The sequence below is a fragment of the Solanum dulcamara genome, chromosome 3, assembly GCF_947179165.1.
Source record: "Solanum dulcamara chromosome 3, daSolDulc1.2, whole genome shotgun sequence".
NCBI classification, from domain to species: domain Eukaryota; kingdom Viridiplantae; phylum Streptophyta; class Magnoliopsida; order Solanales; family Solanaceae; genus Solanum; species Solanum dulcamara.
The window spans coordinates 44,107,903-44,179,991 of NC_077239.1; the positions used below are offsets into that span (position 1 = coordinate 44,107,903).

Genomic DNA, 72,089 nt, shown 5'->3' on the forward strand with positions numbered 1-72,089 from the left:
TGATCTAGTTTACAAAGTTTACAAAGATTTTTCAATCTAAGCATAGGACCTATTAACACACAAGTAAAAGAACTGAAACAGTGAATGAAGGGAATGCAATAAGAAACAGACGAAAGGGGCAAATGGCATGAGGGGAAATACACCTTATAATAAAAACTTAAGGGAGATGTTAACTGTTTATGGTAAGGCGTGTGGGTGGCCATGCCTTTTAAGAAGAGCTAACACTTACGCCTTGTAAGGTAACTTGCTACTCTCAAGCCTTTTTCATAAAGAAAAAACATCTAAACCTCCATAAAAATTTATCAGACCCGACCCTAGGCCATGATGACGCCTGCTATAACCCGTGAATAGGCAAGCCAAATCACAACCCCAAAATGTGCCGAAGTCAAACATTTTATTAATAAATAGGTAATACTATGAATAAATGGAAGCAAGAATAATATAACAATGAAAATCGAGCCGTGATATAAGTATGTAAATACGATACAAAATATACAAACGGCCAGAGAGTGACCAAAATGACAAACTGACGCTACACCAATCCCCAGACCTAGTGTCATTTATACAGGAGCTACTAAGTACAATAGTTTGAAATAAATATATACAATACAGAACTGACAATCCAAAATACAAAATACAAGCCAATACAAAAGAAGGAAAATAATAAGTCTCTGAACGCAGGGAGTCACTACTATCTGGATCTGTCGCAGCTACGGATGATCAGGTGCGCGCTAGGGGTGGCTCGAACTAGGAACATTATTAAAACGATGCAGAAGTGCAGTATGAGTACCAAATACGGGGTACCCAGTATGCATCATAGGCCGACCAAGCCCAAAAAGAATAAATATACAATAAGCAGCACAGTGATACTAATAACACTAGAAAAGAAATCAAAGGCTACAACTACTGGTGAATCGGGATACGGGAAAAACATACATAGGCCATAGCAACTCAACAACAACAGGTAACCATAATAATTGCCACAATCACAATGTATGGAAAAGAGTAAATATATATGATCTAGTAATGATATAATCAATAATCTCGAAAATGTCACGGCCCAACATTTCTTTAAAGTAAAGAAGGGAACAATGATATGAATCTAAAAAGCACACCAAGAGAAAAAACATAACCAACTAAGACAAACACGCGATACCCTAAGTTTCATATCACCTAAGAGCCAATTCTAAGGATAAGTGTTACAAACAAATAAGAAATCACCTAAACTAAGGCTTCAATGGGTAATAGCTATACTAGCTAACAAATGTTGGCCATCAAACTCCTAATATGATAAAAAGGGACTAGAAACACTTAAATTCCAACCTAAGCATTTGATACTACTCATGATACATTCATTCTAATCGAGCCAAGTCTAAAAGAGAGAAACCGTAACCTACCTCAAGGCTAAAACCGCACTCAAACTGCTATATCAGAGCCTTTCCTTTATGGGCAGCCTCCGAATGGTGCCACTCTACCAAATATCGAAGAGCACATCAAAACAAAGCTAAGGATACCCATATTATAATTACAAATTCGTATTAGAAACTAGCTATAATTGGACCTTGGGACCTGTGCACTAAATCACGAAAATGAATCTCTCACAAGGTCCCAATGAGCTCTAGGAATTCATGCTCCAAAATGGGCACAATCCGAGCAAGAATAAACCCAAAACATCCCACCACCAAAAAACCCAAAGAGTGATCAAAAACTGAATTTACGGAGAAATTAATGGAAATTACCAAGAGAAACAAAAGATTTAATGACCCTGGAATGTACCCACGAGAATTTTCAACATCTTTCAATAAGAATCAACAAATTTGGTCAAGAATTGCTCTCTAAATCAATAATTTTCTAAGTTGGAAGTGATAAAATGCATGCTGAAATCGGGTCTTTGAAAGACTGAAGTGCCAGGCCATTTGGCTTTCGCAAACACAGAGACTAGCTCCACGAACACAGAGGTCAGTCAATTGACCCTTCGCGAACACAAAGGCTAGTCCCCGAATGCAGAGCACTAGACCAATGGCTTCCGCGAATGCGGAGATCCTTTCGAGATCGCAGAGAAGGATCAGCCAACCTTCTGCAAATGCGGAGAACAAACTGCCAAACATCCGTGAATGCGGGCAAGGGCCCATAAACGTAGAGAAGAAATGTCAGCTGAACCAGCAGTTGAACATCAACAACTTCTCAAGGATGAAAAATATTCCCGTTGGGAGCTCGGAATTCATTAAGAATTTTGTTGACACAAACAAATTTGGATTAGAAATGAGAAGACCTGTACATGAAATCGCGAAAATGACTCTGTCACAAGGTCCCAATAAGATCAAGGAATTCATGCTTCAAAAATGGGCACAATTCGAGCTAGAATAAACCCAAAATAGTCCCACCACCAAAAGAACCAAAGAGTAATCAAAAACTGAATTTATGGAGGAATTAATGGAAATTACCAAGAGAAATGGATGATTCAACGACCCTAGAACGTACCCATGTGAATTTCCAATACCCTCCAACAAGAATCAGCAAATTTGGTCAAGAATTGCTCTCAAAATCAATAATTTTCTAAGTTCGAAGTGATAAAATGCATGCTGAAATTGGATCTTAAGACTGAAGTGCCAGACCATTTGGCCTTCGCGAATGCAGAGTACTGGACCAGTAGCCTCCGTGAATGTGAAGATCTTACTGCGAATGCGGAGAAGGAAAAAAAACCCTCTGCGAATGTGGCCAAGGGCCCGCAAACTCGGAGAACAAACAACCAAACCTCCGCGAACGCGGAGAAGAAATGTTAGCTACACTAGCAGCTGAACATCAACAATTTTTCAAGGATAAAAAATATTATCATCAGGGTCTCGGAACTCATTCATAACCTCATCGACACAAATAAACCATGCTACCCATTTGGAAATGACATTTCAAACTCAAGAATTGATGAAATGACCAATGGAGGTCATCTTGCCAAAATGTTGACCAAAGTCAACATTTTTCAAAGAAAACACATAAAATGCCTAAAAGGCCAAAAGCTCATTTCGAGCACCCCGAGAACTAAACCAAATATCGTTCTAGACCAAATACGATGTTCTAAAGCTAACCACCCTGACAGAATTTTTATTTGAGCGTCTTTACCCAAAATGTTGACCAAGGTCAAACTTGGCCAACACTTTAAAACTAAAATGACAAATCACTCAAAATCAAAATGAAAACTCCAAAGCCCAAACCAATATTCCTTTTAGATGAAAATGGACCCTCCAAATCTGATGGAACCGTTAGAATTTCCATACGATGAACGAATCTCTAGATGTTGACCAAAGTCAACGGTTTTTGCTTTAAGCCTCTAAAAAGAGAAAAACCTGTGCCACTCACCCAACCACCTAGGGAAGAGTCCCCCTATATCGATAACATATAAGGGCTATAATGAAGTTATGGGGAGGGGAAAAATGGTAAATTTATGCAAAAGCACAAAAATAAGATTGGTGGCCGAGTATCACCAATGGTGTTTTCTTCTTCAATAAGGAAACTAAGTAGTACTTTTTCTCTACTACAATGATCTCTAATATCTAATACCCTAGTTGGGAACGAAGAATACTGCATATAATTGCAAACATCCCTAAATTGACCTTGGAAGATTCCTAAGGACATCATTTTTCCATTTATAAATTTTCCTTTTAAATTCCCATCATCTTCTCATATGCTTGCACTTGCATTTCACAGTTCTAAATCTTCTACATGCAGGTGCTTAACTTTGTTAGTCCAGACTTGATCAGGTCATTCTGTGTCACGACCTGACTTAGGGCCAAGTCGTAACACGAAGATTGAAACTCCGAAGGGCTCCAACCAAGCCTCTTGTACATATCACAAGCATTCATAAGGTAAAGCAAAATTGGAAACATCATAAGATAGTCTAAATAATGAATAGAAATTTAAGAATGACACATGACAGCATAAGCTCGAAACATTTCTCCAACTAGATGCCTCTACTCATGAATCTGGGCGGGGGCTAAGATATGTCCCTAGCTCACCCTCAATATGAAACATAGAAAAAGTCTTTAAAAATAATAACTAACTCGAAAACTAGTCCCCGATAAATGAGGACTCACCACAACCGCTGGATAGGAAAGCTTAACTAGCCACGTAGATGAGTGTGATCTTCAACCTCTACCCCTACATTATGAGACAATGTAGGAAAAAAGTATGCATTAGTACGTTGGAAGGTACTAAGTATGTGGGCGTGACATGCAATGTAAATCATGGAATACAATTGGTCAAGAAAATCACATGGTAAGATGAGGTAAGTAAAGACATGAGAAAATTATATTGACCAAAGCATTTAAAAAGCATAATTTAAAATCATAGCATACCTAAAAGATCATACATATGTGGGATGGGAACCATAACCGATAATAACACCATGCAAGCTATGGAATCCATTGTCTCTCCATACAACGAAGAAAAAAGGGAATCTACTTGCCAAGGTAGAATCTACCCCGCTAAGTGGATCCACTAGCTAGGCCATGAAGGCAATCCTATGGTGACAAGTAGTTATGAAATAAGAGACTTTATATAAGGACCCCGTATTTCGAGTCCCACCTCAAGTCCATATTCGATTCTAAGTCAAATCCCACGGAATACATACATAGCATAGAAATCATAATTTCATATATCATAGTCATTATCATAGGTTTGAAATCATGGAGTAGCTCATTTTCATAACATATTTGTAATGAGAGAATTGTCCTTTCATCATTACAATCATATTTGCATAATTCATATCGTTTGGCCTTTGGTCACCACATAGGGCCCTAAGTCACCTTACTTCATAACTTGCATGAAAATCATTCTTCAAAATATACTTATAGTCCATGATCATAATTAAAATACATAATCATAATTTATACTTGGAAATTCATGATCATAACTTATACTTGAAATTTAGGTCGAACATGAATGCATGATCAATTGATTTGAAAATTATGTAATTGACTTGAAAACATACATGATCACAAGCTTTATATCACCCCATATATAACTCATATAGATAGTATCATTAGGAAGTATAATTAAAAATACTCATAATTTTTATCATGAACCCTAAATATCAAAATAGGAGAATTCATAAAAAAAAATCTTCAATTTAATGCAATAACCATCAATTTATATCAAAATAGACTCATGATCATACTTTGAATCATAAATCATAAAATAGGAGTAGAGATCATAAGACCCATAAAATACCATACTTTAATTTGATAGAAAACCTTGAGAAATTTATTGGGCTTCATGGATGAAAGAATCCATGAATCAATACCCACATACCTTAAGTGAGAACACCAAATAATTTGGAAGAACTTGAGAGTTTTGATGGAGAGCTTGAGTGAATTTACTTGAAGTCTTCAATGGATTCCTTGAGAGTCTTTTGTAGAGAGAAAAATATTTGAGTAGGTGAATTATTGAAAAATGAATAGAATTAGAGGTTTAGGTTACTTTATAGAGTTAAATTAGGTCCTAAAATCGTCTAGGTTCATTAGCTAACAATTTAGGGAAAAGTCTAAAGTGCCTTTATTAAAAACTAAATTCGGCCAAAAACACACAGCCTGATCCACGACGCGGAGGCAAGCAAGTCCGCGATGCGGACCTTACTGGTTTGCGCAGTTCCTTTAGACTTAAAAAATCTATATTTTGATATACGGGTTCTAAAAATCCACGGAGACTATCTTACTATAGATTTTGACCCCTTATCGATATTCCAAACTCAGATTTTCCAAAAAAATTAAGGATAATGCATTATTTGAGCGGCCTATTCCCAAGACATTTTTAAGGCACTTTTGAGCATTTGAGGGATGTTACAATATCTTTTCCTTGGGAACATTCGTCCTTGAATGAGATTCAACTAATATGGGAAGGACATGGAAAAAGGACTAAAAACCCAACATGATTATGAGGACACTTCAAAAAATACATAGAACATGTAAACTTTATACTTAATATAAAACATAGTATTTGAGAAAATCATTTTCATTAATCATACATGCATATGAATGACATATAAAACTGAAACGTGTGAGTTTAATCGATTTGATCATGAACAACTTAGTACCTTGAGGCTCGAGTGAAAGGAAAGAGATACAGATAACGCTTCATCATGTCTGATTCTACTTCCCACGTAGCACTCTCTACTTGTTGATTCCTCTATAACACTTTGATGGATGCAACGTCTTTATTTCTTAACCTCTTCACTTGCCGGTCTAAAATCTCAATCGGGACATCCTCATAAGTCAAATTCTCTTCAATACTTACGTTCTCCATTAGCACAATAGAATTTGGATCGCCACAAACTTTCTCAATATTGACACGTGAAATATCGGATGAACCAAAGCCAACTCAAGTGGCAAGTCTAACTCATATGCTACTTTGCCAATGCGCTTCAATATCCTATAGGGTCCTATATATCTAGGGCTCAACTTCCCTTTCATACCAAACCGCATTACCCTTTTCATAGGTGAAATCTTCAAATACACCATATCATCCACATCAAATTCAAGCTCTCTCTTCCTAGTGTCTGAATAACACTTTTGACGACTTTGAGCCATTTTCAATCCTTTTCTTATGAGCCTTACTTTCTCCATTGCATCAATTATCAAATTTGGACCAATCAATGCCATCTCACCTACTTCAAATCACCCCACTGGAGACCTACATCTTCTCCCATACAAGGCTTCAAAAGGAGCCATTTGGATGATAAAGTGATAACTATAATTGTAGAAAAACTCAATCAATGGAAAATGGTCATCTCAACTTCCTCTAAGATCAATCACACATTCTCTTAACATATCCTCCAAGGTTTGAATTGTTCTTTCAGCTTGTCCATCAGTTTGAGAATTGAAAACGGTACTTAGCCTGACTTTAGTACCAAGACCTTTTTGAAATGACTTCCTAAAATGTGAACTAAATTGAGTACCTCTATCCGATATAATTGACAAAGGAACACAGGTAGAAAATATGCCAATTTGGTCATTCGGTCCACAATGACCCAAATAAAATCATGTTGTCTTCTAGTACAAGGCAAACCCATAACAAAGTCCATATTCACATCTTCCCACTTCCATGTAGGAATTTCGATTTTTTGAGCTAAACCTCCTGGCCTTTGATGTTCAACTTTCACTTATTGGAAATTTGGACACTTAGCCACAAACTCCTCTATGTATTTCTTTATGCCATTCCACCAATACACTTCCCTCAAGTCACGATACATCTTGGTGGATCCCGGATGAATTGAATACCGAGAACTATGAGCCTTATTTAATATCAACTCTGTTAATCCATCAACATTTAGAACACACAAATGATCTTGGTAACATAGTACCCCATCTTATCCTAGGGAGAAAGACTCAATGGAATTTTCGGCAACTTACTTGTAACACCCCAGAATTATTTTCGCAAAGACTCAAATATTTTTTCATGTGTGTGTAGACTCGAACCAAAGGAATTGTAACTTATATATAAGTTAGGATCAATTACTAAGTATTTGAAGTGTGTTATATGTTTTTAGGAGTTATAAGAGATCTCTAACACCAAGTCGAGTCCAAAGAATTCCAATCGATTATGTTTTCGGATGAGTTAGTATAAGGGTCAACTTCAAATGATCATATCTCCTAGAATATAATGAACTGGGTATCCCATCACCTATAAAATTAAAGGTCTTTGAGTCTTCTTTCCAACTCCACTAAGATTGCATTTTTAGGAGTTCAGGGTCAAAAGTGATGACTATCCTACGACGGACTAGTAATGCAGGAATTTCAGGCCTGGACTATAACTACGGAAAACCTGGGCTTGGTGCCGCAGTGGCTCGTCGTGCCATTATAAAACAGGAACAAGCCTCAGTAGTTTGGTCCTTGGTGCGATGCACCACTATTAGTCCTGTAGGATTTTTAAGCCCATTTTCCAAATTTCAGAAAAAATTAGGCTTGGCGCTGCAAGGGCGCGATGCGCCACTATAGCGCTAGAAAACAACCTTAGTAGTTTGGTCCTTCACACGATGCGCCACTATTAGGTGTGCAGGGTTTTAAGCCCATTTTGGCTTGGCGCTACAGTGGTGCGATGCGCCACTATAGAGCCAGCAGGATTTTTGCCCAGTTTTCTAGATTTTGAAGAGGGGCAATTGAATATTTTCCCTAAACATATATACCTTACCTTGGAACATTTTGGGATCATTTTTCAGTCTCCTTACCTCCCAAAAACCCTAATCTTCATCCCCTCTTCTCTCCCAAATATCTCCAACAAGATTTTCCCTCAAATGCTCAAGGATTTAAGCTTCCCATTGAAGACCCAACAACAAGGTTTCTTCAAAATCTACTCTAAGGTATGTAAGACTAACCTAAAATATGGATTGAGTTCTTCCATATGCCCCATAGATATGTTGGATGAAAATTATGAAGGGATTGAACCTTCTATTAAGGTTGTCTTGAAATTTGCCTAAACTCTAGAATATTTTTATGTACTAGTAATTGATTGGTGATTTTCATGACTTAAATTCTTGAATAATTATCTTTCATATTATTGACTACAAATTAATCTTTGTATATAAATTTATATGTGTTTATGGTGTTCTTGGGTTGAGTTTTGTTGAGAGTATGGATTCATGTATTCATTCACACAAATCCAAGATGAGATTTCTTTTGTCATAATTGTCTTGAGGTTGAGATTGATGGTTTTGTGTGTATACATTGGTTGGGATGAAAAGAATGAATTGGGGTAGTTATGAATGTGAAAGGCACAAAAAGGAATGAAACCTTGGTAGAGTTAGAATGTCCTTTTGTCTCTATAAATTAAACATAGAATTAAATAAAGATTTTGGAGTAGATATTTGATGATGATGTGATGATGATGTTTGATGATGATGTGAATGATGATATTTGATGATGGTGTGAATGAAGAGGTTATGTTGATGAGGATGTTGTGTGATGAAGTAGATTGGAGTCTTATGAACATTTTGAAAATAAATGATCTTTTGAGAAGGAGTTTTAAATAAATGATTTTTGAATATTTTTGTATAAACTATTTATACATTATTTTGAGTTTAAAGAGTGATTATTTTTATATTTGATTTAGAAAGAGTTTAAGCATAAATTGAGTTTGAAAAAGTCTCTTAAATTCTCATTTTGAACTTGAGTATTTTGAGTATAAATGAGTTGGGCATTTTTACTTTAAAATGTCAATTTTTGAGATTGAGTTGAGATTGTATCAATTTTAAAGAGAAGAGTTTGATGATTTGAGATGAGTCGATTTGAAAGAAGGTCCAATGAGGCCAGATTTGATTGAGTTTTGAAAAGAGTCCAATGAGACTAAATGAGTTGATTTGAAAGAGTCCAATGAGACTAAATGAGTATTTTGAGTATTTTACTCACTTGATATATATGAGCATATTGAGTCTTGGAAGGAGTATCAAGCGTCAAATTGGGTAAGAGTATAGTCCATCCTTGAACCAATAAACTACATCGCCAAACGTAGGAGAGGATTGGACCGTTAAAGTCGGATGTTTTCTAAATTACTGTCCTGAAATGATAGGACTTGATTAATTGATGGATTCATGATTGGATGATTCATTCATACCCTAGAAAGGTATGAACGGATATGGCAACAACATCGGCTTGTTGTACTATTACTCGCTCATATGGTGATAGTTGTCGGTTAGAGAAACTCCTAATTGAATGGATTGTGCTTGATATGATTGGTTTTATTATGATTATAGATAATTGAGTTGAATTGTAAAACATTGCATAACTTAATTTACATATCTATTGAATTGAGTCCTTTGAATTTATGGTGGAGTTAATTGTATATGATTGGATGATATGTGATTGGATTATGTATGATTGGATTGGATTAGGTAATATGTGATGAATTGGATTAAATGATATATGATCGGATAGTGTACGATTGAATTGGATTGGATCGGATTGTATATGATTGGATTGAGCCAATTGTATATGATTGGATTGGATCGGATGATACATGATTGGATGGGATCAAATTGTAAATGATTTGATTAAACTATATTGTACATGATTGGATTGGATTGTATGGTATATGATTGGTCTTTGTCTAAAAATTGTATTCTTACTTTAGACTTATGACACTTTGATTGAGTCTCTCTTATCTTTCTGATTTAAGATGTTTGAACTAACGTTATTCTTTCTTGAGGTATGTTTTATTCTGCCATATTACATACTCGTACATTCCACGTACTGACGCCCATATGGGCCTGCATCATTTCATAATGCAGAAATAGGTTTAAGAGATCGTCAATAGGAGCACCATTGAGGATCTATTCACTCTCAGCTTATTGGTGAGTCCTCCCGTACATTCGGAGGACATCGCTTATGTTATTCTTACGTTAAGTTTAGTCTTTTTCATTCTGATTTGAGGTAGCCATGAACATGTCATTGGCACCAATTAGATAGTAGTGATAGAGACTTCATAGACTAGATAGTGATGGTTCAATTGAGTATTTTATTTCTCGGATTATTCTTGTCAAACTATTTAATGACATAGATTGGAGTTCGATTTGTTAGCCCATAACCTTTATTATTTGAGTTAGGGTGTTGATTTGAGCTGCCCACTAAATTATTTCTTTATTTTAAACTTTCCGCTGATTGATTGATATGAATGGATATGTGATTGGATCAAGTGGTTTGCTTAGGGACCAGAAATGGTCTTCGAGTGCCGGCCACATCTAGGGTACCCTTCTAGGGCATGGCAAATACGGTATCAGAGCACATAGTTCAAGAGTCCTAGGGAGTCTATGAAGCTATGTCTAGTAGAGTCTTGCTTATGGGTATGTTGTGCACCACACTTATAATCAGGAGGCTATAGGACATTAAGAATTGTTTCCCTTCTTTCATATTCTGAGTTCGTGTGATAGAGTTTAACTCTATGAATGTTCCCTTCTAATTCGTGCGTTGCTCAAATCCATTTGACTACCCCTCATACTCAAGGTGGTTGGAATAGTAAATCTGAGATTCTTGTTGATGAGTTAAGATAAAGTCTTGAGGAAGTGAAGAGACTGTACAAGGCTTGAGAGGAGCCGATTAATGTGTTTAACTCTATTGATTTGGAAGAATGTACTCTCATTCATATGGATCATGCGTTGAGCCAGAGCGAGATGTATCCTAGAATCTCATCTCTAAATCTTGATTCGAATATTATCTTTGAGTGGGAAATTTGGTCTCTAAATGATTAGTGTCGCCATCCGATGGAATGTGATTTGAGGAAAAGGTGAGTTATGATTCGTAGAATGATCCTAGAGTTAGAAAGAGGGAGTTAGAGGAGTAGGACTGAAGTAGTGAGAATTGTGGTTGATTGAGGCCTACAACTAGAGTGAAATACCTATAGGGTGAGTAATGAGGTGTAATGAATGATTGTGATAGCGCTAGTTTTAAGATTTGATTTAGTAGGCTTGACATGACGTATGTGAGAGATTAAGATATTAACTTGCAAGGAGTGGGGGGGGGATAATGAATGGAGGGGTATGCGACCCTCAGATGTAAATAGTGAATTAAGGCTAAGTCATTTGGTAAGAAGCGGCTTAAGAGGTGTGTATCAGATAGTATAGAGTTGTATGGGCTCTAGATTTATGAGTTGCTTTGGGTGACTAGTTAGTATCATTTAGTTGATGCCTTTGAGCTAACTATAAGTAAACCTATCCCCAGTTTGAGTTATAATGTATCAACAAGAACGATAACATATAAGCCGATGAGGCTATTGTAACATATGAGGATAACTGTACACGTACACATATACAACCCACATACATGTCCACAAATCTCTAAGAGTAAAAATTGTAACATAAGGTGGGACAGGGCCCTTGCCGTACTCGTGAACAAATAAATATATACATCGAGGGTTAGTACCAAAACTAGGCTCCGCCAAAATGGAGTGCTTCTGAACTGCTGAGTGGAACTCCTACGCTGGTGGATCCCCAAAGTGTGTATCTGTACCTGTGGGCATGAACGCAACCCCTCGAGAAAGGGGGATGAGTACGACATATGTACTGAGTATATAAGCATAGACATCATAAGGAAATTACAGTTGGCATAGAGATGCAGGGGCAAGTATGACATCTAATCATTTACTGTACCTATAGCTTATAACATAAAGTCGTACATACTATCATCACGTACTGTACCCGGCCTATTTGGGGACTTGGTGTAACAACTACATCACTTTGTTATCATAAGCATCTATATACTATTAGTTTTATCTCATATAATAATGCCGAGGAACGTACGGCCCGATCCATATACCATATAATAATGTCGAGGAACGTTCGGCCCGATCTAGATATCATATAATAATGCTGAGGAACGTTTGGCCCGATTCATATATTGTATAGTAATGCCGAGGAATGTTTGACCTGATCCATATATTATATGGTAATACCGAGGAACATTCGGCCCAATCTATATATTATATAGTAATGTTGAGAAACATTAGGCCCGATCCATATATTATATAGTAATGCTGAGGAACGTTCGGCCCGATCCATATATTATATAGTAATACCGAAGAATGTTTGGCCCAATCCATATATTATATAGTAATGCCGAGGAATATTCGGCCCGATCCATATATTATATATACATACGTACTGGCCCTCTAGTGAGGGACTCAGTGAGCTATTCATGTCATTGCATTATCATATTCTCATATAGCGTACCCGACCCTCTAGTGAGGGACTTGGTGGATAATGCAATGAACTACGCACGATAACATACTCAGCCCGAGACTCGGTGATAGAAGGGTTACCGTATACACGAGTAGAGTAGTGAGTAACCATATGCATTTTAGATCATATTTGAGACTCGATGGAATACTCAAAATGCGCTATCATTCAAAAACCAAGACAAGAGTCATATCAAGTACCTTTTGATTGCCACTATGGATTAGGTCAAAATGGAACTTTTGGAATCATATTCCCGTATCAATTCATCATCAAATATCTCTTGGGAATCAAGAAGTTGGCTATTTTAGTGGCTTTAAAAAGAGGAACTTCCTTGGAATCGTATACACTTCATCTATTTATTTTATAAAGATCATGCCAAAAAAGAAAGGGAGATTAGCTTTACATACTTACTACTTTCCAATGTATAGAAAAACTTGAGAAGCAATAGCTCAATTATTGTAAGAGTTCCAACATTAGAGGATGAGTAAGAAACACTTAGGAATGAAGTCACCTCTGAGATTGTATCATCTTTTACGTACATCTAGGACATGCCAAAAGAAAAGAAAGGATAGGCTTTATATACTATCTACTTTCCCTCATGGAGTCATCATATACATATATCATCATATACTTATGTCGAGACATGTCAAAAGGAAAGAAGGGTATCTTTACATACTTATGCCAAAAATATGCCAAAAGAAAGGAGGTAGCTTCACATACCTCTTACGGATTACTCTTAACCATGTTCGCCCTGTCATCTCTTGTACCTACTTAACATGAAAGTAATACTAAAGTTAATAACCTTTCTCTTTCCATTTTCCAACTCCACAACCAAGTATCCATAGGAATCATTTCCTTATCCACTTCCCTCGACTAGTTTATTACTAGTTCCGAAGTTACCGAAAATTGAGCAGCATCTCCCCTATAACTTTCCCTATCTAACTGCTAATCTTAGCATCCATATCACAAACAACAACCAGCAGCTATATATACAATCAAATTGCTTTAACATTTCTCAATACAACCCCAAACAACTAGCTCAAAACTATGATACCAAAATAGAGTTTTTAACCTTTATTTCGTAAAACCTTTAACAATATGAAACGAAGGGTCATATGGCTGAAACCAGAAGCACCCACAACCTTTTTAGAACACTTTACAGACCTGCAACACACAACTAAACCAGCTGCAACCACAGCACCACAATCACAATACACTACTCGACTTCGATTTAACTATAATGACTTTAATTTAGTTTATTTCTAACGTCAAGCATCCTTATGCAATTTTTCCACTTACACCCTTATTTAAGACATGTAATATACCTCATAACCACATCATAAACTCCAGTTTGAAAAAAACAACCTTACCTTGCCTGAAACTCGCCAAGACTCGCCAAGACTCACCTCAGAAGTTCTTTTAGCACGGCTAAAACTTTGTGGCTGTTTGTTAACCTTTTGGTTCTGGTCCAAACCATGAATTTACATTAATAACACCTTCATAACATCATGGTATAACCTAGATAATTAATTCATAGAACGAAATCAGAAAACTTACCTCTTTTCCCCTCTTGGCCGCCACTATTTTCTCTAGAGCTCTAGGATTTCTTCTCTTTTTTTTTCTCTAGAATTTTCTTGAATTTTGGAGATAAGAATGAATTTTTGATAAGAATGAGTTATAAAACATATATAAATAGGCCACCTTAGGAGGTGACATGTGTCAACCCCTAAGAGGTGACACGTGTCAACCCCTAAGTGGTGACACATGTCAAGCCCTCATTGGGCCAACACACCACCTCCTCCAACCATGAGATGCCATGTGGCATGTGGTATCCACCCCCTTTCTCCATCTGCTTCCACGTGGCACTTCCACCTGCTACCACGTGGCACACTCTCATGCTTCCACGTGTCACCTTCTTTCCCCCTCATGGTTTCGTAATCTTGTCTTACTTTACGAACCTATGTAATCCTTGCTACATAAGCTTGGTATGTAATCAAGTAGATTAAGTATGTAAGGTTTCTAATTTGGTATCTTACCTAAGTAAGTCGAGTCCTACGACTCATTATTTGGTCTCCAACTTCTTCCAAATTCTTACAACCCTATTTCCAATCTTCTCTATTATAGGGTATCTTATTCTCCCTTCCTTAGAGTTATTTGATGGCATTATAGATTATCCGGCTCACATTGTGACTTCTAAGAAGCTTAAGAATCTTTAAGAGGCTTAAGAACCTTCCAAGGTATAAAAGTACGGGGTATAATATGACCCATCATTCCACATCCATAGAAAGCATACATTCCCATCAAGCACTTTCCTCGATAATGCTTTCCACACTTTATACACTTAGGAAAAGAAGGGTTACTAGTATTTACATATCATTCTTCTTGAGCTTTAGGGTATGGTAGCCTATCCTTAGCAAAATTCTTCTCTGAGCTTTGGCCTTAATGAGAGCGTCCACTACTACCAACAGTCCTAGCATTGGAGAACCCACCTTCATACCGGGCCCTCTTAGAATCCCTCATCCTCATTTCCTTGAGATTTTCTCCTTCAATTTGTTCAACAAAAGTCATAAGCTGAGATATGTCCATCTTCTTAACAAGCATAGCAGTGCAACATTCCTTAGAAACCAAGTCGAACACCTCCGATATGAATTTACTCATTCGGGCGAGTGGATCGACAACCATTGAAGGAGCATACTTGGATAGCTTAGTAAACTTGAGGTCATAGTCCCTCATCCCAATATTGCCTTGTTGAAGATTTATGAACTCCAACACTTTAGCCTTACTTAACTCAAGAGGGAAAAAGTGATCAAGGAAAGCAAGTTTGAAAGCTTCCCATTCAATAGGACTTTCATCCACCCTCTCCAACTTTCATTGAGTGTACCATATTTGAGCAACACCTTTAAGTTGGTAAGTCGACAACTCTACTTTTTCTTCCGAAGTCACCTCTATAATACTCACTATTTTGTAGACCTCATCAATGAAATCTTGAGGATCCTCATCAACTTTTGAGCCATGAAACTCTGCAGGATTCAGTCGTGCAAAGTCCCTTACTCTTGAGGCTGGAGTAGGAATATTAGGAGGAGTTACAACACCTTGGTTGGTTACTACTCGGGCTAGCATAGTAATGGCGGTTCGGAACTCTGTATTAGTCACTTGGTCCAGTAGAGGACTATTGTCTTGAGGAACCAAGGGAGCTCAGGCTTCATTAACATTATCTCCCCTTAGAAATGGTGGTCTTCTTAGAGCCATCTTTCTAAAAATCGCAAAGAAAGACCGTTAGGGAAAATATGTCTTAGGGTAAACTCTATAGTAAGACATAGATCATGAAAGAAGTGAGAATTCCTAAAACGCCTCATAGCCTCCTACTCATAAGTGTGGCGCACTTCAACCCCATGAATAAGACTCTACTTGACGCAACATGTTGGACACCCTAGTATACTTGAAAAAGAACCTTGTGCTCTGATACCAAGTTTATCATAACCCAACCTAGGGCATAGTCGTAATACGATGATTGAAACCTTGAAAGGCTCCAACCAAGCCTATTGTACATAGCATAGGCATTCATAAGGTAAAGAAAAAGAGAAAACATCATAAGAGAGTCTAAATAATGAATAGAAATTTAAGAACGACACATGACAACATAAGCTTGAAACATTTGTCCAACTAAATGCCTCTACTCATGAATCTGGGCGGGGGAAAAGACATGTCCCTAGCTCACCCTGAATATGAAACATAACAAAAGTCTTTGAAAACAATAACTAACTCGATAACTAGTCCCCGATAAATGAGGACTCACCACAACTACTGGATAAGAAAGCTTAACTAGCCATGTAGATGAGCATAATTTAAAATCATAGCATACCTAAAAGATCATACATATGTGGGATAGGAACTATAACCGACAATAAAACCATGCAATCTATAACATAGAATCCCGTTGTCTCCCCATACAATGAAGAAAAAGGGGAATCTACTTGCCAAGGTAGACTCTACCCCGCTAAGTGGGTCATGCATATGCTATATGCGGATCCACTAGCTAGGCCATGAAAGCAATCCTATGGTGGCACGTAGTTATGAGACAAGAGACTTTATATAAGGACCCCGTATTTCGAGCCCCCACCTCAAGTCCACATTCGGTGCTAAGTCAAATCCCACGAAATACATACATAGCATAGAAATCATAATTTCATATATCATAGTCATTATCATAGGTTTAAAATCATGGAGTAGCTCATTTTCATAACATACTTGTAATATGAGAATTTTCCTTTCATCATTACAATCATATTTGCATAATTCATATCGTTTGACCTTAGGTCACCACATAGGGCCCTAAGTCACCTTACTTCATAACTTGCATGAAAATCATCCTTCCAAACATACTTATAGTCCATGATCATAATTGAATTACATAAACATAATTTATACATGAAAATTCATGATCATAGCTTATACTTGAAATTTAGCTAAGGCATGAATGCATGATCAATTGATTTGAAAATCATGTAATTGACTTAAAAACATACGTGATCATAAACTTTATATCAGCCTATACATAACTCATATAGATAGTATCATTAAGAAGTATAATTGAAAATACTCATAATTTTTATCATGAACCCTACATATCAAAATAGGAGAATTCATAGAAAAACTCTTCAATTTAAAGCAATAACCATCAATTTATATCAAAATAGACTCCTGATTATACTTTGAATCATAATTCATGTAATGGGAGTAGAAATCATAAGACCCATAAAATACCATACTTTAATTTGATAGAAAACCTTGAAAAATTTATTGGGCTTCATGGATGAAAGAATTCATGAATCAATATCCACATATCTTAAGTGAGAACACCAAATAATTTGGAGGAACTTGAGTGTTTTGGTGGAGAGCTTGAGTGAATTTACTTGAAGTCTTCAATGGATTCCTTGAAAGTCTTTTGTAGAGAGAGAAATATTTGAGTAGGTGAATTATTAAAGAATGAATAGAATTAGAGGTTTAGGTTAATTTATAGAGTTAAATTAGGTCCTAAAAACGTCTAGGTTCATTAGCTAATAATTTAGGAAAAAGTCTAAAGTTCCCTTAATAAAAACTAAATTTGAGTAAAAACACACAGTCAGGTCCACGATGCGGAGGCAAGCAAGTCCGCGATGTGGACCTTATTGGTTTGCGCAGTTCCTTGAGACTTGAGAACTCTATTTTTCAATCTACGGGTCCTAAAAATCCACCGAGACTATTTACCACAAGTTTTGACCCCCTGATCGATATTCTGAACTCAAATTTTCCAAAAAGATTAAGGATAATGTATTATTTGAGCGGCTTATTCCTAAGGCATTTTAGTTATACCCCGTACTTTTGTGTCTTGAAAGACATGTACCTTGAGAGTTTTTGAGTTTTTTAAATGGTTCTTAAGCTTCTTAGAAGGTACCATGTGATCTCGGTAATCTATAATGCTATCAGACAACTCTAAGGAAAGAAGAATGTGATACCTCATAGTAGAGAAGATTGGAAATAGAGTTATAAGAATCCGGAAGAAGTTGGAGATCGAATAATGAGTCATAAGACTTGTCTTATTTACGTAAGCTACCAAATTAGAAATCTTACATACTTAAGCTACTTGAGTACATACCAAGCTTACGTATCAAGGATTACATAGGTTCATAAAGTAAGACGAGATTACGAACCCACAAGGGGGAAAAGAGAGTGCCATATGGCAGCATGAGAGAGTGCCATGTAGCAACATCTAGAGCAAGAATGGTGGACCCCACATGCCATGTGGCATCCCATGATTGGAGGAAGGATGTGTTGGACCAATGAGAGCTTTACACGTGTCACCTCTTAGGGCTTGACATGTGTCACCACTTAGGGGATGACATGTATCCCCTCCTAAAGTGGCCTATATATATATATATATATATATATATATATATATATATATATATAATTTATGACTTTAAGTTCATCCTTATCCTATAAGTCATATTATCTCCAAGAAAGTTCTAGACAAAAAGAAGAGAAGATAAACTTAAGCTAGAGAGAAGAAAGAGCTATGGTTTTGGGAGGAGAAAAAGATAAGTTTTCTGATTCTGTTCCATGAATTAATTATATGGGATATACTAAAAAGGTATGAAGGTGTTATTAATATAAATTTATGGTTTGGATCAGCCCCAAATGGATAACATACAGCCATGAAGTTTCAGTCGCGCTAGAAGAATTTCCAAGGCGAGTTTTTGTGAGTTTCGGGCAAGGTAAGGATTTTCCTTTCAAATCGAAGTTTATGATGTTGTTATGGGGTATAGTACATGTATTAATTGAGTGTGTAAGTGTAAAAAGTGTATAAGAATGCTTGACGTTAGAAACAAACTAAATTAAAGTCGTAGTTGGTAAATCGAAGTTGAATAGTGTGTTGTTGTTGTGGTGCTGCAGGTTGGGGGTGGTTTAATTGAGTGTTTCAGGGCTATAAATTACTCGAAAATGGGTGTGGGTGCTTTTGGTTGCAGCCACACGACCCTTCATTTCATATGGTAAAAGATTTTATGAAATAAAGGCTAAGAACTCTATTTTGGTATCGTAGTTCGAAGCTAGTTGTTTTGAGTTGTATTGTGTAATATTGAAGTGATTTATTTATATATATGCTGCTGGTTGTTTTTGTTGGTATGGTTGTTGATATTTTTGCCGAATTGAAATCTCGGGGATGTTGAAGTTATAGGGGAGATGCTGCCCAATTTTCGGTAACTTAGGAACTAGTAATGAACTAGTCAAGGGAAATGGATAAGAAAATGACCTCTATGAAGACTTGGTTGTAGGGTTGGAATTGTAAAGTGAAAGGTCATTAACCATAGTATCACTTTCATGTTAAATAGGTTCAAGAGGCGATGGGGCTAATGTATTTGGAGTAATACGTAAGAGGTATGTAAAGCTAACCGTTCCTCCTTTTGGCATGTCTTTGGCATAAGTATGTTAAGCTAGCCGTTCTTTCTCTTGGCATGTTTTGACATAAGTATATAAAGCTAAGCTTCCTTTTTGGCATGGTTTTTATGAAACAAGTATATGAATTTTATATGATTCCAAGGAAGTTCCTATTCGTAGAGCCGCTAGGATGACCAACTTTTTGATTTTCCAAATGATATTTTATCATGCCTAGATGCGTGTATATGATTCCAAAAGTTCTATTTGGATATAAATCATAGTGATATTCAAAAGGTACTTGATATGACTCTTGTCTTGATTTTGAATAATAGCTCATTTTGTTAACTCCATCGAGTCTCAAAAATGATTTAAAGTGCATTTAGTATCTCACTACTCCACTCATGGATGCCTCAATGCTTCCTTCACCGAGCCCGAGTTAGGTTTTGTTATCGTGCGTACTTCTCTGCATCGTTTGCCATTCCTCAACGTGAAGGGTAAGGTACGCCCTATACATGGGTTTGATTTGTGGAGTTATGATGTGCCATGTACACATATGATCTGATATGATCTGATATGACGATCTGATATGATATGATTTATTATGGAGATATTCCTTACTCTGGAGTTATGATGTGTTGTGGCACCAGTGACAGGGTGGTGACCACGATTTGTTTACCGAGTCCCATAATGGGGTCAGATATGGCATATATTTTTCTGCATATATTATCTGTGGTTATGAAAAGCATTTTGATATTCTGGATATTTTGCTCATTTTTGCACCTTCAGTTCTGGTAATGGTTTTACCTATTACAGTCCATGCTTTACATACTCGATACATTATCCATACTGACCCCCTTTCTTCGGGGGCTACGTTACATGCCTGCTGATCCACTTGCTTAGGACATCCACCTTATTGGTTGGCAGTGCTCCTTTGTTCGGAGCCCTATTTTGGTACTAACTTTTCTGTTGTACATTTGTTACATGTTGGTTAAGGGTACGATGGGGCCCTGTCCGATCATATGACTAGGCTATCATTCTATAGAGGTATGTAGACTTGTGATGTGGGTTATGTATATATATTTTGGGCTTTGTGTTCCATGATGGCCTTAACAGCCCTCTTGTGCTATATCTCTTCTCATGCGCTCTCTAGCGACCCCTTTTTGATTTATACTTTTGTTTATTCTGCTAACACGCTAAGTGGGGCTAAGGGTACGTATAGGTGCCCAACTCGAGCACTAGTCACGACTTACGGAGTTAGGTCATAACAAAAGTGGTATTAGAGCGGTCCTTCCTCAGAATATCTACAGACCGTGTCTGGTAGAGTCTTGTTTGTCAATGTGTTGCACGCCATATCTATAAATAGGAGGCTACAAGATATTTAGGATATTACCTTTCTTTCATATCTAAGATCGTATGATAGATCCGAGTCATAGGAAAACTCCTTATATTAACATTGGATGTTAACAAAAGGATGACAGCAATGGAAGGAAGTGACTGACGATATTGGAAGTCACAAGGCACACAAGTAAGAAAAGGCACGAAAGATATCTGTTGGGTAAGGTATTGAAGTAGAACTGAAATGTAAAGTTGTAAATTAAAAGGAAGAGTAGACAAGAAAGGGTAACAAGGGAAGTTTCAGTGGACGTACGAGGTAAGTCCATTTTCATACTGTTGATTGTGGGCGCCCTGTGTGGAAGCGATATGATGTGATATGATACATATATATGTACCTTTATACATATTGGCCCTATGAGGCACTATTGGTATTTTCTATGTGCAGGTTTGAGATAGTAATAAATACATAGGAAACTCTGCCCAAATTTTCCTAGAAATAAAAAAAAAAATGAGATACAGGACTATAGTATGTCTTGAAAGGTCGTGCCCATAATAATGATGAGATTCGTCTAAACCACGAGTATGGATGACCTTGAGAAATAAGTTAATTGCTGAATTGATGGCAATAGAAACAAGGAGGTCGATATTGATATGGTAAACCGAAGTTGGAAAAGACTTGTGACCCTAGGGAGGTGATTTAGAGAAACTTGGTAGTTCTGGATAGAACGATATATCAAGGCACCAATGAAATTGATACACATGGATAAAATATGATGAGCTATAATTAAAAGGGAGTAATAGTATGATTAAGACAAGAGTGCAAGGGAAATAAAATTATGATGGATATGAAGTATTAATAGGACAGCTTGGGAGGTATTAAGGATAAGACTAACTAAGAAGGGTAAGTAACCTATAGTAAGAATCGTGAAAAAAGTTAAGAAGTGTTATACTATGGGGTGGAATACGAACAGGATATGATGTGAATATAACGAGGATCATTATGAAAATAAGTAAAGCCTAGTGAGAAAGTGGCTAGTGATAGGATATGGTCCGTGTAATAAGAATATAAGGGTAAGTGTGAACTAGAAAAGCGGGCTAGGGAATAAATAAGAAAGACTTAAAAAGTTCTGTAGGGAAAGTTGTGAATAAAGACTATGCGATAACGGAAATGATAGCGAGCACAAGGAAAGAAAGAGTAACTGAAAGGAGTAAGCAAGAAGAAAGTGAGATGACAGTGTAACAATAGGTCATGACATGTGTAGCCAAAGATACGAATGCTAAAAGTGACAAAACTATGAAAGACCAAGCTGTAGAAGGATGAGCAACAAGATAAAAGTGGTGTTAGGTAATGATTGGTATGACACGAATAAAGATGGATGGATAGAATACATTTTGGAAATGAGAAAAAGGATTATGTGGAAGTAATGCATTCCGAATAATATAGAGGTAGTATAAGATCCCTCTTATGCGGAATAAAAGATAGACATAGACGAGATACATGATAAGAGAAATCTACGGAAGCACCTAAGATAAATATGATTAAATAAATACATATACGGAACGAAGGGGAAACGTACAGTATGAACTTAAAAGTGCAATACGACTACATGGTTATAAGGTAAGGCCCTGATTGAGGTGAACTTGGTATGTTGTTGAGAAAATTAAAATCCAGTGTTGGGTACACGGTAAGGGCAAGGGGTATAAGGTATAAAGGGGTGATGCGTGCACATAACATCGCCCCGATAATAGTGGAATCCTTAAGAGACAAATATGGTAAACTTAAGGAATAAATGGGGCAATATACATTCATCCCAAGAAACAAAGGATATAGGTTGGGATAAAGCTACTCCTACAAAGAGAACCTTGGACAATTATCGTCGGAATACAAGTATTGCCTAATTAAAATTGGAACAACTAAAAGTGCTAATTAACTTTTGATAAAGATAAGTGAAGTGTGGCCTTGGATGAGTTGTTCCATGGGTCACATTACACAAGTACAGATTAATAGATGAAATGTCACACTATGTATGGAAAGGTTCTCATCGCTTCATGACTTAGTCAAGGTTTCGTATATAGAAAATCAAGTTATAAAGGATAAAGAAAGAGATGGACATGATATGGTACCAAGTGGATTGGGAAAAGAGATTGGATGAGTTTTGAGATTGGACAAAGGTATAAGTACCCCCCCCCCCCCTTAAGGGGGGAAACGAGTGAGAAGAATGTAAGGGCAAGATAGAAATAATGGATAATACAATATAGCGGACATGGATGTTCAAACTTCAAGAAGATCCCATGTTGAAGCAAGTTAGAAGGGCTAAAAGCCAACAATAATGAGATAGAAGTTAGAATGGTATTTAAGGCGGTGTCAAGAAGTTTTCGGCAAAACCCTGCATGAAATAATGTTAGAAGATGGGTGTGTATAAAAAAAGAAAGGGTACGACCAGGTAAGGGTATCGAATAACTCAAGAGATCGTGTGAAGTTTAACGATACCATGCAGGGTCAAAATCCAAGATGTTGTCTATAGAATTGGTCGCAAATGATGCTGTGATAGATGAATAACCAAGGAAAAGGGACATCAAGCCTCCTATGATTGGAAGTGAGAAGAGCAAAGAGTGAATAAAAGAAAAGAAAGAAGTATGGTAAGATGGGATAAGCGAGTTTCAATGTGAATAAGATAGGTGAAGCAAAATGAACCCGAAGACGAAAAAACTATGTCTACCTCATAAAAGTTGTACCAACAGAGTTATGCAACCTATAAATATGTATGTATTACATATAGGAACAAGTGAGTAAGTACGTGGTAAAAGGAATAAGGGTTCAATAAGGACAATACAGTTATAATATTTTGGATACGTTATAGGGAGGTAGAGAAGAGATATCCATACTTGTTCCTTATATCTAAAGGTAGCCTAAACTCCTAAAAGGATTGGAAGATAATGGTTAGACAGAAATCCCAAAAATCCTCGTAAAACCCTATAAGACGAGTTAACATTCGAGGACGAATGTTCTAAAGGGGGGAAGAATGTTATACCCCATACTTTTGTGTCTTGAAAGACTTTTGTACCTTGAGAGGTTTTGAGTTTCTTGAAAGGTTCTTAAGCTTCTTAGAAGTTACCATGTGAGCTGGGTAATCTATAACGCTATCAAACAACTCTAAAGAAAGGAGAATGCGATACCTCATAGTAGAGAAGATTGGAAATAGAGTTATAAGAATCCGAAAGAAGTTGGAGACCGAATAATGAGTCGTAGGACTCGACTTATTTACGTAAGCTACCAATTTGGAAATCTTACATACTTAAGCTACTTTAGTACATACCAAGATTACGTATCAAGGATTACATAGGTTCATAAAGTAAGACGAGATTACAAACCCACGAGGGGAAAAGAGAGTTCCACGTGGCAGCATGAGAGAGTGCCACGTATCAGCATGAGAGAGTGCTACATGGCAGAAGCTGGAGCAAGGGTGGTGGACCCCATATGCTATGTGGTGTCCCATGATTTGAGGAAGGATGTGTTGGCCCAATGAGGGCTTGACATATATCACCGCTTAGGGCTTGACATGTATCACCACTTAGGGGATGCTATGTGTCCCCTCCTAAAGTGGATTATATATATATATATATAATATTTATGACTTTAAGTTCATCCTTATCTTATAAGTCATATTATCTCCAAGAAAGTTCTAGACAAAAAGATAAGAAGAGAAACTTAAGCTAGAGAGAAGAAAGAGCTACAGTTTTGGGAGGAGAAAAAGGTAAGTTCTCCAATTCCGTTCTGTGAATTAATTATATGGAGTATAGTATGAAGGTATAAAGGTGTTAATAATATAAATTTATAGTTTGGATCATCCCCAAATGGACAACAAACAGCTACGAAGTTTCAGTAGCGCTAGAAGAGCTTCCGAGGTGAGTTTTGGCGAGTTTCGGGCAAGGTAAGGATTTTCCTTTCAAATTGAAGTTTATGATGTTTTTATGGGGTATATTACATGTATTAAGTGAGTCTTGAAGTGAAAATAGTGTATAAGGATGCTTGATGGTAGAAACAAACTAAATTGAAGTCGTAGTAGGTAAATCGAAGTCGAGTAGTATGTTGTTGTTGTGGTGATGCAGGTTGGGGGTGGTTTAATTGCATGTTGAAGGGATGGAAAGTTCTCAAAAATGGGTATGGGTTCTTCTGTTCCAGCCACACGACCCTCCGTTTTGTATGGTAAAAGATTTTACAAAATAAAGGCTAAGAACTCCATTTTGGTATCGTAGTTCAGAGCTAGTTGTTTTGAGTTGTATTGAGTAATGTTGAAGTGATTTATTTATATATATGCTTCTGGTTGTTGTTGTTGGTATGGTTATTGATATTTTGGTCAAGTTGAAATCTCGGATATGTTGAAGTTATAGGGGAGATGCTGCCCAATTTTCAGTAACTTAGGAACTAGTAATGAACTAGTCGAAAGAAATGGATAAGGAAATGACCTCTATGGAGACTTGGTTGTAGATGTTACACCCCATACTTTGGTACCTTGGGACACTTCTTAAGGTTCTTAAGTTTCTGGGAAGGCTCTTAAGTTTCTTAGAAGTCATCATGTGAGTTGGATAATCTATAACGCTATCAAACAACTCTAAGGAGGGGAGAATGAGATACCCCAATAATAGGAAAGATTGAAAATAGGGTTATAAGAATTCGAAAGGAGTTGGAGGCCAAGTAATGGGTCATAGGACTTGACTTACTTGCGTAAGCTACCAACTTGGATGTCTTACATACTTGAGCTACTTGAGTACGCATCGAGCTTAAGTAGTAAGGAATACATAGGCTCTTAAAATGAGACGAGATTGCAAACCCACGGAAGAGAAGGAAGGAGGTGTAGCACCTACTCGGAAGCAAGCAGGTGATGCACCTACTTGGACCAAGTAGGTGACACACCTACTTAAGATGGGACCCACGCTGCCATGTGGCAGCTTTGGATTGGATACATGATTGAGGTGGTTCCCTTGGGGGCTTCCATATGTCACCCCTTAGGGATGCCACGTGTCACATCTTAAGGAGGTGTATATATGTACTACATGCTATACATATCTTATTTCAGCACTTAGAACAAAAGAAACAAAAAGAGAAACCCTAAGAGGTGAAGAGAGAGGGGCGACGAATTTGGCCAAAGTGAAAGGTAAGCCCCAATTTTGTTTCATCAATTAAATATCTAAGGTATTCCTCTACTAATTGGAGGTTTTAATGATGTAAATTAACTATTTGTGGAAGAAAGATAGGTCTGCAAACAGCCACCAAAGCTCAGCCGCGTAAAGGAGTTTCCGAACTTAATTTTCAGCAAGTTTGGGAAGCCGTTTGTTAAGGTATGTCTTGGTTCTATTCTACAACGTTTTGGTAAGGGTTTTTAAATGTTATGAGGGTTTTAATAATTTAAATTTAAGTTTTGGAGCAGCACCAAGCGGACAACAAACAGCCACGACATTTCAGTCGCGCTAGAAGAACTTCCGAGGCAAGTTTTGGCAAGCTTTGGCCAATTTCGGGTAAGGTAAGGGTTTTCCTTTCAATTTGAAGTTTATGGTGTGGTTATGGAGTGTATTAAACGTCTTATATGTGTCTGGAAGTATAAGAATTGCACAAGGATGCTTGACATTGGAAATAAACTAAACGAAGGTCGTTATAATTAAACCGAAGTCGAGTAGTGTGTTGTGGTTGTTGTGCTTCGCTTGAAGGGGGTTTGATTGTGTGTTGAAGGGATGAAAATTATTTTAAAAGATGTGTTGGTTCTTCTGGTTCCATCCATATAAACTTCCGTTACGTATGGTTAAAGGTTTTACAAAATAGAGATTAAAAACCATATTTTGGAGTCGTAGTTTTGAGCGGGCTGTTTGGGGCTTGTTTTGAATAATGTAAAGTTAGTTTTATTATATATGGTTGCTACTTGTTAATATGAATATGGTTTCTAAGTTTAGAGATTAAATTGGAGGTTTGGCTAGGGCAAGTTATAGGGGAGATGCTGCCCGATTTCTGTTAACTCCTTAACTACTAAGAAACTAGTCGAGAAGGCGAGCGAGGAGATGAGTTCTATGAATACTCATATGTAACTTAAGACAATGGAAAGTAGAGGGTTTTTGATGCTCATATTTATTTCATGCTAAATAGGTTCAAGAGACGACGAGGAAAATGTGTTAAGAGTAATCCGTAAGAGGTATGTAAAGCTAACGTTTCCTTCTCTTGCCATGTTTTTGGCATAAGTATGTAAGGCTTAGACTTTATTTTGGCATGTCTTCGGCATAAGTGTATTAAGCTTATTCTATCTCTTGGCATGTTTTGGGCACAAATATTTAAAGCTAACCTTCCTTTTTGGCATGGTTTTTATGAAGCAAGTATATGACGTTTATATGATTCCAAGGGAGTTCCTATCCGTAGAGCCGCTAGGATGGCCAAATTCTTGATTTTCCAAAAGATATTTTGTTATGCCTTGATATGTGTATATGATTTCCAAAAGTTCTAATTTGATATAACCCATAGTAACTTTTAAAAGGTACTTGACAATACTCTTATCTTGATTTTTGAATGATAGCTCATTTTAAGTACACCATCGAGTCTCAAATATGATTTGAATTGCATCTAGATTCTCACTACTCCACTCATGGATGACTCAATGCTTCTTTCACTGAGCCCGAGCTAGGATTTTTTATCATGCATACTTCTCTGCATTGTTCGTCGTGCCCCAACGTGAGGGGGCATGTACGACTTGTACATTGGATTTGTGGAGTTATGATGTGCCATGTACACATATGATATGATATGATTTGATATAACCTTCTGATATGATATGATTTTTTATAAAGATATTCTCTACTCTGGAGTTATGATGTGCTATGGCACCAGTGATGGGACGGCGACCACGATTTGTTCACCGAGTCCCATAATGGGGCCGGATATGTCATATGTTTTTTGCATACAATATCTGTAGTTATGAAAAACATTTTGGTATTCTGGGTAGTTTGCTCAATTTTGCACCTTCTGTTCTTGTAATGGCTTTACTTATTATAGTCCATGCTTTACATATTCAGTATATTTTTCGTACCGACCCCCTTTCTTTGGGGGGATGCATTACATGCCCGCAGGTATAGATGCTCGGTTTGCTGATCCGCTCGCCTAGGACATCCACCCTGTTGGTTGGCGGTGCTCCTTTCTCCAGAGCCCTATTTTGGCACTAGCTTTTCTGTTATATATTTATACATAATGGTTAAGGGTACAATAGGGCCCTATCCCGTCATATAACTATGCTATTATTTTGTAGAGGTCTATAGAATTGTGTTGTGGGTTCTGTATATGTGTTTTGGGTTTGTGTTCAGTGACGGCCTTAATGACCTTCGCGTGCTACATCTATTTTCGTGCGCTCTATAGTGCTCTCTTTTGATTTCTACATTTGTTTATTCTGCTAACATGATCGGTGGGGCTAAGGGTACATATGGGTACCCAAATTGGGCACCAGTCACGGCCTACGGAGTTAGGTCGTGATAGAAGTGGTATTAGAATAGTTCGTCCTTAGAGTGTCTACAGACCATGTCTAGTGGAGTCTTATTTATCATTGTGTTGTGCACCACATCTATAAATAGAAGGCTATAGGACATTTAGGATGTTACCTTTCTTTCATATCTAAGATCGTGCGATAGAGCCGAGTCATAGGGAATGAAATTCCTTATAATAAACTATGGTTTTAGAAGAAGGACAACATCGATAGAAGAAGGTGACTGACGATATTGGAAGTTACAAAGCACGCAGGTAAGCAAAGGCACGGAAGATATTTGTCAGGTGAGGTATTGAAGTACAATTGACATATGAAGTTAAAAATAGATAGGAAAAGTAGACAGGGCAGGATAACAGGTGCAGTTTGAGTTGGGCAGATGAGGTAAGTCCATCATTTTGTTTTACTGTTGTTGATATTGGGCACCCTATGTGGTTGCGGTATGATACGATATGAATATATATGTTGGCCCTGTGAGGCATTGTTGGCATTTTCTGCATGCAGGTGTTGAGATAGTATGAAATGCAGAGGAAACTCTGCCCAAATTTTCCAAGAAATAAAAGGAGATACAAGGTTGTAGTATGCCTTGTCCATAATAAGAATGAGATTTGACTAAACTACGAGTAAGGCTAACCTTGATAAATAAGTTAATGACTAAAGTAATTGTAATAGTAGCAAAGAGGTCAATATGGGTATGGAAAAAGAATCTGGAAAAGACTGGTGAGACTAAGGGATGATTTAGAGATGACACCTAGATCTAGATAGAATGACATATTAAAGAACTGACTGAGTTGATACACCAGGATAAACGGAGATGAGCTAATTACTGATTAGGATGAATGAAATATGGCTTTAAATGCACTACTACATTAAGGATATTACTCGAGTACCCATGTTCAAGGCTGGAGTTGGTACTGTATATTGAGGATTCTAAGCACCTCATGATTGTATTAAGGTTTCGTACATGGGTAACCCAAAGTATAGGTGATGTAAAAGAAGATATGGAAATCGCGCAGTATACTAAATAGGTTGTAAAGGACTCATATACATTTGGAAAGTTAGAAATAAACAGACAATGACATGGATACACCCTAAAGGTGGAAAGTGGGCAAGAAAAGTACAAGCATAAGAGAAAATGAACTGACGCTATCATATGTAAGTGGGAATGCTTAAACTTCAAACGAGATCCCATAAGGGATGGATGCGATCATACCAGCACTAATGCACTAGATCCCATCATAACTCTGAAGTTAAGCGTGCTTGGGCGAGAGTAGTACTAGGATAGGTGACCCCATGGGAAGCGAAAGAGGAAATGAAACACAACTATCCATACCTATTCCCTACGTCTACAAGTAATCCTAACCTTTGGAACTTTGATATTGATTGCTCGATAAAAGTATATGTTATAGCAACGGGATAGAGGAACTTTCCAAATAGCCGGTATAAGATCTGGAGGAAGGTTTTGGTTCATATTTGAGGATGAATGTTCTAAAGGGGGGAAAGATGTTACACCCGGTACTTTGGTACCTTGGAACACTTCTTAAGCTTCTTAAGTTTCTGGGAAGGCTCTTAAGTTTCTTAGAAGTCGTCATGTGAGTCGAATAATCTATAATGCTATCAAACAACTCTAAGGAGGGGAGAATGAGATACCCCAATAATAGGAAAGATTGGAAATAGGGTTATAAGAATCCAGAAGGAGTTGGAGGCCAAGTAATGGGTCATAGGACTCGACTTACTTGCGTAAGCTACAAACTTGGATATCTTACATTCTTGAGCTACTTGAGTACGCATCGAGCTTAAGTAGAAACGAATACATAGGTTCTTAAAATGAGATGAGATTGAGAACCCATGGAAGATATGGAAGGAGGTGTAGCACCTACTTAGAAGCAAGTAGGTGATGTACCTACTTGGACAAAGTAGGTGACACACCTACTTAAGGTGGGCCCCACGCTGCCACATGGCATCTTTGGATTGGATGCATGATTGAGGTGGAGACCTAGGGGGATGCCATGTGTCACCTCTTAAGGAGGTGTATATATGTACTACATGCTGTACATATCTTATTTCAGCACTTAGAACAAAAGAAACAAAAGTGCTGAACAAAAGAAACAAAAAGAGAAACCCTAAGAGGTTAAGAGAGTGGGGCGACGGCTTTGGCCAAAGTGAAAGGTAAGCCCCAATTTCGCTCTGTCAATTAACTATATAAGTATTCCTCGACTAAATGGATGTGTTAATGACGTAAATTAACTATTTGGGGCAGCAATATAGGGCTGCAAACAGCCACCATAGCTCAGCCGCGTAAAGGAGTTTCCAAAGTTAATTTTCATCAAGTTTGGGAAGCTGTTTGTTTAGGTATGGATTGGTTCTATTCTCCCACATTTTGGTAAGGGTTTGGAAATGTTATGAGGGTGTTAATAATGTAAAGTTAAGGTTTGGATCAGAACCAAGCGGACAACAAACAGCCACAATATTTTAGCCGCGCTAGAAGAACTTCCGAGACAAGTTTTGGCAAGCTTTGGCCAATTTCGGGTAAGGTAAGGGTTTTCCTTTCAATTTGGAGTTTATGGTGTGGTTATGGAGTGTAATAAACGTTTTATATGTGGCTGGAAGTGTAAAAATTTCACAAAGATGCTTGACGTTGGAAACAAACTAAACTAAGGTCGTTATAGTTAAACCAAAGTCGAGTAGTGTGTTGTGGTTGTTGTGCTGCGCTTACAGGTGGTTTGATTGTGTTTTGCAGGGATGAAAAGTATTCTAAAATAGGTGTGGTTTCTTCTGTTTCCATCCACATAAATCTCCGTTATGTATGGTTAACGTTTTTACAAAATAGGGATTAAAAACTGTAATTTGGAGTCGTAGTTTTGAGCAGGCTGTTTGAGGCTTGTTTTGAATAATGTCGAGTTAGTTTTCTTATATATGGTTCCTTATTGTTATTGTGAATATGGCCGATAAGGTTAGAGATTAAATTGGAGGTTTGGATAGGTCAAGTTATAGGGGAGATGCTGCCCGATTTCCGTTAACTCCTTAACTAACTAAGGAACTAGTCGAGAAGGCGAGCGAGGAGATGAGTTCTATGAATACTCATATGTAACTTAAGACACTGGAAAGTCGAGGGTTGTTGATGCTTGTATTTCTTTCATGCGAAATAAGTTCAAGAGACGACGAGGCGAACGTGTTAAGAGTAATCCGTAAGAGGTATGTAAAGCTAATATTTCCTTCTCTTGCCATGTTTTTGGCATAAGTATGTAAGGCTTAGACTTTCTTTTGGAATGTCTTCGGCATAAGTGTATTAAGCTTATTCTATCTCTTAGCATGTTTTGGGCACAAATATGTAAAGCTAACCTTCCTTTTTGGCATGGTTTTTATGAAGCAAGTATATGACTTTTATATGATTCCAAGGGAGTTCCTATTCGTAGAGCTGCTAGGATGGCCAACTTCTTGATTTTCCAAAAGATATTTTGTTATACCTTGATATGTGTATATGATGCCCAAAAGTTCTATTTTGATATAACCCATAGTAATTTTTAAAAGGTACTTGACATGACTCTTGTCTTGATTTTTGAATGATAGCTCATTTTAAGTACACCATCGCATCTTAAATATGATTTAAATTGCATCTAGTTTCTCACTACTCCACTCGTGGATGCCTCAATGCTTCTTTAATTGAGACCGAGCTAGGATTTGTTATCATGCGTACTTCTCTGCATTATTCATCGTGCCCCAACGTGAGAGGGTAGGTACGACCTATACATGGGATTTGTGGAGTTATGATGTGCCATGTACACATATGATATGATATGATTTGATATAACCTTCTGATATGATATGATTTGTTATAAAGATATTCTCTACTCTGGAGTTATGATGTGCTATGGCACCAGTGATGGGACGGCGACCACGATTTGTTCACCGAGTCCCATAATGGGGCCGGATATGTCATATGTTTTTTGCATACAATATCTGTAGTTATGAAAAACATTTTGGTATTCTGGGTAGTTTGCTCAATTTTGCACCTTCTGTTCTTGTAATGGCTTTACTTATTACATTCCATGCTTTACATATTCAGTACATTTTCCGTACTGACCCCCTTTCTTCGAGAGTCTGCGTTACATGCCTACGAGTACAGATGCTCAGTTTGTTGATCCGCTCGCCTAGGACGTCCACCCTGTTGGTTGGCAGTGCTCCTTTGTTCGGAGCCCTATTTTAGTACTAACTTTTCTGTTGTACATTTGTACATATTGGTTAAGGTTACGGAGGGGCCCTATCCCTTTATATGACTAGGCTACTATTCTATAGAGGTCTGTAGACTTGTGATGTGGGTTATGTATATATGTTTTGGGCTTTGTGTTCCGTGATGGCCTTAACGGCCCTCTTGTGCTATATATGTTCTCATGTGCTCTCTTGAGACCCCTTTTTGATTTCTACTTTTTTTTATTCTGCTAACACGCTAATTGGGGCTAAGGGTACATATGGGTACTATTACACCCCACACTCTTGAGCTCAGAATGTCTCTTAAGCTTCTTTGCAGTTACTATGTGAACCGGATAATCTACAATGCTATTAAACAACTCCAAGGAAGGGAGAATGTCATGTCCCATAGTAGAGAAGGTTGGAAATAGGGTTATGAGGAGTCGGAAGAAGTTGGAGGCTAAGTAAGGAGTCGTAGGACTCGACCTGCCTACGTAAGATACTAACTTAGAAGTCCTACACACTTAAGCTACTTGAGTACACATCGAGCTTAAGTTGCAAGGAGTGCATAGGCTCTTGAAGTAAGATGAGATTACGAGCTCATGAAAGAGAAATAAGGAAACGATGCACCTACTTGGAAAAACAGGTGATGCACCTACTTAGGGTCAAGTAGGTGATACAGTAGCTTAGGGTGGACCCCACTTCCATATGGCGGCATGTGATTGGCCGAACAAGTTGAGGTGGCACCCTAGGGGGATGCCATGTGAAACCTTCTAAATAGGTGTATATATATGTATTATGTGACTCTTAACTTGTTCATTATCCAAAAATCAGCCAAGAACTTTGAGGGAAAAACATGAAAAAGGACAAGGAACAAGGCAGCCACGGTTTTGAGAAATTAAAGGTAAGTCCTTTAATTTTTCTCCGTGAATTAATTATCTACGGTGTTCCTCAACTACATGGAGATGTATATATGTATCTTATTATACCTACGGAACCGTATCTTCAGCTTTACACTTGGGAAACTTGGAATAAAGTAAGAAAGAAGAAGAGGAAAACGCTAAGGGTACAAGCTAGAGGGGCTACGGGTTGGGGCTGCCAAGGTAAGCCTCGGAGTTTCGTTCTGTGAATTAATTATTTGAGGTGTCCCAAGGTTATATATTAGTTTTTGATAACCGAAAATTCCAATTTGTGGCAGCGGAGAAATAACACAAACAGCCCGCTCAATTTCAGCACATTTGGAGAAGTTCCGAGTTGCAATTTGGCAGTTTTGGCCAATTTTGGGTAAGGTAAGGTTCATCTTTAAATTTGGACTTTATGGGGTTGTTATGGACTGTATTATGTACCTTTAATACTGCTGGAAGTATAAAAAAAAAGTCGTGGAGATGCTCAGCGAAAGAAACAATCTAAATTGAAGTCGTCGTAGTTAAATTATAGTTAAAGGGAGGCGTTGTGTGGTTGGAGGCGGCTTATGGTTGTGTGGTGTGTGTTGAAGGGCCTAAATGTATTATAAAAGAGGTGGGGGAGCTTCTGGTTGCATCCACACGACCCCCCACTTCATACGACTAAAGGTGTTATAAAATAAAGGCTAGACACCCTATTTTGATATCGTAATTTTAAGCGAGTCATTTGGAGTTTATGTTGTATATTGCTGATGTGAACTGCTTAAACATATGCTGCAGGTTGTTGTTGTTGGTTGTGTGTAGGTATTAGGATTGGAGTTGGAAATTCGGATAGGGTACATTGTAGGGGTGGTGCTGCCCAATTTTCGTTGACGTCTTAACTAATTAAAGAACTAGTCGAGGAGACGAACAATGAAATAGATTCCATGAATACTAAGGTGAAACCTAAGATGCTGGAAAGTTAAGAGTGGTTGATATTCGTATTACTTTCATGTTGAATAGGTTCAAAGGACGACGAGGCGAATAGGACAAAGAGTAAACCATACGAGGTATGTGAAGCTCTCTCTTGGCATGTTTTTGACATAGGTATGTAAAGCCTATCTTTTCTCTTCCTTTTGGCATGTCTTAGATGTAGGCTATGGATGATGAAAGCTTAGGGGTAAATTCACTCTTAGGTTTTGAATATGACTTCAGGACTCTGAATCACTTCTGGATGTTTAGACTTTTAAAGTAGTTAAACTCCTACTCCTTGAGTCTTCTATATAAATGTATAACGATTGATTCGACTAAGCTCTTTTTCGTAAAAATAAAGGCTCTGAGATAACCAACGCTCGGACTGCTATAAGATATTTCATATTGGTATAAGTCTAAGATTTGCAAAACTCTCTTTTACATAGTCCTTAGTGACATTTAGAGGGTATACGTCAGATACTTTCTACCTTGATCTCCTGGGATGATTCACCTGATAACTTTATTAAGTCTCCGATAATGATTTAAACTGTGTTTCGTTTTTCACTACTCTACTCGTGTATATTATAACACTTCTTTCATCGCACTCGGGTTAGGAATAGTAATCGTGCACAATTCTACAGCATTGTTCATCACGCCCTCACTATAGGGCTGGGTACATATGTATATATATGATGATGTGATGATGTGTTGTAATAAGAAGGTGATGGTACTACAGATATGATTCACCGGATCCCTGATAGGGTCGACTATATTGAAAATTTGAGCATGCATGATTTTACTTTCCCAGGTATAAGTTGCTGATTTGATAATTTACCCTTGCTTCTCTATTTCAAATATACTTCCAGTTGTATTATGTTATATTTTATGTACTCAGTACATATGTTGTACTGACCCCCTTCTCTCAGGGGGGTTGCGTTTCATGCCCGCAGGTATAGGTATAGGTTTTGGGAGTTCGTCATCTTAGGATCCCGTTCAGCTCATCTGGAAGAGGATCCATTGTATCAGAGCTTAGATTTTGGCACTAGTCGTTTATGTATAGTATTATTTTGTTATTCAGGGGTAAGGTGGGGGCCCTGTCCTGCCAAATGTTTTCATTGATATTGTTAGAGGTCTACAGACATGTATATATGTGTTGTATGTGTAAGTATTGTTCAGCTGGGTCTACTTGAAATGTTGTAAAAGTTTATATGTATGATAGCCTCGTCGGCTTACATGCCCTTTCATGATATGATACAAATGAAAGATGCTACTGATTTATGAAAATGTTATCACCCAATAGGGTTTTATTGCATGGTATTATGTAAATTACAGTTCAACTTGACCACAACTGATAGACACATATACAGGGACCCCAGTCGCGGCCTACGGAGTTGAGTCATGATAGAAGTGGTGTCAGAGAAGTTCGTCCTTGTATTATTTGTAGATCGTGTCTAGTAGAGTCTTGATTATCGATATGTTGCACGCCACATCCATAAATAGGAAGCTACAAGACATTTAGGATGTTACCTTTCTTTCACATCTGAGATCTTGCTTTAGATTCGAGTCATAGGAAAATTCCTTATACTAACCTTGGATCTTAACAGAAGGACGACACCAATAAAAGGAAGTAATTGACAACATGGGAAGTTATGAAGCACACAAGTAAGTAAAGTAAAGGCCCGAAATATATCTATTGGGTAAGGTATTGACATGTGATTGAAATGTAAAGTTGAAACTTGAAAGGAAAGCAGACAGAAAGTGCAACAGATGTAGTTTGAAATTGGACATACGAGGTAAGTCCATTACTTTCATACTATTATTAATATTAAAAGCCCCGTGGGGCTGCGGTATGAGATGATATTGAAAGCCCTATGCGGCTGTGATATGATATGAATATATATATATATATATATATATATATATATATATGTTGGCCCTATGAGGCATTGTTGGTATTTTTCTGTGTGCAGGTTTTGGGATAGTAAGGAGTGTAAAGGAAACTCTGCCGAAATTTTCCCAAAATAAGAAAAAGGGAATAAAATATAGCTTTATAACATGTCTTAGAAATTGATACCAAGTACCCATATTATGCCAAATTAAAGCTGTAAGAGGTACTCTTCATGTCGTCAATAAAGGATACCCTTTTTACTTGGGGAAGTTTATGTCGGAGAAACAAAAGTCTGTCTGAGCAATACAGTTCAGACCACAATATCTCCAGCCATAATTGTGCTGTAGAAAAAAAAGAAAAGCTCAGGTTGAAGGGTAAGATGTCCAATAATTGAGCTTCAATCATTTTGAAAGTGCCAAGCCCCCAACTCCTAATTATAAATTAGATAAGTTGTTCATAACTCTAGGATAAACTCAAAAGGAGACCAGGTAGGGCAAGTATTAAAAGAAGTATTATGATGTTTAAGAGATTCTAGTTTTTTCCAACAATGGTCGGAAAATGGTTTACAATAATAGTTTATAGTTGTCTACCGGCTAATTGGGGAAAGGACTTCTAAACTAAAGAACCTCAAAGAGATGTTAGTAACTGAATCTGAGTATGAACAAAAAAGGGGATATGTAAGTATGAATTGAACCGGGTGATACAATTATACAGGGATAAACTAGGACCACTAGTAAGGCGTACGTGGTATATATTGACTAAGTTAAAAGCCTGTGTTGGGTACACAGTAAGGGTAAGGGCTATAAGGTATAAAGGAGTAATGCCCGTACACAACGTCACCCCAAAAATAACGGAACCCCTAAGAGTCAAAGATGACAAACTTAAGGAATAAATGGCGCAACTTTCATTCATCCCAAGAAACAAAGGATATAGGTTGGGAAAGCCACTACTCCAAGAGAACCTTAGACAATGAATTCCGGAATACAAATGTTGCCTAGTTAAAAGAAAATTTGGAATGACTACAAGTGTATATTAACTTTTTATAGAGATAAGTAGAATGTGGCCTCGGACGAGTTGTTCCATGGGTTCTATTACTTAAGTACATATTAATAGATGGGTTGTCGCACTTTGTGTGGGAAGGATCTTGTTGCCTCATGATTTAGCCAAGGTTCCGTACATGGATAATCAGGTTGGCAAAAAAAATGCAGAAAGACGGGGACATGATACAGTACCAAGTACATTGGGGAAGGAGACTGGATGAAATTGAGACTAGACATAGAGCAAGGTATAATCGGATAAAGGTGTAAGTACCCTCTAAAGGGGGGAAGCAAGTTAGAAAACTGCAAAGGGTAAGATGGAGGCAATTGATATGGCAACATGTTTGATATGGATGCTTAAACTTCAATAAGATCCTTTGTTGAACCAAGTTAGAAGGATCTGGAAGTCGTCAATAATTGGATAGAAGTTAGAATGCTATGGAAGATAGTGTTAAGAAGTTTTTAGCAAGACCTGGAATAACATAATGCTAGAAGGTGAATGCGTATAAAAAGGAAAAGGGTATAACGATGAAAGGATATCAAATGATTCAGGAGGCACTACGAAGGATAGCGACATCATGCTAAACTAAAAAGCCAAAAGGTTGGCTATAGAGTTGGTCGTAAATAAAATTGCAATAGATAAATAACCAAGGAAAAGGAGTAAGAAACCTCCTATGATAGAGGATGAGAGGAGCAAAGAATGAAAAAGGGAAAATATAGAAGTATAACAAGATGGTTCAAGCAAGTTCAATATGAGTAAGATGTGTACAGTAAAATGAACCAGGAGACGGAAGAACTACGTCTACCTCCTACAAGTTGCATCAGAATGGTCGTGCAACCTACAAATATGTATATATAAATATCAGGTTAAGTGAGTAAGTATAAGATAAAAGGAATGGGGGTTCAATAATGACAATACTATTATGATATTCTGGATATCCTACCGAGAGATACGGGGATGGGTTAAGCCGAACTATAGGAATGGAATTAGTACTACGGACAAAGTAAAACATGACCACGATTGGAGTAAAAATCTACCTCAATACTGGTTACAAGACTAGTGAGACGATGCTAAGATAAATTTTGGGCTAAGTTGAGTGCCCCGCACATTATTGCAAGGATTACCATGAAACGCGACATGAGGACTTCCCAGGTAGGTCATCCATCCCAATATTTCTCTCATCCAACCATGCTTAACTTCTAAATTCTGGTGGAATTTAGTATGATAGTGCAGGTGTGGTCGAGCGAGATGGAAGAATCTGAACTAGCGGTGGAGAAACGACATGAGATTATATACTTGGAGTACTATAAGTTATGTTGAGGGTATTGTAAAAAAGACTTAAGCAAGAAAAGAAGGATTAGCTAATTGCTAACTGACGACGCACTTGAATGACACAGTTCTTCAACATAGTACCAATTAATGAGAGGCAACCCACAGAATGGCTATATGGGCTAGTGGGTAAGGGAATTTCGACACCACTTAGCAGCCAACTCTAAGGGTAAAAAAAGCAAAACCCAAAAGGTAAGGGTACTAGTTGATGTAATTTACGGAAGACAGGAAGTAATACACGAGGTCGAAAATCCCACAATATGACCAGGGCTACAAGACTCACTTTGCACTCCAGCGCCAGATGACTCTGGAGGGAATGTTACTTGTGGATTAATAATATTAGCCCCTGCTCCTTCAATCAAAGGCTACCTACTCAGCCGAGAAGGTGTAAAATTATAGGGTAAAAGTGTAGTAGGACCTTAAGGAGTCCCCATAGCTATTATCCAGACGAAGGAGCCTAAGTTACAGTTAACTACCAAGGATCAGTCCGCGAAGAAACAGGGAAGACAGATAAGTCTTCGTACACTACTTGACCCTCTAACCTGATGACTAGGCTAAAGCATACCACTTAAACGCTAGAAGATATGTCATGAGCTGGTGTTGTTAACTTCAAAAATAGCTGGGATGAGTATCTATCCCTTATCAAGTTGCCTATAATAATAATTACTACTCTAGTATCCCAATGGCCCCGTACAAGACTGGTAGAGCAAGACATGTAAGTCCCCTATTAGATGGGTCGATGTTAGAAAGACTAAGCTAAAAAGGCCCCGACATGATTAAGAAATCTATTGACTAACATCCTAGAGTCGGCATAAATGATATACAGATAATCGACATCGACATACAGAGTTCAAATTAATGATTGGATGTTCATAAAAGTGTCACCCAGAAAATGAAACTTAACCCAAAATATATTAAACTGTATCAAGTTGCTCGTAGGGTGGGCAAAGTGGCTGGTAAGTTGAGCTTACCACCTTATTTGGAAACTATACGCCTAGTCCATCAGATAAGGATGCTTCGCAAGGGTACTACCGATCCACCCAGGGTATGTTCCATAGATGATGTACAAGAAATAGAATTTTTCGAGGAACAACCTATCTCCATCTTAGATAGGCAAACTAGAAGATTGTAGACTAAAGACATGCCTTCCGTCAAGATACTGTGGAAAAACCAAATCCAGAAAAGGGGATGACCTGAGAAATTGAAGAGGACATAAAACACAAGTATTCATACCCATTCCTGATGTCTAAAGGTAACCCCAACTCCTAAAACTTGTATATTAATTACTTGGATGAAAGTATGTGTGATCGCAATAGAAAACAATCTCCTTACAATCGATATAAGGTCTTGAGGAAAGTTTTATGTAACATTCGGGGACGAATATTCTAAAGGGGGGAAGGATGTTACACCCCACACTCTAGAGCTCAGAATGTCTCTTAAGCTTCTTAGCATTTACTATGTGAGCCGAATAATCTACAATGCTATTAAACAACTCCAAGGAAGGGAGAATATAATGCCCCATAGTAGGGAAGGTTGGAAATAGGGTTATGAGGAGTCGGAAGAAGTTAGAGACCAAGTAAGGAGTCATAGTACTCGACCTACCTACATAAGCTACTAACTTAGAAGTCCTACACACTTAAGCTACTTGAGTACACGTCGAGCTTAAGTAGAAAGGAGTACATAGGCTCTAGAAGTAAGATGAGATTATGAGCTCAGGAAAGAGAAATAAGGAAACGACGCGCCTACTTGAAGCAAGTAGGTGATGTACCTACTTCGAAAAGTAGGTATTGCACCTACTTAGGGTCAAGTAGGTGACGCAGTAGTTTGGGGTGACCCCACTGCCACATGGCAGTATGTGATTGGACGAACAAGTTGAGGTGGCACCCTAGGGGGCTGCCACGTGTCACCTTCTAAAGAGGTGTATATATATGTATTATGTGACTCTTAAATTGTTCATTATCCAAAAATCATCCAAGAACTTTGAGAGAAAAATGTGAAGAAGGACAAGGAATAAGACAGCCACGGTTTTGAGAATTAAAGGTAGGTCCTTCAATTTTTCTCCGTGAATTAATTATCTACGGTATTCCTCAACCATATGGAGATGTATATATGTATATTATGATACCTATGGAACCATATCATAACTAATTAAAGAACTAGTCGAGGATACAAACAAGAAAATAGATTCCATGAATACTAAGGTGCAACCTAAGATGATGGAAAATTAAGAGTGGTTGATATTCATATTACTTTCATGTTGAATAGGTTCAAAGGACGATGAGGCAAACGGGACAAAGAGTAAACCGTATGAGGTATATGAAGTTATTTCTTGGCATGTTTTTGACATAGATATGTAACGCCTATCTTTTCTCTTCCTTTTGGCATGTATTAGATATAGGCTATGGATGATGAAAGCTTCGGGGAAACTTCATTATTAGGTTTTGAATATGACTTCAGGACTCTGAATCACTTTTGGATGTTAAGACTTTTAAAGTAGTTAAACTCCTACTCCTCGAGTCTTCTATATACCTGTATAACGATTGATTTGACTAAGCTTTTTTCCGTATAAATAAAGGCTCTGAGATAAAAAATGCTCAGACTGCTATAATATATTTCATACTGGTATAATTCTAAGATTTGCAAAACTCTCTTTTATATAGTCCTTAGTGATATTTAGAGGGTATATGTCAGATACTTTCTGCCCTGATCTCCAGGGATGATTCACCTGATGACTTTATTGAGTCTCCGATAATGATTTAAACTATGTTTTGTTTATCACTACTCTACTCGTGTATACTGTAATACTTCTTTCATTGTGCCCGGGCCAGGAATAGTAATCGTGCACAATTCCACTACATTGTTCATCGCACCCTCACTAGAGGGTCGGGTATGTATGTATATATATGATGATGTGATGATGTGTTGTAATAAGGAGGTGATGGTACTATAGATATAATTCACCAGATCCCTGATTGAGCCAGCTATATTGAAAATTTGAGCATGCATGATTTTACTTTCCCAAGTATAAGTTGCTGATTTGATAATTTACCCCCTGCTTCTTTATTTTAGATATGCTTCTAGTTGTGTTATGTTATGTTTTACGTACTCAGTACATATGTCGTACTGACCCTCTTCTTTCAGGGGGGCTGCATTTTATATCCGCTGGTACATGTACAGGTTTTGGGAGTCTATCATCTTAGGATCCCGCTCAACTTAGCTGGAAGAGGCTCCATTATATCGGAGCCTAGTTTTTTGCACTGGCCGTTGATGTATAGTATTGTTTTGTTATTCAGGGGTAAGGCGGGGGCTCTGTCCCTCCATATGTTGTCATTGATATTGTTAGAGGTCTGCAGACATGTATATGTGGGTTGATGTGTAAGTATTGTTCTGTTGGGTCTACTTGAAATGTTGTAAAAGTTTATATGTATGACAGTCTCGTGGGCTTACGTGCCCTTTCATGATGTGATACACATGAAAGAGGCTACTGGTTTATGAAAATGTTATCACCCAATAGGGTTCTGTTGCATGGTATTATGTTAATTACAGTTCGACTTGACCACATGGGTTACACAACTGACAACTCCGACTCAAGTACAAGAAAATCAACAAAAAACTCAAATAAAACACTCTATATACAAACACAACCCTCAATAGGTTCTACCATTTCCACAAGGAAAAGGTCATCTTCTTTGAAATATTTTCTCTCTCAAAATCAAACTTTTCATCCGAAATTTAGGGATAATATTTCATTCAAGCATTTCAAGTCAATGACATCAACCTTTAAGATTTGCCTAAGGATTCGTAACACAAGTCTTCTAATTCATTTAGCTTTATTGAAATAAAAAACTCACCATTAACTCGAAGATGTAATTCCACTCACAACAAGAGAGAATCCCAATTATGATCATGTAATTTGATTCAAGGGATTATAAATCATGTAAAGACACTTAATCTCAGAAAGATATTAAAGAAAACACATATCGAACCAAATACTTGTATTGTATGTAATTTCCCACCAATGTAGAGTAGAAAATCTCAAAATCATCAAGGACTTGGGGGTTAAGACATTTTCTACAAACAAAGGGAATGTAGAGACCATGACAAGAGATTGCCTTTGATTTCAGGTTTTTGCTCCTTTATCAGTTTTTAAAATCTTTGAACAATCGGTTGCCAATGAAAAAATCTTTCCGTCGATTTTCGAGGCCTCCCCATTTTAAAAAGACGGAGATTTTAGTTTAAGTTTATATTAGACGTTATATTTTGCAAGTTAAAACAAAGTCCAATAGTGTTAAATCAATAACCTCCGGGTGGCTCCATCTTCGGGAAACAATAAATAGTTATCGCGATGGTAAATTCGGTAAGAAACTAACAAGTAACACAACTCTATCTCTCCTTTGTTTTTTTTATTTTTTTTTCATTGTTATTTTACTTTTTTTGTTTATAGATCTACTTTGTTTTATGATAGATATAATTATTGTGATGTGTTTCTTTTATTTTTTTTACTTTATTATTGTTGTCTCCATTATATCTCTTTATTAGTGATATCTATTGTCATATATGTTTGCTTTTGATTATTTTAATTGATTGTTTAAAAGATATGATAGTTTTGATCTACTTTATTTTATGATAGATATAATTATTGTGATTTTTTTCTATTATTTTTTTTACTTTATTGTTGTTGTCTCCATTATATCTCTCTATTAGTGATATCTATTGTTTGTTGAGTGAAAATTATTATTTTGTTTTTGTTTGACTACTTTTGTTAATAATTTAACTTCATTTGTTTTGGCTATATTTATTCATCACTTTTGTTTGTTGGTGGATTATAATTGATGATTAGTGTATACTTTATTTATTTATAGTTATCTTGTATCTATTTTTAACTTTGTTTGACTACTTTTGCTAATAGTTTAACTTCATTTGTTTTGACTATATATATTCATCAAAGGATTATAATTGATGATTAGTAATAATTTATTTTCTTTAATACATGATTTCTTATTTAATGGATGTTGATATTATTGTTTTTATTCTTTTTGACTATGTAGGATATACTAAAGTTAGGTTGATTCACTTGTCATTAACTTTAGTTTTACTATTTTATTTTTTATATTATCATGTGTTTAAGTTAATTGATAAAATCTTTTCACTTATTTTTTTTTGTCATATTGTACCTTTATTTTTGTGGGTGTTGGTGCTTGATGATGTAAATATTCACTAGTTGTTTTTTTTCTTTTGTTATTTTGTTTATGTTATTATTTTTGTTGAATTATTGTTGTTGGTTTGAATTTTACATCTTTTATCTAGTATATTTCTTATTATGTTATTAATTACGCTATTATTGTTTCACTTCTCAAATATCTTATATGTTGTCTCTATTTGTCGATTGTTTCATCAATTATTGGTTGTCATGGCTTTCACGCCATTTTATTAAAATAATTTTATTATTTTTAATTATTATTGTAATTCATCATATTAAATAAAGATTACACCTAATAGGTCGATGAAAAAATTATCGTCGATTTCCAAGGCCTTCCATGTTTATAAGATGGATTTTATTTTTAGTTATTATTATTATTATTATTATTATCATCATCATCATCATCATCGTATTTATTCCTTACTAACACTTCTATTAATTCTTTTACAGGTACTCAGAATTGCTTCCTGAGAAAGCTATTCGAATTAAGTTCGAATAATATATTTAGTTTATTATTGTGTATATTATTGACGTTAGACAAACATTAAGCCGTTCCTTATATTATTGTTTTAATTTATTCTTTATGTATATTTCATTACATATTTGCGCAATATTTTCATCTTCTCAATTTAAAAGCTGAGTTTAGCTGGGACCTGCAGTTGTGGATTTCAAAGGATGCTGATACCTTCCCTTTGAAATAACTTGAACCCCTTACTTAGGATCCATTGAATTTGTAGATATTTTTAAATAATTGATTAGTTTCTAATTATCCTAAAATTATGGTGACTCCTTAAATTAAACTATTTTTTTAAAAAATCTCTTTTGAACAATTGAATTGATTTTTCTACGAATCACCATGACGTTCTAATAGGAATATAACACTTATTACAGGTACGCTTCTGAGCTTACTATAAAATAAAATTCTATTTTTTGTAGTATATATACACACATATTTTAAAATTATTTTGATAATAATTTATTCATTATTAATATTTTACCAAGTGTCTATACATGTATTCAGAGATATTTTCTGCAAATGATATTCAAAATTATTTTCTTTTCATATGATAAAAGAGTTCTTTGTTCATATGAATAAAGAGCTATTCTTTTAATATTGCATAAAAACTACCTTTTTTATATACATATACCTTTCTCATATTTTTCTACATATAATTGGTGATAATATACTTTACTTACTTAGTACATATTTTTTTATACATATATTCTTATACAATTTTAGTGTATATATTTTTATATATATGTTTGTTATACTTGCAAATAATAATTTTATCTCCTCCCTTTTTAATGAATTAAGTCTAGCTGGGTACCACATTTTGTGGATTTTGAAGGATGCCTAACACCTTCCCTTTGGAATAATGTAAATCCTTACCTAGAATTTAAACTGGTTTTTCGCAGATTGAAACGTGAGTCATACAGGTCATGCATCAAATAGGTTTTCCTTATTTTCCTTAATAAATTAGGTGGCGACTCTATACAATAATTAATCCTTTTAGAGTCTGTATGTTGTGCTTTATCTAACCTCGATTAAAAATAGGGCATAACAACTTGCACTCTTTATCTTGGTTTGGTGTGCGTGCATCCGAAAAGCACATAGGGTACTGATAAGGGACTTATATTAGTCCAAAAATGTTAGGGTTTTGGTTTGGAAAGGGTGGAAAAATACCAAATTGCCTCTTATTAAAATAGTTAATAATTGTCTATGAGTCCCTCTTACGGTCCGTAGGAGTTTTTATGGACCATAGGGTCTTTTCGTGGAAACCTATTTGGGATACTATGGGTCATAGACCCACCTATGACTCTTTCAATCTAATCATGAATACACATTGGGGTCCCCTGAGCTTTGGATCTATGGGCCCTCTTACAAGTCGTAGACTCCCCTATGGGTTGTAGCCAAGGGTCGTGGAAGATTGGTGCAAACTCTAGTAGCTACTAGAATTGTGATATTGGGTCTACGAGTCCGTTCCACAAATCCTAGACTACAAGTCGTGCAAAAGTTTATGAAAAAGGTCTAGAATCTGGGCCTCGGGGTCACTATAGAAGGCATCTATAGAGTTATCTCAGGAGCTAAAATTTTTACTAAGTCTTGGGGGGTCTATGAGTCCCATATATGGCTCATAGATCCTTTTACGGTTCGTAGGTAACACTCGTGATCCACTAGATACTGCACTTTCTCTTTTTTTCTTAAGCTCTTCGGGATTGATTTAAGTTAGAATATTTTGGGGTGTTACAAAGATGAGCCAAGTGGACAACAAAGAAAGTGTGGATGGTTTTTTTAATGATTTTGGGGATGAGCCTAATGATCTAAGTGTTATGGGAGCCATTCACTTACCACCTATGATAGGTAATATGGTGTTCCAGGTCACATGTCCCATATTTCACCTCCTCCAAATGAAGGGATTATTTAGAAGGCAAGCCATGGAAGATGCAAAATGAAACTTTCATAACTTTGTGGATGTTGTCTCCCCTTCAAAATAAGGAACATTAGCCAAGAATCTATTTGGCTAAGGTTTTTTCCTTTTCATTGAAATAAGAATCCACTTCATGGCTTGGTGAATTATCTCAAGGGTCCATTACATCTTGGGTTGAACTAAAAACTATGTTCCTTAAGAAATTTTTTCGTTCCCTCGTGGATGCTTATATTGAGAGATGAAATCAATAATTTTCAGTAATTACTGAGGAAAGCTATGCATAAAGTGTGGTTAAGATTTAATAAGAGGGTTTATATGTTCTTAAACTGTGGGCTACCAAATGAAGTGTTTCTATAATTTTCTACCACTCGTTGGATGAATTGAACTAGGCAGTAGTGAACAACTTGGATGGAGGTTCTTTCATGAGACGAACTTATCCATTGTCTTCCATTGCTCTTTATAAAATGAAAAAAACCAACATGGCTTGTCATACTAGAGACAATGACAGGTCTTTAGGTGTAGCGGTGTAAGACCCCAAAATTTGAAAAGTCAAAAAAAGGAAGCTAAAAGAATATCACAAATTTTTTTAGCACTATATGGGTTTTTCACAAAGCCCTTCATGGGAAGGAGTGAACCACATACCGTGGAAGGTCTTTTTGGTGGTGCACTGGATAGGAGAGAAATAGGATAGAGGACCACAAGAGGGTCCACGACCTATAGATCTCCCCACAGGTCATGGAAAGGTCCGTGAAAACTCAACCCCCAAGACCATATGTGGTCTACTCTTCACGAAGGTCTCCATGAACCATGTAAACCTTCATAAGACGTGAAGGAGTCTGTGGATACATCCTTCAAGCCAGTCTAACCCTCAAGGTTCATGAAACCCTTCAAAAATCGTGAAGGGCTACACGGTCCATGAAGACCCTCTGTCCAATGACCCATTCTTTTCCTTGTTAAATCATTAATGTATTTGGATGGTTTTTGGGATTTATTCTATTCTATTAACTACCCTAAACCCTCTTAACTCTCTCATTCTCACTCTAACACCCAAATCACAAAAATCTTCTTTCTAAAGATCTCTCTCAAAGGTCTTCTTCTTCCTCAAGCAGATTTTAAAAGAATTCAAGTTCAAGTCTCCTTATTCATTTCATTTAGGGCTTCAAATTTATCAAGGTATGTGGAAATTCATCGATGTATCCTTCCATCCATGGAGTCCCAAGGTTTTCTTCAAAATATATTTTATGAATTTGTCTTTTAAGCCCTAAAATTTCATGAAATTGCAATGAGTCATCTTAATTATGATTTATCTTATGTTTATTGATTAAATTATGCATAATTGAAGTAACATCATGATTTTAAGTTGTTTATCATGGAATCATGCCATCTTCTATTTGCAAGTATGTTTCGAGGATTTATAATCATGATTTACAAAGGAATTTCCTGAATGATCTGTGAATGTTTATCAAGGCTTATGAATGACTCATGAAAGTAATGAACGATGATGAATTAGGATATTAATGATGTTTCAAGAAAAGTATTAAGATTGTGAATGATTTTCCTCACACACTCATATTAAAGAGGTGAAGGGCTTTTCTCACCTAATCATGGATTGTTACGAATCAATCATATTAATGAGATACTGTTATAATTATTTTATGAGGAGGATTGATAACTATTATTGTCTTTCCTAATTATGTTAACAATAATATTTCCATGAATTCCGTTGGAATTATGACTAAGCACCGAGAGGACTTTAAGATACGGCTCGATATGGTATTTCAAGTAGCTACCCAAGGGAATCCTAGTAAAAACCGTTAGTCCCTAACTACATTGCTTTTGTAGGTATATTATGCCAATATAGCCTATTTAGTGGTTCCATAAATAGCCTAATGTTAAAGAAAGGTTCTCACAGAGTCTACCTTGGTAAAGTAACCTCTCTCTTATCTATGTGGGAGTTACATTGGATTTTATTTTATAGCTCACATGGTTTTATATATCGGTTAAAGGTTTTATCCCACACCAAGGTATATAAAAATATTTAAGTTCCCATGATGATGTTTTAATGAATTGACCACATCATTATGATGTTTAAATGTTTTTAAGGTATTACTCTTATTTTAAGATATTGGTCATGCATTCTATGCTCATATTGATTATGCCTTATTTTCATTGTTCATGCATACTTCTCATATACAGAGTGCATTTCATGTACTAACATATACTCTTTCCTACATTATATCTTAATATAGGGTCCAACGATCACACTCATCCTTCCATTCGTGGTAGAGGCATGTTAGATGTTCATGGAGTCTATGTTATCTTTCTATTTGAGATTTTCCCTCTTTTATGGAGTCTTTTCATGTTCATACTTACTTCTGCCTCTATATTTTAGCTTTATTGCTTTATCTACCTTATATATGATCATGAATAATATGTGTAGAGGATTGGTTAGAGTCCTTCGGGTCTCTAATTGTCGTGTCACACCTAGGGCCCAGCTTGGGTTGTGACAAACTTGGTATTAGAGTACAAGGTTTAAAGTGTCCTAGAAGTCTAATATTCCACATCATGTAGAGTCTTTTTCATTGGTGTGAAGTGTGAAACATCTATAAGTAGGAGGCTATGAGGTTTCTTAGGTAAAAACTTCACTTCTTTCATGATCTTATCACGCGATAGAGTTGAACTCCAAGGTTTCTTCCTCTAACGCTTTCTCTTTGTACTTATAGAAATATTTCTCCATGAATAATCCCCTTCTAAAGGAATGTTGAGGAGGAGAAACAAGCTCCAAATTACCATTTGAGTAAGCAAGTCTCTTATGCATAGTTCCGAGCCACTTTCCAAGTTTTTGCCCAAGCCATAGAGGATCAAGCCAACCAAGAAGTAGTTGCTCTAGTAAACCCAAATATGGGTATGGAGTTAACAAGGTTCATCACTTTATAAGGATGAGTCCCCAGAGTTTCATGGGTCAAATGTGGATGAAGATCCACATGAATTTGGTAAAAGTATTCATAAGATTGTGGAGATTATGGGAGTTAGTCCGGTGGAGATGGCGGAGTTGGCCGCGTACAAATTGAAGGAGTTTTCTAAAATTTGTTTTGATAAATGGAAGGTTGAGCATTCTAGAGAAGCAAATTCTATTCCTTGGGATGAATTCAAGGAGGTGTTGCTAGACTATTTCGTTCCCCTTGAACTAAGAGAGGCAAAGATTTAAGAGTTCATAAATTTGTGACAAGGTAATATGAGTGTGAAAGAGTATTCCCTCAAGTTTATTATGTTGTCAAATATGATCTTTTTATGGTTGCTAATCCAAGGGATTGTATGAGCAAGTTTGTTTTGGGAATGTTTAACTTGGTGGTCAAATAATGTAGAAACATCATGCTCATTAAGGAGATAGACATTTTGAGGCTCATGACACATGTTGAAAAGATACAGGGAGAAGCTAAAAGAGAGACCTTAAAGAGATTCAAGAGAGCTCAAACTGATGGTGGTAATTTCTCATATGGTAAGTTCAGAAATGGTGGTCATCCTCAGTTTTGTCAAAAGTAATCTGGCCAAAATTCTTTAAATGCTATGTCTCCAAAGGTTGATAAGGCTAGGGTTCCTAACCTTAAGGTTCAAGAAGGAGCCCCGAGTGGCCAAGTCATTCCTCCATGCAATAAGTGTGGAAGGAACCACAAGGGAGAATGCTTAGTGAGATCGAATGCATGTTATAGGTGTGGTAAATCAGGTCATCAAGCAAAGGATTATATAGGTGGTGCTAGACCCCAGGCTCAGGCTCAGACTACTATGGGCTGATTGGATTATCGTGGTGCTACTTTGGGTTGTGCTTAGTGCCAAAATAGGTTTTATGCCCTTCAAACTCACTAGGAGTTAGAGGATTCACCCAACATGGTGACTAGTCAGTTATAGTTTTTTATAAAATCTCCTCAGCCGATCCTGTAGAGCTTGATATAACCGATTTTGATATTATCCTTGGTATGTATTAAATTCATGCATGTTATTCTTCTATATATTATAGGAACTGTGTGGTTAAGTTTTTGTTTCCCAATGATCCAGTGCTAGAATGGAAATGTCACAATTCAACCCCGTAGGCCGTGACTGGTGTCCAAACTGGACACTCGTGTACACCCCTGTTAGCTATAATTACCACACATAATTTAGAACTTAAGGAAATAGAATGTTATCTCAAAACTGTCACATATTCATATATTAACATAACCTGTCTCCTAGAGAGTCACAACTTATCAATATGTAACACAGTACATGGGCCGATGAGGCTGTCATAGCATGTGGGGTCATCCCTTTATATATCTATACGCGAGCCAAAAAGGTTGCCACTACGAAAGGGAACATCCCAAAACAAAGGTCATACTAGCACCGCTTAACATCATCTATATACAACTCCTCATATATGTCTACAGACTTCTAAGAGTATCGACAATATCATATGGAGGGATAGGGCCCTGCCGTACACCTGAATAAATATAGGTATACATTAGAAAGGGGTTTATACCATAAGTCTAGGCTCTAACAAAGAGGAGCACCCCAAAATAGCTGAGTAGGAATCCTAGGCTGGCAGATTACCGAAGCTACTACCTGTACTTATGGGCATGAAATGCAGCCCCCCCGAGAAAGGGGGCCAGTACAAGATATATACCGAGTATGTAAAGCATGAAATACAATAAGAAAGATTATAATTGAAGTAAAGAGTCTAAGAGACAAGTATGATAATCAAGAGCTCACTGTACCTGTGCCTTACAAAATAAATCGTGCATATCATCATATATATATACCGTACCCGGCCCTCTAGTAAGAGACTCGGTGAATGAAGTTGTGTACACATATACCTTACCTGGTCCATCATGGGACTCGGTGCCATAACCATATCATTACATCATCATATCACCATATAGCATACCCGACCCTCTAAGAAGGGACTTGGTGGATAATATATTGTAAATTGCGCGTGATAACATACCAGGCTTGGGATTCGGTGAAATATGTATTAACGGTATGCACGAGTAGAATATCATGAACAACCATATATAATTAGATCATCACTTGAGACTCAATAGAACAATCATAATAAACTATCATTTGAAGATCAGAATAGTAATCGTCTCAAGTACCCTCTGAATGTCAATAGGAACCATATCAAATGGAGCCTAAGGAATCATAGACATATATCAAGATAATGCTAAACAACTTATGGAATCAGATACATTTATCATCCTAGAGTCGTTAGGAATAGGAGCTTATATATCTAATTACTATTCAACATATAGAAGGCTTAAGGGAAATAGCTCAACTACTTTAAGAGTTTTACCGTCAAGAAGTGAATAAGAGTCATGAATCATACTAGGAGCTTATGAATGAAATTACCCCCAAAGATCATATCATAAATCACTTATATCTAAGAAATGCCAAAAGAAAAGAGGGATAGCTTTACATACCTGTTATAGACCAACCGTAACCAAGCTTGCTTCATTACCCCTTTAACCTATTCAAAATGAAAGTAACACTATTATTAATAAACTACAACTTTCTAGCTTATAAATCTACAAACAATTACTTATAGGAACCATTTCCTCATTGCCACTTCTCGATTAGTATTTTGATTAGTTAAGATCTTAATGGAAATCGGGCAGCATTTCCTCTATAAACTCACCTAACCCGACTTTTCATTAATCTCTGATTAGCACAGCAACACCACCAACAACAATAACAACCCAATAATATCTCCTCAACCTTCTTCAATTCAAATCATTAACATCTAAGATTTTACACTAAACAGATCAACATACGCTTCTTATATGACACCTTATACGCTTGCTTTCTTCCAAATTTACGAGCCATATTAACAACAACATGACAGCAACATCGACCTCTATCCACATATAATAAAACTACTTCAACATCAGTTTAATACAAGTTCTGAATAGTCCACCAAATCTACGACACCAAAATATAATTTTCGATCTTTATTTCACAAAATTACAACACATGCAAAAGAGCATAACATTGTTGTGAACAACAACACCTATACTTATCTATAACTATATTTCCAGTCCTCCGACATAAAAAAATTACCTTAAAAAACAATACTATAGCAATGACAACACTAATCAAAACTTAATCCAATTAGAACAATTTCAATTCTGTCCATTTACACGCCCAACACTTAATTATGGGGTTTTCTCACTTTCAATTTTATTAATCCATTCATCCTCATATAATAGCAACAACCATGATATTAGTTAAAATTGATTCACCCTTTTTTTAATTTCATATTTCTAGACCACATTTACACTTCCACAACATGTTTAAATCCTTACTAAAATGTGTGAAAAGGGGATCAAATCTTACCTTAACAAGTAGGCTTATTGAACTTGCTGAAATTTATAGGTTCACGTTGAACCTCCTTGCTACCCTATAGATGAATCCCACGTTGCTAATCACCTCCCAATGGGTCAAAATTACCTTCGAGAACTAATTTAGAGACCACAATTTAGGAGCTTATTTGTTGCAGCCATGGTAGAAGCTCTCATCCTCTCTTTTTTTATTTTTCTCTAAGTTAGAAAGAAGAAGAATGAGCTAACAATGAGCTCTTAGTCATTAATATATATATATATATATATATGCTGCCCATGTGGTGGATATGTGTCCATGGGCTGTCCATGTGGTTGAATGTGTCCATTGTGGACATGTGTCCCTCTATAACCCATGCGCTAATCAACTACTGCCACGTGTCTTGGTGGCCCCCTCTTAGTGGTTTAATTAACTTAATTAATCATAATTTATCACTAATCCCCACATAATTCATGCCACAAGTGTGTAAGTAGTTGCATCACCTACTTTCCTTTTTCAAAAAAATGTAGCCCATACATTCTAAGTAGGTGCATCACCTACTTATTATTTTTAGTAGGTTCGTAATCTAGTCTTACCTTAAGAACCTGTGTGATCCTTGCTACTTAAGCTCGATATGTACTCAAGTAGCTTAATTATATAAGACATCCAAACTGGTAGCTTAAGCAAGTAGGTCAATTACCAAGACTCATTATTTAGCCTCCAACTCCTTTCAAATCCTTCCAAACCTATTTCCAACCACCACTACTCACATAGAACTAGTTTGTACAAAATATGGGGCATTACATCCTCCCCTTCTTTGGATTATTTGGTAACGTCATTGATAATATGGATCACATGGAAATTTTAGAGAAGCTTAAAAAATAAACGTCCCCGATATACAAAAGCATGGGGTGTAACAAGAAAGGTAGAAATTCAGTATTTAAATGTCAATTCATCTCGTGCCTTAAAGCTTGAAAAATGATTTCCAAAGGTTGCATATATCATCTATTCCAGGTTAGAGATACAAACTCTGAAGCTCCTACTTTTGAGTCAGTTTCGATCGTTAATGAGTTTCCAAAAGTTTTCCCCAATGACCTTCTAGGCATCCCTCTTGAAAGGGAAATAGACTTTGGCATCGATGTTCTTCCTGATACCCAAGCGATCTCTACTCCTTCTTACCAAATGGACCTGGTAGAACCTAAGGAGTTAAAGGATCAGTTGAAGAATTTTTTGTGTAAGAGTTTCATTAGACCGAGTATTTCTTCTTAGGGTGCTCCAGTTCTCTTTGTTAGAAATAAAGATGGTTCTCTTCAGATGTGCATTGACTATCAGCAATCGAACAAGGTAACAATTAAGAATAAGTATCCTATTCCAAAGATTGATGACTTGTTTGATCAACTTCAGGGTGCAATCTACTTTTCAAATATTGATCTTTGAATGGGTTATCATCAACTTTGAGTATGAGAATATGACAATTTGAAGAAGTCTTTTAGAACTTTGTATGGTCATATTGAATTCGTGGTTATATCTTTTGGACTAATGAATGCTCTTATAACTTTTATAGATTTGATGAACTGGGTGTTCAAATAATATTTGAATATGTTCATTATTGTGTTCATCGATGTTATATTGGTTTATTCTCAGAGTGAGGAGGAGCATGCCAATCATTTGAGGATTGTGTTGCAAGTCCTCAAGGACCGTCAATTATTTACTAACTTTAGCAAGTGTGTGTTTTGGTTGAGGTCAATTACTTTCCTTGGCCATATTGTCTCCAGAGAAGGTATTATGGTGGATCCTAAGAAAACTGAAGTGGTTAATAAATTGCCTAGACCTTTGTCTCCTTTAGATATTTTAAGTTTCTTGGGCTTAGCTGGTTATTATAGACGGTTTATGGAAGGTTTCTATTTTATTGCATCTTTCTTGACCACTTTGAATCAAAAGAAAGTGAAATTCTAATAGTCTAAGGCATGTGAGAAAAGCTTCCAAGAGCTGCAAGATAGGCTTACTTCTGCTCTGGTGTTCACTTTACCAAAAGAATCTGATTGGGTTATTGTTTATTGTGACTCTTTAAGGATTGGTCTTGGTTGTGTGTTGATGCAAAAGGATAAATTGATTGCATATGCTTCTAGGCAGCTTAAGGTGCATGAAAAGAACTATCTGACTCATGATTTGGAGTTATCAGCAGTTGTATTTGTTTTAAAAAAATCAAGATACTATCTCTATGGTGTCCATGTTGGTGTATTCACCAACAATACGAGTTTGCAATATATGTTCAACCAAATGGATTTTAACCTTCGACAAAGGAGATGGCTTGAGCTATTGAAGGATTATGAGTGTTGTACCATCCGAGTAAAGTAAATGTTGTAGTTGACGCTCTTAATTGGTTGTTCATGAATAGTATTGCCCATGTTGAGGATGAAAAGAAGGAGTTAGTTCATGATGTTCATAGGCTAGATCATTTGTGTGTTCTCTTGGTTGATTTGGAGGATGGTGGTGTAGTTGTGCAAAATTATTTCGAATCGTATTTAGTGGCAGATGTTAAGGCAAAACAAAATAATGATCCTACTTTGGTTAAGTTAAAGAAGACGGTTACCGAGAATGCCAATGAGGCTTTCTCCCAAGGGGGAGATGGTGTATTGATGTATCAAGAACTTTTATGTGTTCCCAATGTAAATAGATTGAGGGAAATAATATTTTCTAAGGCTTATAGTTTGCGGTATTCTACTTACCCAAGTTCAACAAATAGGTATTGATATTTGAGGAAAGTGTATTGGTAGAACGGCATGAAGAAGGATATTGTGGAGTATGTAGCTAAAGGTCTTAATTATCAATAGGTGAAGTTTAGCATAAAAAATATGGAGGTTTAGCTCAAGACATTGAGATTCCAAATTGAAAGTGAGAAGACTTGAACATGAACTTCATTATAGGTTTGCCTCGTGCTCGTAGGCAACATGATTTGATTTGGATGGTTGTTGACCGAATGATTAACTTATCTCATTTTCTTCCTGTTAAGATTTTCTATTCATCCAAGGATTATGATAGACATTATATTCGTGAGTTGGTTAAGTTTCATGGTGTTCCATTATCCATCATTTCAGATTGAGCTACTCAATTCACATCTCAGTTTTGGAAATCATACCAAAAGGGTCTTGGTACTCAAGTTAAGCTTAGCATAAATTTTTACCCTCAGACATATGGTCAGGATGAGAGTATTGTTCAGACCATAGAAGACATATATATATCTTGTTTCATTGACTTCAAGGGTGATTGGGATGACCATTTGTCATTGATTGAGTTTTCTTATAATAATAATTACCATTCTAACATCCAAATAGCTCAATTTGAGGCTTTATATAGTAGGAGGTGTAGGTCTCCTATTGGCTGGTTTGAAGTTAGGTAAGTTGCCTTGACAAGACATAATCTAGTGCACGAGGCTATGAAAAAGTTTAGACTCATTAGAGAAAGATTGAAGGCCGCTCAAAGTCGATAAAAGTCCTATTTGGATGTTAGGAGAAGGGAATCAACTTTGAGGAAAATGATTGGGTTTACTTGAAAATTTCACCCATGAAGGGTTTGATTCATTTTGGCAAGAAAGGAAAGCTTAGTCCCCTCTATGTAGGCCCATATCAAATTTTGAGGCGAATTAGCAATGTGGCATATGAGTTGGATTTTTCTTCTGAGTTGGCATCAGTGCATCCGGTGTTCCATGTGTATTTGTTGAGGATGTATGTTGGTAATCCTAGCTCTATTGTGCCTTTGGACAACATTTGTGTAAAAAGAGTCTATAATATGAGGAGGTTTTGTTGAGATTCTAGACTGGCAAGTTAGAAGGTTGAGGAACAAGGAAATAGCTTTCGTCAAGGTGTTATGGAGGAACTAATAGGTTAAATGTGCTACATGGGAAGAAGTTGTAGCCAATATCATGTCACAATATCCTCATCTCTTTCCTTCCATTCCTACTTGAGATATTGAGATCCAACATTATTCACTCCTTCCAATCTATGTGTTTCAGTTATTTTCATGTTTTCATATTCATTCATGTTCATGAAATGTATTTTGAAGTCATGTTTTAGCTTAGGATTGAATACTCCATATTTTTATGCATTTTCAATATGTTTAGCATTCATGTTGGGATGCTATGTCTCTTTTTGAATCTATTCATGCTAGTTTGAGTCCCATTCAAGAATGAATGTTCCCAAGAGGGAGATATTGTAAGGCCTCAAAAGTTGGAAAGTCGGAAAAAGGGAGCTAAAAGAAAGTCACAAAACATTTTAGCATCAGATGGGTTTTTCATGAAGCCCCTCATAAGAACTGGAGTGCACCATATACCATGGAAGGTCATCGTAGTGGTGCACTAGATAGGAGAGAAATGGGAGGGAGGACCACGAGAGGGTCCATGACCCACAGACCTCCCCAGCCATGGAAAGGTACATGAAAACTCAACCCCCAGGACTATGTGTAGGCTGCTCTTCATAAGGCTCTCTACGACCCATGTAAACCTTCATAAGCCGTGAAGGACCCGTGAACAAAACCCCTTCAAGATAGTCCAACCCTTAAGGTTCATGAGACTCTTCACGGATTGTGAAGTCCTATCAGTCGGTGAAGACCCTCCATCCAGTGAAATATTCTGTTAAAGAGGTGAAAGGCTTTTCTCACCTAATTATGGATTCTTATGAATCAGTCATGTTAATGAGCTTCTCTTATGATTTTTTTATGATGAGGATTAATAGCTATTATTGTCTTTCCTAATGATGTTAATGACTATGTTTTCATGAATTGTTTTGGGATAATGACTAAGAATCGTGAGGACTTTAAGGTGGGGTTTGATCTGGTAGTACCTATATCTACCCAAGGAAATCCTAATAGAAACCTTTAGTCCCTAACTATGTTGTCCGTGTAGGTATATTATGCTAATATGACCTAGCTAGTGGATCCACAAATAGCTCAATGTTAAAGAAAGGTTTTCACGGAGTCTACCTTAGCAAAGTAGCCTCTCTCTTCTTAATGTGGGATTTATATTGGATTCTATGTTATAGGTCGCATGGTCTTACATGTTGATTAAAGGTTTTATCCCACTCTAAGGTATATAGAAAGGTATAAGTTCCTATGATGATGTTTTGGTACATTTACAAAATTATTATGATGTTTAAATGCTTTCAAGGTTTTACTTATGTTTTAAGATATTGGTCATGCATTCCATTCTCATATTGGTTATGCCTTATTTTCACTGTTAATGCATAATTCTCACATACTTAGTGTATTCCATGTATTAACACATACTTTTGTTTATATTATATCATAATGTAGGGCTCGACTATCACGCTCATCCTTCCATTCGTGGATAGAGTTTAATACTACTCTCATTGTTGGCAAGCCCTCATATTTCGAGTATGTGACAGTTGAAATCTTCCTTATATTCTTATGACTTTTATTGACTATTATAGGTTAGCTAGGAGCTTTTCTTATACACCCATCAAAACTAGTACAGGCATGTTAGATGTTCATGGAGTCTATGTTTCTTTCCATTTAAGATTTTCCCTCTTCCATTGAGACTTTTCATGTTGAGACTTACTTCTGCATCTATGTTTTAGCTTTATTGCTTTATCTACCTTATGTATTCGAAAAAATGATCTGTTAAGAGGCTTGATTGGAGTCCTTCGGGGTTCTAATCATTGTGTCACACCTATGTCCTAGCTTTGTTCATAACAAGTGGCTTCGACCATGATAAATAAGATGAGAAGTAAGGAAGATTAGCAGGATGAACAAATGGCAAAAATGATGACCAATGTGAAGTTGTTAGCTAAACACATGATATGCATCAGAATGAGCAGTGTGAATGCCTTTGGATCACTTGGTGAATCATCAATTAAAGAAAAGGCTTTTGATGTCTCATTTCATAAGGATATAAGATATTGAAAAACCAAGATTCGATTTCTCAAATGTAGTACCAAGTACCAATCAAGGTCCTTGGCGTCTTCAGGAGGAGAATCAAGGTTTGAGAGATCGAGTTTGTCAATAAAGAGACAAATATAGGCAGTGGCATGAGTTGAATAGAGCAAGAGTGGACAAGAGGTTCAATCATTGAAATTCAAACCCATATGTACCTCCACAAAAACCTGATACTCCCAACAACCAATCAAGTGTGAGTGACCCAGCTAGTTTAAAGATCATGGAGATGTTAAGACGAGTTCCCAAGAGGGTCGAGTCTACAGATGATAAGGGTTTAAGGAACTCAAGAGTTATGTGTCTAACTTAACCCAAACGATGAGATCTAACCCCATTTCAATCAAACACTTAGAGAGCCAAATGAATCATCACTCGACCCAAATGAATCTAAGAGTCAAAGGTACACTAATGAGATTACTTATGGCAGATCGCTCCATCAAGAACCCGTGGGTATAATATTTGATATTATGATCAAAATAGATAAATTCATTCTTTTGATCAATTTTTTGGTTCTAGATTGCGACGTGTATGCTAAGGTCCCTATTATTCTAAGACAACCATTTCTTGCCATGGGATGAGGACTAGGGGATGTTAAGCTAGAAAAGCTCAAGTTTAGAGTTGGAGAAGATGAGGTGACCTTTAGCGTGGGCAGTCCTATGAAATCACCGATTGATTATAGAGGGGTTTCCATAGTTGATTCCATGGATGCATTGGTGAAGGATCTATGGGAATAAGAGGTTCCACCTGATATTGGTTTATCTTGAGGTACTTGCATCATGCCACAATGTTTTATATGATTCTAATAAATCAACATTAAATTTTGAAATATCCATTAGTCAATCATTTTCAAGGTTTGAGAATTTTTTTATGTTGAATTCTTTATTATTTTTATTGTCAAATCACTTGTTATCCCCTTATACACATGGTTGTAAGATACCCATTATTTGTTTCAAGTTCAAAGGTGTTATGGCGATTATTTGTTCATGTATTTGGCCAACTTTATGAACTCTACTGAGTATTCCTTTTCTATTGGATTTCATTTTTTTGTACCTTCCAAAATTTAATTTTGAATTTAGGAAACATTGTTGAGATTTTTCTGTTTATAAGTTAGTAACATGCTTTACTAGATGTAGATGGCATTTATGTTAATGTAGTTATAACTATGGAAATTTTGTTACTATCCTTTTCTTATCAAACTTATCATCTCATATGATTTTTCCCTAGAGGTTTTTGAAACAAAGAAGACTTCAAATTGCTTTATTTGTTTTCTTGCCACATTGTGTTGTCTTTTTGAAAATTGGGATTAAGAAAATCAAGAATATATGTGACACGCTCGATGCCTTAAAAAGATATGTTACACACCTAAAAGATATGTTACACACCTAACCCAACTTTATTCCTTCTACACTCTCTACCTCCATCATTCAAACACTTTTATAGGCAACCCATCATTAATGTCTCTACAGGTATTTGTCAATCATGGCATCACATGAATTATCATGGCCTACGCTAGACCCTAGATATACATGATGCCTAGGATCTCGAGAGACCCTAAGTAAGCCTCTTAGCATACATAGCATGAAATCAAAAATAAACTTTGAATGCAGAATATAGTCTCAAAACATAGAAATCTCAATAAAAGAGAATTCAAAATATGATAGTCGAAATGAGGGAAGATACTCGTCTAGTCTGACAATGCCTCTACTAATATAGATGGAAGCGTAGAAAAAGCCCTAAATCACCCAAAATATAAGAAAAAATGTAAGTATGAACATAAATAAATGAAATAGAGGTTTTCCCTTGAATCATGAGGATTCACCAAAATAAGAAAACTCTTACTAGAACCCAAACTAGCCACGGGAATGGGCAACAATGTCGTGACCTATATTATAAAGCAATATAGGCAAAAATATGTGTTAGTAAATGAAATATACTAAGTACATGATAAATATGCGTAACCTGAAAAAAGGACATAATAAGCATGAATAAGAGATGCATTGCCAATATTCCTTGAAAATATGAAGTAAATGAGATAAGGTCAATGCAACATAAAAAGACATCATAAAAATCTTTTAAGAAAACATAGTCATTTTATGGGATATGGACCATAACCGACAATAAGACCTTGTGAGATATAACATGAAATTTAGTGTAACTCCTACACCAAAAAAACAGAGGCTACTTGCCAAGGTAGACTTCATATCATTATTATCATGAACTATTTGTGGATCTGCTAGCTAAGTCATTTAAGAAAACCAAGGGGCATGTAGTTTTGGACTAGGCATTGCTACTGGAGACTCCCTTACCAAGCCACCACCTTAAGCCCTCTTAATGCTAAGTCAAATACCAATGGAATAGATAAAATTAATTATCAACATATCATCAGGAAAGATAATAATTATATCCTAATTCACTCCATAAAGTCATACAAGAGTAGCTCCTTTCAAATGATGATTCATAACATAATTCATATAGACACTTACCTTTCTAAGCATCTAAATCTTGATTTTATTCATATTGTGAGAAAATATTTCACAATTCATTGATACATACTTAAAAACATCCTTAAAATATAATTTATCATTTTCATAAAACATTCATAAATCCTTCATAAATTTCATGATCATAGTTCATAGTTAATACTTGAAAAATATAGACATAATGCATTGGTCCATATAAAATCAAATGAAAATCATGTATGTTAGTAAATTCATGCATAATAAAGTAGAATAACATTAATTGAAATAAAATAAAAAAGGCTCATTAGAAGACATAAAATCCTCATTGAATTTGGTGAAATTGAACTTGAAAGTTGAGATTATTTTGGGACCCAATGCATGAAAGGAATTCATTGGTGAATTTTCACAGACTTGGATAATCGAGACCCTAAAATAAATGGAGATTGAAAGACTTGAATCTTGAACCCTAGCTTGGACTTGGAGAGGAAACCTTGGGAGAGAACTTTGAGGCTTGGATGATTTTGAGAGAATTAGAGGGAATAGAGAGTATTTGAAGGGTATGGGTAGTTATAAAACTTCCAAAATAGTCCAAAATGATATATTTTAGGGGTTATGAGGGTAGGAAATGTCCAAACAACTCTGACTTAAAACTGCTGGAGTGACCTACGATTGGGAGGAACCTATGGGTCGATGGTCCTTATACAAGACATCAAAATGGTTCATAGAACCCATGCCCAAGAACTGACCCAACTCCAATGACCTTTGTCCTATGGGTATTTCTACGGATCACAAAACACCTTCGTGGAAATTATGTACCCAAAACAGTAGCTACTAGAAATTTCACATTGACCTTATGACACTGCCTATAGGTTGTAGATATCTTTACGAATCGTTAAAGTGGTTCATAGAATCAAAAATATATTCCAAGCCTCTGAAGTTGCTCTAGGATCAATTCCTACTTGTAGGAGGTTGTTCAACAAATCATAGACACCATTCGTCCTATTGCACATAGAAACTAAGTCTCTAAATCTTTTCTATGGGTCCTACCTACGGACTGTAGAACTTCTTATGACTATAGATAGACCTAGTAGGTAAACCCTCAAATTCCAAATTTTCATAAGTGTTCAGGCTTTCTATGATTTCCTTACTATGACTCTTAGGTCTTCCTACAGACAGTAGGATCGCTCATGGAAACCTGCACCAGATCATTATCTGCAACCTTTTTTTCCATTTCAACTTTCAACTTCCGGGGTCTTACAATATCTCCCCCTTGAAAATATTCATCCTCGAATAAGACTCAAGTTAGAATGAATATATTTGGAAAAGAGATATAACAACCCAACATAAATGCAATAACACATAAAAATGCATAATCCAAGGAGTAATCAACCCCAAGTTAAAATATTGCTTAGAAATTCATTTCACAAACATGCATGCATACGAAAATATGAGAGTTACTAAAATGCATGAATTTGAAAGACTAAATATAAGGAAACTTAATACCTCAAGTTAGAACCTATGGAAAGAGATAAGGATAACGAGACATCATATCGACTTTGACCTCCCATGTAGAACCCTCAACTAATAGTTCCTCCAAAGAGATTTAACGGATGCAACTTCTTTGTTCCTCAACTTTTGGACTTGACAATCCAAAATCTCAATAGGAATATCTTATAAGATAGACTCTATTTCACACCCATGTTGTCCAATGGTACAATAGAAGTAGGATCACCAATGCACTTCTTCAATAAAGAGACATGATACACCAGATGCACCGATGCCAACTCCGAAGGCAAATCTAACTCATAGGCTACTTTGCCAAAGCGCCTTAAAATCTTAAATGGGCCTACATAACAGGGAATAATCTTCCCTTTCTTTCCAAAATGTATCACACTCTTCATAGGTGAGATTTTTAAGTAAACCCAATCATCGACATCAAACTGAAGCTCTCTTCTCCTCATATCTGAATTAGACTTTTGTCGGCTTTGGATAGTCTTCAATATCTCTCTAAAAAGCCAAACTTTCTGTTACACCCCACATTCTTGAACTCGAAAGGTTCCTAAAGTTACTTAAAATCTATCATGTGAGCCGCCTAAGTTACGACACCATTAAACAATTCCAAGAAGGGAGAATGTGACACCCCATAGTAGGGAAGATTGGAAATAAGATCAAGAGTAGTCGGAAGGAGTAGGAGGCTAAGTAATGAGTCGTAGGACTCGATTTACCAATGTACGCCCCTAACTTAGAAGTTTTACACACCTAAGATATTTGAATACACACCAAGCTTGCGTAGCACGGATGACATAGGCTCTTAAACAAGGACGAGATTACGAAACCACGAGGAGAAGGAAAAAATTTTGCGGGGCAGCCAATGGGAGGGTGACACGTGGAAGCCCCTAAGTAAGCAGGTGACCCACCTGCTTGGGGTCAAGTAGGTGACCCACCTGCTTGGGGGGGGGCTCCACTTTCACGTGGCAGCCCCACATGGAGTACATGGACACAATAGCCCAATAGGGGCTGACACGTGTCACCCCTTGGGACCACCCATATAAGTGATATGTATCTCAAACTTCAGTTTATTCATCAAATTTCCAGCAAGCAATGTGAACAAAAAAACCCCTAAAGCTAAGGAGAGAAAATTGCGATGGTTTTGGGAGAAAATAGGTAAGTCCCATTTTCGTTCCGTAAATTAATTAATTAGCATATACTACGATGATATGGAAGTATTAGTAGTATAAAATTTTAATTCGGTGCAGCCAAAAATCGGACAGCAAGCTACCACGGCGTTATTTTGCGCTAAAACAAGTTCCGAGACATAATTTTGGCTAGTTTTAGCCAATTTCGGGAAAGGTAAGTTCTTACCCTATAATTTGAAGTTTATGATGTTAATTTAGGTTGTATTACACACCTTAGGATCTTCTAGAAGTTGGGGAAAAGGTTTGAAAAGTTCGGTGTTCGAAATAAGCGAAATTGAAATCGCTATAGTTAATTGTGAATCGAATAATACGTTGCGCTTGTAGGGCGTGACTTCTGGTCGTGTGGTGAGGTGATTTGGTGATGAAATATATGGTGATAAGGGCATTGGGGGATGCTGGTTGCATCCACATGACCCTCCACTTTGCAATTAAAGAATTCGCGAAAGAAAGATTAAAAACTCTAGTTTTGGTATCTTAGTTTCGAGTGAATTGTTGGGGGTTTATATTGTATAATATTTTTCGTAATATGTATATGTATGGGCTGCTGGTTATATTTTTGGTTAGCTGCAGGTGCTAAGGACATGGTTGTGGATTCGGATAGGGCACATTATAGGGGAGGTGCTGTTCGATTTTCGTTAACTTCTTAACTAGTTCAGGAACTAGTCGAGGGTGCGAGCGAGGGGACGAGTTCTATGAATACTCGTAGGTAGTCTAAGTTGCTGAAAAGTCTAAGGTTATTAATACTTGCCTTACTTCCGTGTTAAATAGGTTTCGAGGACAATGATGTGGACGATTACGGGGAATCCATAAGAGGTATATAAAATATATTGTTTCTCTTCTTTTGGCATGTCGTAGAGGTAAGTAAACAATGATGCGATCTCTGAAGTAATTCCATTCCTAACTGTCTCTTATTCACTTCTGGGTAATGAACTTTTAGAACAGTTAAGCTACTTTCCTTGAACCTTATCTATACTAAGGACTTAATGAATATACGGGCTCCAAGTTGTAAGGACTATATGAAAACATGTATTCTGGAGTCCTTAAGCGGTTAGCATTACCTTAGTACGTGTCTAAGGACCCTGAAACACTAACTAGTATAGCCCTAATGGAATTTAGAGGGCATTTAAGGTGATTACATTACAATCTTGATTCTCAGACGATAGCTTAATTTGCTTCTACGGTCGAGTCTTCAATAATGATTTAAAATGCATATAGTTGCTCATTAATCTACTCGTGTATACAGTGACACATCTTTCACCGAGTCCCAGGCCGGGGTATGTTCTCGTACGCAGTTCACTGCCTTATTCCTCGAGTCCATTACTAGAGGGCCAGGATACGTGTGTATATATTTATATGAGGATGTGTGGTAATAAGATGATGATGGCACTGGGTTGTGATGATATTACAGATGTATCCACCGGACCCCTTATAGGGCCGGCTATATGATATAATTTGAACATGCATGCTTTTATGATTCATAAGGTACAGGTACAGATTTCTCATATGATATGTTATCCCCTGCTTCGCGGTTTCAGATATGGTTTCAGTTATGTTATATTATGTTTTACATACTTAGTACATATGTCGTACTGACCCCCTTCTCCGGGGGCTGCGTTTATGCCCGCAGGTACAGGTACACAGTTTGGGGATCCACCAGCGTAGGAGTCCCACTCAACGGTCCGAAAGTGCTCCATTGTGCTGAAGCCTGACTTTGGGGTACTACACCTTATTGTACATATTTGTTTTGTTCACGGGTACGGCGGGGGCCCTGTCCTGCCTTATGTTACAGTTTTCTTACTCTTAGAGGTCTGTGGATAGGTATGTAGGTTGTATACATATGTGGGTGGTATACGTATGTAGGTTGTACGTGTATATGAGTGGTGTATGAGCTGTATATGAGTTGTATATGAGTTGTGTATGATCTGTATATAAGTTATATATCAGTGGTACATGAGTTGTATATGTATTTATGTACAGCTGTACTGATATGACTTATGATTTGGGGCGTTCCCTATATTGTGGAGGCTTTGTTGGCTCGCGTATGTATGTAGTATGGAACGACCCTATACGTTACTACAGCCTCGTCGGCTTGTATATTTCTTACATGTTGTAGCATTTGGGGTATAAATAGGAGACGGGTTATGTATAGTTGGCAGGGGTACACATATATGTCCGGTTTGGGCACCCGTCACGGCCTACGGGGTTAGGTCGTGATAGAAGTGGTATTAGAGCAGTTTGTCCTTGGAGTGTCCACAGACCGTATCTAGTAGAGGCTTGTTTATTGGTGTATTGTGCACTACATCTATAAACAGGAGGCTACAGGATATTTAGGATGTTACTTTCTTTCTTATCATAGATCGTGCGATAGAGCTATATTTTAGGATAACCCTTCACTAACCTATCTTTATGTTTATAGTGATGCCTCTACGGAAAGCAACCACTTCCCAGAAGGGCAAGTTAGCAGCTGGGGAAACTAGTCAGACCCCAAGAATTACCAGGGCCCGTGCCCAGTCTATGCCGAGGATTGTACTTCAGTCGGCAAGTTCTACTACATCGCCACCCCTAGAGGAGTATAGGGCAGCAGCAGCTGCAGATACCGAACCTTCAGTACAGGAGCCTCCAGTCCCACAACATAGGGTAGAAGACAGAGCTATGAGAGATGCAGTGCAGTTGCTGACTGGACTGATAGTAGGACATGCTTGGAGGCATGGCCCAGATGATGCAAATAGACAAGATAGCTTGAGGGTTCATGACTTCCTAGCCTGTAATCCCCCAGAATTTCATGGATCGAGACCTGCAGAGGACCCACAAGAGTTCACTAGATAGATGCAGCGTACATTATGAATCATTAGGGTCTCGGAGACTGAGTCGGTGGAATTAGCCTCCTATCAGCTGCGTGATGTGGCCGCTAACTGGCACGAGTCTTGGGAGTTATCGAGGGGTGAGGGTGCTCCTCTAGCTGAATAGGATGAATTTTCAGAAGCCTTTCTTAGCCACTTCCTGCCTCCAGAAATGAAACGAGCCAGGGTTGATAAATTTTTACAGCTAAAGTAGAACGGCAGGAGTATTCGCGACTATAGCCTCGAGTTTGACTCATTGGCGAGGCATGCCCCCACAGTTGTAGCAGACATGGCAGACAGGGTGCATCGGTACATTATGGGCTTGGACCTTTATTTGGTTGATAGCTGCATGGCCATGGCTTCTTAGCCAGGCATGTATATTGCCCAGGTGCAAGCCTATGCCCAAGGGGTAGAAGAACGACATAGAAGGCGACAGCCCGACAGAGGTTTTGATAGAAGTCAGCCAAAAAGGGCTAGGTCAGTTGGTTATCCAGGGGAATTTTGCAGCGGGCGATTCCAGCAATTTGGTAGGTTTCCCTCCCAGCCAGCTCGGAGTGTACCTCCACAGTTTCCAGGTGGAAGAGTTGAGAGCACCAGATATTTAGGGCCTGGTCAAAGCTCCAGAGCTTCAGGTACACAGGTGGACTAGAATTCTCGATAGTCAAGACCACTAGTACCACAGTGTCCCGATTCTAATAGACTTCATTTTGGGGAATGTCGCCGAAGTACAGGTGCCTATTTTTCTTGTGGACGCCAAGGCCATATTGCAAGGGAATGTCCATTTAAAAGTACTCTTGGTGGTATGGCTCAGCCAACTGGGTTAGTTGCAGGTTCTTCTTCTGTGGCTATGCGCCCGATAGGACGGGGTATGCAGATACCGGCAGGCCGTGGTAGAGGTTGTGGTGGAACTTCTAGTTTTGGCGGCCCTTCTAACCATATGTATGCATTGGCCAGTAGATAAGATCAGGAAGCGTTGCCAAATATAGTCACAGGTACATTATCAATCTTCTCTCGGGACGTATATGTGTTGATGGATCCCGGCTCTACTTTATCATATATATCTCCTTTTGTTGCTAATAGAATTGGAATTAAGCCTGAATTAATAGAATTATTTGAGGTGGCTACACCAGTAGGAGACTCTCTTGTGGTGAAACAAGTATATAGAAATTGTCTGGTGAATGTATATAGTCATCATACCTTGGCTGATTTGATAGAATTAGATATGGTGGAGTTTGATGTTATTATGGGTATGGATTGGTTAGCTTCTTGTCGTGCTAATGTAGACTGTAGAAATAAAGTAGTTCGGTTCTAGTTCCCTGGTGAACCAATTGTTGAGTGGGCAGGAAACACGGCGTCGCCGAAGGGTAAGTTTATTTCATACTTTAAGGCAAGGAAAATGATCAGGAAGGGGTGTATTTATCATTTAGTCCGCGTGCACGATCTAGAAGCAGAGATGCCAACTCTTCAGTCGGTACCCGTGGTTAATGAATATCTGGATGTGTTTCTAGATGAACTTCCAGGTCTTCCTCCCGAACAGGAGATAGAGTTCACGATAGACATGCCACCAGATACTCAACCTATTTCTATTCCCCCATATATAATGGCACTAGCGGAGTTAAAGGAGCTAAAGGAGCAACTGAAGGACTTGCTGGAAAAAGGCTTCATTAGGCCCAATACATCCCCATGGGGAGCGCCGGTATTATTTGTTAAAAAGAAAGATGGATCGCTGCGAATGTGCATTGACTATAGGCAGCTGAACAAGGTAACAATTAAGAACAGATATCCCCTCCCCAGGATTGATGATTTGTTTGACCAATTGCATGGTGCTAAATGCTTTTCAAAGATAGAACTGCGGTTAGGCTACCATCAGGTACGGGTAAGAGAAGCAGATATCCCAAAGACCGCATTCAGAACCCGATACGGACATTATGAGTTCAAAGTGATGTCTTTGGGGTTGACAAATGCTCCAGCGGTGTTTATGGACTTGATAAGCCGAGTGTTCAAACCATTTCTAGATTTGTTTGTGATTGTATTTATTGATGATATTTTGGTCTATTCACGATCAAAAAAGGAACATGCGGATCATTTGCGGGTGGTACTGGGAATACTCCAACACCAGAAATTATACGCTAAGTTTTCTAAATGTGAATTTTGGTTAACTTCAGTGGCTTTTCTAGGGCATATTATTGGGATTGATGGTATTCGCGTAGATACGTAGAAGATTGAGGCCGTGAAGGCATGGCCAAGACCTACAACTCCTACGGAGGTACGTAGCTTTTTGGGATTAGTAGGATATTACAAGAGGTTCGTAGAAAGGTTTGCTTCCATTTCGGCGCCTTTAACAAGATTGACTCAAAAGGCGGCTAAGTTCCAATGGACTGATGCTTGTGAATGGAGCTTTCAGTTGTTAAAAGAAAAATTGACTACGGCTCATGTTCTAACCCTTCCAGAAGGACCCAATGACCTTGTTATTTATTGTGATGCTTCTGGTATTGGACTTGGATGTGTATTGATACAATAGGGTAAAGTTATAGCTTATGCCTGTCGGCAGCTCAGGAAACATGAAAAGAATTATCCAACTCATGACTTGGAATTAGCAGCGGTGATTCATGCCTTGAAAATATAGAGGCACTACTTATACGGCGTACATGTTGATATTTATACAGATCATAAAAGCCTCTAGTATATCTTCAAACAGAAGGAATTGAACTTACGACGGAGAAGGTGGCTGGAGTTATTGAAGGATTATGACGTCGACATTTTATACCACCCAGGGAAGGCAAATATGGTGGCGGATGCGCTCAGCCGTAAGTCAATGGGTAGCTTGGCAGATGTACCACTAGAACGGAAAGAGATAACTCGTGACACTTTCCAACTCGCCAATCTGGGAGTCCGTTTAGCTGATTCAGGTGATGACGGGGTTTCTATTCGAGGAGTTGCTGAATCCTCGATTTTAGAAGAAGTAAAATGATGCCAGTACCAGGACCCTATTCTAATACAGTATAGGGATGAAACTCTCCAAAAGGGAAAGACTCCATTTGAAATCACATCAGGCGGAGTACTACGACATCAAGGTAGAGTCTGTGTACTGGAGGTTGCAGGACTACGACAGCAAGTACTGGGAGAGGCACATTACGCTTGCTATTCTATTCATCCGGGGTCAACCAAGATGTATCACAACCTCAGATGTCTGTATTGGTGGGACAGTATAGAAAGAGATATAGCAGAGTTCGTAGCCCAATGCCCAAATTGCCAACAAGTTAAAGTTGAACATCAGAAACTGGGTGGGCTACTACAGCAGATGGAAATTCCAACTTGGAAATGGGAAGCAATTAACATGGACTTCATTACAGGTTTGCCTCGTACTCTTCGAAAGCAGGATTCCATATGGGTTATCGTGGATAGGCTGACAAAATCAGCTCACTTCCTTCCAGTCTGGACTACTTACTCAGCCGAGGACTAAGCAAAACTGTACATCAAGAAAATAGTACGACTTCATGGAGTTCCCACATATATTATCTCGGACAGAGGAGCTCAGTTCACAGCCCACTTTTGGAAGTCATTCCAGGAAGGCTTGGGGATACAGGTAAGACTTAGTACAACATTTCATCCTCAAACTGATGGGCAAGCTGAGCATACGATTCAAACGCTAGAGGATATGTTGTGGGCCTGCATAATTGACTTTAAAGGTAGCTGGGATGATCATTTACCACTTATTGAGTTTGCCTACAATAACAGCTATCACTCCAGTATCCAAATGGCGCCGTATGAGGCTTTATATGGCAGGAAGTGCAAGTCACCTATCGGTTGGTTTGAGGTTAGCGAAACACAACTAATAGGCCCAGACATGGTCCAACAGGCGGTAGATAAAGTGAAGCTTATTTGGGAAAGATTATTAGCTGCCCAGAGTCGACAAAAATCATATGCAGATAATCAACGTCGACCTTTGGAATTTCAAGTAGGTGATTGGGTGTTTTAAAAAGTATCGCCCATGAAAGGGGTAATGAGGTTCGGCAATAAAGGGAAGCTAAGTCCGAGGTACATTGGCCCTTACCTGATTCTTCGCCGAATAGGCAAAGTGGCGTATGAACTAAACTTACCAGCGGATCTAGAAGTCGTACATCTAGTCTTCCATGTTTCAATGCTTCGTAAATGTGTGGGTGATCCATCCCGGGTACATCCCGTAGATGATATCCAGGTCACAGAGGAGTTAGCCTATGAAGAGCAACCTATCGCCATCCTAGATCGGCAAATCAGAAGATTGCGGACTAAGGACGTAGCTTCTGTCAAGGTGTTGTGGCTAAATAAGAATCGTGAAGAGATGACCTGGGAAGCTGAAGAGGACATGAAAAACAAATATTCGTACCTATTCCCGATATCTACAAGTAACGCTGATTCTTAAGAACTTGTAGATTAATTATATGGATGGAAATTTATGTGATATCATAAAAGAAAGGAACCTCTTTATAACTTAGGTAAGGTCTTAAGGAAAGTTGCATTTAACATTCGGGGACAAATGTTCTAAAGGGGGGAAGGATGTTACACCCCACATTCTTGAACTCGAAAGGTTCCTAAAGTTACTGAAAATCTATCATGTGAGCCGCCTAAGTTACGATACCATTAAACAATTCTAAGAAGGGAGAATGTGACACCCCATAGTAGGGAAGATTGGAAATAAGATCAAGAGTAGTCGGAAGGAGTAGGAGGCTAAGTAATGAGTCATAGGACTCAATTTACCAACGTACACCCCTAACTTAGAAGTTTTACACACCTAAGCTATTTGAATAAACACCAAGCTTGCGTAGCACGGATGACATAGGCTCTTAATCTAGGACGAGATTACGAACCCACGAGGAGGAGAAACAATTTTGCGGGGCAGCCAATGGGAGGGTGACACGTGGAAGCCCCTAAGCAAGCAGGTAACCCACCTTCTTGGGGTCAAGTAGGTGACCCATCTGCTTGGGGGGGGCCCCACTTCCACATGGCAGCCCCACATGGAGTGCATGGACACGGTGGCCCAATAGGGGCTGGACATGTGTCCTCCTTAGGGGCTGACATGTGTCACCCCATGGGACCACCCATATAAGTGATATGTATCTCAAACTTCAGTTTATTCATCAAATTTCTAGCAAGCAACGTGAACAAAAAAACCCTAAAGGTAAGGAGAGAAAATTGCGACGGCTTTGGGAGAAAAATAGGTAAGTCCCATTTTCATTCCGTAAATTAATTAATTAGCGTATAATACGATGATATGGAAGTATTAGTAGTATAAAATTTTAATTTGGTGAAGCCAAAAATCAGAAAGCAAGCTGCCACGGCGTTACTTTGAGCTAAAAAAAGTTCTGAGACACAATTTCGGCTAGTTTTAGCCAATTTCGGGAAAGGTAAGTTCTTCCCCTCTAATTTGA

General features: G+C 37.4%; 1 pseudogene; it reads left to right on the plus strand.

The window, feature by feature from the left end:
• Window positions 1-29,669: 29,669 nt before the first annotated feature.
• Window positions 29,670-29,791, plus strand: LOC129883857 (5S ribosomal RNA; annotated as a pseudogene).
• The last annotated feature ends 42,298 nt before the right edge of the window (window positions 29,792-72,089 follow it).